Source organism: Rhineura floridana, chromosome 4, assembly GCF_030035675.1.
Source record: "Rhineura floridana isolate rRhiFlo1 chromosome 4, rRhiFlo1.hap2, whole genome shotgun sequence".
NCBI classification, from domain to species: domain Eukaryota; kingdom Metazoa; phylum Chordata; class Lepidosauria; order Squamata; family Rhineuridae; genus Rhineura; species Rhineura floridana.
Window position 1 is genome coordinate 24,044,075 of NC_084483.1, and position 72,089 is coordinate 24,116,163.

Here is a 72,089-nt window from a genome sequence, read left to right on the forward strand (position 1 = left end):
TTCTATGGTCCTATTCTTAATGTTTTAAATTGTCTTAGTATTTTAAGTGTATGTTTCATGTTTTTAATGTTACGAATAGTTTAATTCTATTTTAATTGTATATTTTTGTATGTTTTTTGCCTATGTGTAGTTTTTATTTGTAAGCCGCCCTGAGTTCCAGTTTTGGAAAAAGGGCGAGGTAAAAATAAAGAGTAATAATAATAATAATAATAATAATAATAATAATAATAATAATAATAATAGAGCAGTATAGCCAGCTTTCAAAATTCTCACTTGTCTGAATTTTGTGATGCAATTCTCCAACCAAACAATGCCTACAAAAATGCATATATCAAAAATGCATAAAAATGAATTTATTAATAAAAATAGCATACAAAAATGTATTACATTAGGAGAAATTGCTTTCAAAAGTGTGTACATTACTCAAAATTGCATACAAAAGCAGCTTATAGTAACAAAACGTTAAAAATTAACGAACATTTCTATCAATATAATCACACCAAAAAACACAACAGCAGGTATGTAAATCAAAAACCATCAGTTCAATAAACAATTAATGCAGTTTAATACAAACTCATAATAATTGAAAAACAGTTTGTCAGAAATGGCTGCTGAGCACCAGCCCAGCACCAGTTGTAATCCCTCTGAGAAAGGGCTTCCTCACTCAGTGCAGAAGCAGCAGCACAATCCTAAGCATCAGGTTCTTTCACAGTTTTCAGCCACAAGGGAGCCAGGACTGGCCAGCTGGTCTCAATTTAATTTTCTTAATTTTCTCTTTTAAAATGACATATCTCTATGTATGGATGTGAAAGGTGGACAGTGAAAAAAGCAGATAAGAGAAAAATCAACTCATCTGAAATGTGGTGTTGGAGGAGAGCTTTGCGGATACCATGGACTGCGAAAAAGACAAATTAAACCTATCACTAGAACTATCACTAGAAGCTAAAATGATGAAACTGAGGTTATCATACTTTGGACACATGATGAGAAGACATGATTCATTAGAAAAGAGAATAATGCTTGGAAAAACAGAAAGGAGTGGAAAAAGAGGAAGGCCAAACAACAGATGGCTTGATTCCATAAAGGAAGCCACAGACCTGAACTTACAAGATCTGAACAGGGTGGTTCATGACAGATGCTCTTGGAGGTTGCCAATTCATAGGGTCGCCATAAGTCGCAGTCAACTTGGAGGCACATAAGAACAACAAAGCAAATATTTTCGATTAGACCAGTGACTGCCAAACCTTAAGGGAATACTTTTTACATCAAGATGTCTGCTGAGGAACTCTTGAGCATCTGCCACAGAAGAACCTCAGAATGTTGCAGAGGATTATGGGAGCATATTCTAGGGCTATCTTCCCTAACCTGGTGCCCCACAGATGTTTTGGAATACAACTCTCACCATTCCCAGCCAGCATGATAATATCTGGAGGGCATCAGTCTGAGGGAGACTGTTCTAGGGCATAGCAAGGCAATGAGTAGCCAGTTTTGTTGGGCCTCACCACCCCACCATTCTAGATCACTCCCCATTATTTATTCTAGGTAAAGAACATTAAGGGTGGTCAAGCTGTCTTTCAGGGAAACCTTTCTACCATTCCATTCTAAAACTGGGAGCCTCTGGCTTTCTACTGCATGCAGCTGTCCTGCATGCTGAGACATCAAGACAGCAGCTTGAAACATCTTCCTGGCAACAATTTCTCAGACTCAGGACTGACCCCACCTACCTAGGCCAGACATTGGGCCCTCTTCGACAGGAAGGGCTATAAAGGACTTACTGTGTAGACTTACAGAAACAACAAGGACTTCCTGGATTTGGGGTGTTTCTGTGTGTTCCTCAGCTCTGACTCCCGGGTCCTGGTTCATCTCTGACAGCTGCATAAGGCTTGGCCCTGATAGAAACTCTTGATAAACTTCTACGGAAACCACTGGATTAGCCAGTTCTCATAAATTTCCTTTTTTATCTCTAAAAATCTATTACATATTTCTATAAAATAAAGGTTACATGTAAACTAACTATATGCATAACACATCCAACTGTAACTGATTTCCTATAATCCTGCATTCTATAATATATTATATTATAACCAAATGCATTAGTGCTATAACAGCCACATCCTCATATACTGTATACAGAAACAATACTTGTACAGAAACCATAGAATATATTTTACAAGCAATCTCTGTGTAATTGGAAAATATTCTATTTGCATGAGCAATAAAAAATATTATGGACTCGCTGGGAATTTTTCTTGAATAGAAGCTTTGGGTTTAGTCAACTGGAGTCAACGGGATTTGTGATTTCAGCAAGAACAAGCTCTGGCTGCTCCAGGGTTCTATTATGACAAAAATGACAGTTTAAAAAAAAAAAGTTTAAGTGCCCCAGTGGTGCCAATGAATTACTCTCATTCTAATATGATTTAATCACCATGAGTCATGTCCACAAGGGGAAAAAGAATCAACACTCAATATTTGTAGCATTTCCACTTCTCCCCAAAGCCAAGAAAAATCCCCGAAGAGCCATTATTAATTTGTGTGCATGCCAATTAACCAACATGTGTGATTTGAATATGTGCATTGTCTTGCACTGAGACTAAGTTAAAAAAGAAAGAAGGGCCCTTCGTCTTCTCAGTGTAGCTTGCCATGTGTGTCTCTCTGTGTGTATATGCTTTGTGGTGGCGTAAGAGCAGACATGTTGCAAGGACTGTATGTTATTGCAAGACTTGCATGTGAGGCCAGTCCTACTCCGCAAAGAGGGTCTAGTTCTGTTAATAGGAAGCACCCCTGACACCCCTGTCAGTTTCCCAAAGGTATCTGTTCATCTGTTGGGACTGGGAAAGAAGTTTTGAGCGCCTCGTGAGATTGGGAGTGTGGGGCATGTTTTTCTTCTTCCCCAGGAGGCTGACAGGAGATTGGGACCGTGAATTGTTGATGGAGCTGAACTAGTTTTGATTTGTTGTCACAATTTGAAAGGTGAGCCAGTGTATGGGTGGTGGCCATTTTGACTGGCACTCTCCTCTTCCAGGGATAGAACTTCCTCTGGTAGTGAGTGACAGCTCAGACCCTGAGGTCAACAAGCAGGGCAGCCATGCCAGGCATCAGGGATATAGGGACATATTTGGCTTTCCTCATCACTGGTCTCGTTTGCAGTTTACACATCAAAGGGTATTCAATAAAGTTGTGACCCATGTAAATCCACTTGAGGGTCTGACTCTTGCCATTTGCAATGGCCAGATTATGGTTGCTACATTTTTACAAGCCCTGCTCATGAGTTTTTACCATCAGGCTGACCCACACAAATTTAACAGGTGGTGCTGCTGCTTTCATGTGCAGAAGTCACACAAAACAAAATAAACAAAAAAACTCCATCTGCTCAGTTTCTGTGATTGAAGATGGAGAAACAAAGCAAAAACAAAAACATGGTTGTGTTGTTCAGAACCTAGCTAAGTTCTGAAGTTTGGGAATTGTTTATTTCTCACTAAGGAATAACACAACCTTTGTGTCTTTTCCCATCGCCCCTCTCCTACTTTCATCAGTTCCTGTTTCCCTTGTCTTGAACCTGCTTCCTGTTGGGAAGGTGAGTGGGCAGGAGAAATGACAGTGTCTCTCCTTTAGGGCAAGTGGAAATCAGAAACAGGACAGTACTAGTCTGTGCCAGTACAGAACCAAGAGATGCTATAAACTCATTAGTCTATGCACTACAATGGATGGTTGTTATAATCTGGACAAACTGAATGCGGTAGTCTTGTTTTGATAGCTTACTACCCTAGTTAAATTATGAAGAACATAAGAAGAACCCTGATGGATCAGACCAAAAGCTGATCTAGTTCATCATTCTGGTCCCACAGTGGCCAACTAGATACCTATGGGAAGCCCACAAGCAGGCCATTAGTGCAATAACACTTTCCTACTGTTATTCCCCAGCAATTGGTATTCAGAGGTATGATCCCTCTCACCCTGGAGGTAACCACCATGACTATTAGTCACTGACAGCTCTATCCTTTTCGTTGTTTGTTTGTATATGTTTTTGTATTTTTATTATGATATATTGTATTTTATTTTGTTTGTTCACCGCCCTGAGAGCTATTTCGCTAAGGGCGGTATATAAATTGAAATAATAAATAAATAAATAAATAAATCCTCCATTAATTTGTCTAATCCCCTTCTATATCTCTGTCACTTGAGGCTCACGTAGCCTCGGTGGGAAGGAGTGCCTTCTACCAACTCCGGATGGTGGCCCAGCTACTCCCCTATTTTTAATTAATTTCAACAGTTATATAACAGAGTTATGAGAACTCTTGACAGAAAAAAAGTCCAAAAGGGGGTCTGGTTTTTCTCTCTCTCTTTTCTCTCTCTCGATTCTCTCCAAGTGTTTTGTGTATCACCATGAAAATTTAGAGGGTTGTTAAGGAAGCGGTTCTGATTTCAGGACTGTAAGTTTTGTAAGGTTTTGTTTTGAAATGAGCTTATGGGAAGCATCGGAATGGTATGGGGGTATTTTCAATTTAACATGTGAAAAAACATGCTGACTAGAGTATACAGCCACTTTTGTGGCTGTATAATAATAAATAAATACACTAAACTAAATTACCTAACTGCATCACTAATGCTGCTGAAAGGAGTTGTGACAAGATGGCAGTTGTTGTGATTGTACTATACTCTTTTTGGCACAGAAAATGATGTAACATAACTCATTTTCATCAGTTGTGTTCTTACTACTACACAGATGACATGCAAGAACGTAAAGGCTTTGTAAAGATCCTGATGGTACATTAATAGTTTCTCCAAATTATGCAAATGTAACCTGAAATTCTGGGCAGGCTTGTACAAGTTTCAATACAATTAAGGTGTTTTTTCAGTGACATCTACTCATTAGTGACAGACATCACAGCTAATAATTTTACTAAGGTCATAGGCTAGCAAAAAATCAAGCAAGCAGGCTACCTCATTTACCCCAGTCCAGATGATAACAGCCTCATCATTTTTAGGCCTGTGACCCAAGGACTGCATGGAATATTCAGTAGACATGGCTCCTCATTTAGAAGCTGATTTAAGGACTGGACCAAAGTATATTATCTTCCCATCTTCCTCAAGTCAGTAGGAAAGATGGGAGTTCTAGACAACCTGGGTGAGATATACAATTACTGTTTGTAGATTTGCAATCCTCTATATTGCCAACTTGGAGGAATTCTGTTACTCAAAGAGGTATCCATAACCATAGTTTTTGACCTACACTATGGGCAGCTTTGCTTCTCAAGGCTTATATGAATTCATGGCAATAGCATTCTGTCCTTATATTTTAAAACAATCTCTCAAAAACTGAGAAATTCTGCCCATGCTCAGAGCACTTCAAGACATTTTTTTAAGAAAAACTTGTATTTTCCGAGGGTGTGTGTGTGTGATGCTCTCTATACATTCTCAGAGGCAGTCAGATCAAGGTGTCAAAGGTTTTTAAAACAAATGTTGACAAACCGTTTGGATTGGCCATTTAGAGAGGCTAATTGAGATTTACTTTCTGTAGACTTCATTAACTGCTTCGATGGGGAGGTTTATATTCGAATGGTGATTGGAAATTAGGAATGAAAATTCAAATATTTTTCTGGTATTAAAAAAAATCAAGTCTTTCTTCATGAAGACATGTAGCACACAGTAAAGCAGTAATAACACACAAAATTCCAAAGGCTGTTGGCTTACTCGCAGAAGGATGTCTTTCTCTGTTTTCTGTCTCGCTCTTCAGTGACATTTTAGTGCCCAATGCAGAAAATTCAAAGAGCACTGCCCTGGTGTTATTGTGATTTATTTTTTAAAAGCAGAATAACTGAGAATTTGCTGGCCTTTAATTGCCAACCCCCCCAAAAATATGTTGCCTGATGATGGCTACCCCATAAATATGCCAAGGTTGCATTTGTTGTAGCAGTAAAGATCTGTTATCTAAAGGAGGATTTCTGCTCCTTGAAATCTTATGAATCCTTCAAATTCCTCCTGTTTGAAGAAATGCAGATAGATATCCAATTTGCTTCTTCCTCTGCTTTTCTAACCCATAAAATTAAAGAAGATAATGACCCAGATTTACAGCAAGCTGTCAGGAAGCAGGTGAGGGACCAAATAAATTGTCATCCCACCATCACATTATACAGCTGCAGTGCATAAACTCTCATTACATTCAGTGGGAGTTGCTCACATTCAGCTGTTGCATATGCTTCCTGCAGGATGGACAGAGCTAAATATGGATCTCCAGGTCTCCACAACAGGAAGTGAAGGAAAGCCCAACTTCACAGAGAAATGAGTGATGAAGTGAAAGAGGATTATATCATAACAACAGGGATGGTTGGATTTCAAAATCAGCTGTTTATAAGTTCATGGCTGAGAACAAGGTCATTCAGTACAAACCAGTTAGACAACTTCAAAATGAGCTTTCAAAAGACTGTTCTAGATTAAGTTTTTTCATATAATTTTTCATATCTCTCTCTCTCTCTCTCTCTCTCTCAGTAAAGTTTGGTATGTGCAATTTAAATCCAGCAGGAAAACAATTGCAGAAACACAACAGCAGGAATCATTTCATAAAAGCACTTATCCACCTGGCACACATATAATGACATCGGAAATTTCAACAGTGACATACATTTTTGGACATCAATGTTAAGATCTATCACAATATGTTTGGGATACACAATAAATACGTGAAAAGAAGGAAAACATGGACTTCTTTCACTAGCTTTCTTAGTAACTTTTTAAAAAAAGGTCCTTGGACCTTTTTTTCTTAAATTATTCAGTGTTATCTTAAGGAGTATAATAGTGTGAAAATTGGGGGTGGGTGGGAGAGACAACTTGACCACGGAACTAGGGATCCAGCAAAAATGGAAACAAGAGTGGAAATTGCTGGTGTTCGCTTATTCATCCCATATCCAGAACAGCAATCAATCCAGCGAATATGATCAGTATTTGCTCTTGTTGCTTTCACTCTGCAAAACAATACATAATTGATTGTTTCCCCCTCATTTGCACTGTTCCCTTTGCAATGAAATGAACAGTGTGGAATAATGTAATTTACATAAATAATTATGTTAATTACATAAATTTAGTAATTTTGCCACAGCAGAGAGTGAAATAAGTAAGTTTTTGGCAGAAGACAAACCACAGTGGAATGGAAACAGTGCTCCCTGCAACAAATACAGGGCAGAATTGAAAATGATGCTTTTCTTTCATCCCTACCAGAGACACCTGGGTTTACATTTCTTGTCAGCCATGAAGATCACTGAGCTGACCTTGTCATTTTTTATTTCTTAGCTTGGGGTAGCCAACATGATGTCCTCCATATGTTGTGGCCTACAAATCCCTGACTATTAGGCATGTAGGACAAGTTGATAGGAGTTGTAGTCGAACACCACCACTATCCCTGACATAGCCTATTTTATAGGCTGTTATGAGGACAAAATGGAATTAACTCCTGAGCTCCTTGGTGTGATACAAATGAGAACACATGTGAGCAATACATTAAAAAAACAAACTTTGTACCATCAGTGAGTGGATTAATGATAAACCATTAATCTCTTACTTTGTGTAAATAAAATGTTTGTTGTTATGTGCCTTCAAGTTGATAACGACTTATGGCGACCCTTTGAATCGGTGACCTCCAAGAGCATCTGCCATGAACCACCCTATTCAGATCTTCTAAGTTCAGGTCTGTGGCTTCCTTTATGAAATCAATCCATCTCTTGTTTGGTCTTCCTCTTTTTCTGCTCCCTTCTGTTGTTCCCAGCATTATTGTCTTTTCTAGTGAACCATGTCTTCTCATGATGTGTCCAAAGTATGATAACCTCAGTTTCATCATTTTAGCTTCTAGTGATAGTTCTGGTTTAATTTGTTCTAACACCCAATTATTGGTCTTTTTCTCAGTCCATGGTATGAGTAAGGCTCTCCTCCAACACCACATTTCAAATTAGTTGATTTTTCTCTTATCTGCTTTTTTCACTGTCCACCTTTCACATCCATACATAAAGATTGGGAATACCATGGTCTGAATGATCCTGACTTTGGTGTTCAGTGATACATCTTTGCATTTGAGGACCTTTTCTAGTTCTCTCATAGCTGCCCTCCCCACTCCTAGCCTTTTTCTGATTTCTTGACTATTGTCTCCATTTACATTAATGACTGTGCCAAGGACTGATAACCCTTGACAAGTTCAATGTCCTCATTGTCAACTTTAAAGTTGCATAAATCTTCTGTTGACATTACTTTAGTCTTTTTGACGTTCAGCTGTAGTCCTGCTTTTGTGCTTTCCTCTTTAACTTTCATCAGCATTCGTTTTAAATCATTACTGGTTTCTGCTAGTAGTATGGTATTGTCTGCATATCTTAAATTATTGATATTTCTCCCTCTAATTTTCACACCTCCATCTTGGTATAATCCTGCTTTCTGTATGATATGTTCTACGTATAGATTAAATAAATAGGGTGATAAAATACACCCGTCTCACACCCTTTCCAATTGGGAACCAATTGGTTTCTCCATATTCTGTCCTTACAGTAGCCTCTTGTCCAGAGTATGGGTTGCGCATCAGGACAATCAGATGGCACCCCCATTTCTTTTAAAGCACTCCATAGTTTTTCATGATCTACACAATAAAAGGCTTTGCTGTAATCTATAAAGCACAGGGTGATTTTCTTCTGAAATTCCTTGGTCCATTCTATTATCCAACATATGTTTGCAATATGATTTCTGGTGCCTCTTCCCTTTCTAAATCCAGCTTGGACATTTGGCATTTCTCACTCCATATATATATCATATACCATTTATATGGTAAGAGCCTTTGTTGTAGAATCTTGAGCATAAATCTTGAATAAAATGTAAATATATAAAAAAGAAGTTGATGTGTTTATATTTTTTTGGTAGGTTTTTCTGTTTCTATGACTATGGGTTAGTTTTAGTGTACATTTCCTGGCTTGCTAAACCACAAGCTGGGAACCAGTTTGGGGGACCATACAGCCCCTGCCTCCCACTGTCCCTTCCTCAGCACACTGATCTAGGTTAGCTTAAACTACAGCTCCCTGTTATGTCCAAAACCAGAAACAGAGGTTTAATGTTCGTTTATTAACCAGAACTTAAACCCTGTACAAATTATGGTTTCAAATCCTGGTTAGTAAGCTGACATTAAATCACAGCTCCCCATTTCAGACATAACAGAGAGCTGTAGTTTGAACAAACCATAATCAGCTGACAGATGGAGGGAGGAGGCACAAGGAGAAGGGAAGACACGGCCTCAATGCATTTTCCTGGCTGCTAAACTATGGTTAAACTCTAGCAAGCTGGGAAATGTACATCTGAATCAGACTAACAGTAAGTATACAAGGATATTCCTATGAGGATCCTCTCCTGTTTACTGCAGAGAAAAAGATGAGGATGATGCCCTCAGAAACAAAAGTTATGTTTACACAGTCTCAAAGAAAAATTTCTCACATTATCACATTGTTCCCAGAAAGGCTAGGTCAACAATGAGCCAAAATCTCAAAATGAGCACTGATTATATTGGTGCTTAGAAACTCTAGCTCTTCTCACTTGTCTGAAACAATCAACTACATGTAGAATACAAATGTTCTCCCGATAAAAGATAAAACTTTAAAATATGTTTATACCTGTTTGACTGACTTTGCTTCTGCTATGAACCCTGAGAACTGTAGTTTGGTAATGACGCTAATAATATTTACATATGTGCACACAAGCACAGAAAGAAACCCCCTTCCCAGAATTCCCTAGTAAGAAGGAATGGGTGCTTAAACACTTTAAAACAGTAAAACAGGGATGTGCTGAAATGATTTTTTTAATAAGGTAAAATGAATGGCACTGAGTGATGTATATATAATTTGGCTATTTGTCTTCACTTTCTCAAAACTACCTGGGTTTTAGATTTGTCAGAGTATAATTTTAATTCATTCAGCTTCCATTGTTACAGAAACACATGAATGAGTGAGGCACAGAGGGAGAGGGGAGACCCTGATGTCATCCTGAGCCTTGGCTCAGAATGACTGCTTTCCAGGAAGATCTGAGATTGCCATGTAATTCGCAAATTTCTGCTGCATATTTAGGCTCAGGGCACCTCTTTCCAGTTGTACAGATCTGAATGGCAAATGGCTGCCTTCTTAAATCACAAAAAGATTTGGCAAAAGTGAACACACAAATATAATGGTTAGGGATCTCTCTCTGCAATAGTCCGCATTACTATTTAGTTTCATTATCATTTTTGCAGAAAGGATGCAAGGTGTGTCCAATGACTGCAGGATCTGTAAAATGTTAAAGGACTTAAAAACAAAAGACATCATTTGGTGGTTAGCTATTGTGGGCCAGGTTTGTAAAAAGTGTGTTTATCTCTTAGGCAAAATTGCCTGAAAATAACTTGAGTATGTTGGATGGAAGATCTGTCTTTTTTTTCTTTTTTCTTTTGTAGTGGGTAGAAGAGATGTTCAGCCAGACTTTATGTGAGCCTGTCTCACACTTTAGGTTTGGTTCATGAAAGACTTGGATGCAGTTCATTGTGTCCATCAAAGACTATACTTCATGCTGCAATACAAAGGACTTCTGCAAAAGGTAAAGCCCTGTTGAATTTATTATTAAGGACTAGTGTCTGAGGAAGATTGTGCTAAATGAAACACAATGCTTAAGTTTGTGCTAAATGAAACAATGTATATCTATTTTTCTTGCTTGTCGTATATGTTTCTCTGAGTATCTATGTCTCTTCCTTTTCTGGATGTTTACATATAGGGTTCTCAACTATAATACTTGAGCATTTTCCAAACACGTAAAAATTAAAGATCTAGCTGAAAGTGAGCACTTTTAGTCACATTAATTCCAGCGAAAGATTTAAGCATGTGTTTAAATCTCCCTCATTAAAATCAGTGTGCTTAAATTTGGTATAGATTTTACAGATCTTTGGGTTGGGGAATTGTACATTGGATAATTTAAGATGATGGGTGGGCGCAGCAGATGGGAGCTGAGCAATGCAGAAAAAAAAATGTGCAGCATCATGGGCATCGGCAGCATCATGCCAAGGGTCTCCTTAACTCTGGTGCTGGCCCTTTTCCTGATTACAACTGAACAGGGTCAATCATTTGTTGCCTCATTTTTGGCATGAATAGGGGGAAAATGAATAATTGACTTACATATATGTTGGCTTTCAATTCTTATGGGGTAATGCCTATGCTATTTATATTAGTATTGTTCCATTGGTTCGTCATGGAACATGCAAGTGTTGTATGAACTCTCCTTATGTAATAAATAATACTTTGAAGTTATATAGGCGTTTTGGGTGTCCAAGATGCTTCACCCACATAATCTCACTAATCTTTGCAAAATTAATGTGTTATTCCTATGTTGCAGAAAAAGAACTAAGGCTGAGGGACAGTGGCTGAGAGACTTTGTGGCTGAGGTGAAATTTGAGTTGTGTATTTACTGGCTCACAATTCTGTCTCTTAGTGTATATCCTGCACCACAACTTCATTACTGAACACTGCCACTTTATTCTCTTCAAAAAATTTGTCACAATTCTTGAGAAGAAAAAAAGATTAGACCCAAGTTAAAATTTCCAAAGAATATGAAATTATGAGGAGGAAGGAAGTATAATTTCTGCTGTGCCCATTTCTGTGCTCTTTCAGCGCTCTTCTTGTGCTGAAACATGCTATATGAATTGAATGCAGAGCATAGCAATGCTATTATTTAAAAAAAACTATGTTCACTTTGCTAGCAACTATAATTGGGAAATCTGTATTTGAAATGTGATTGATTAACCCGACCCTCCCTATCTTATATTTGTGCATTGGGTTCTTTCCTATGTCTGTCATACATAATTTGCCCTTGCTACTTTCTGCACAGCTCTCCAAACAAATGAGAACATTTTGAATCTGCAGCCTGTTTTTTGCCAGAAAGTTGGAGAGGTTGGATAGCACTGTAAAAACAGGGTACTGTAGCCAGTCTGCCAGGTGAACATCCAAAGTTGTCCCAGCTCTGTTAAGAACAGGTCTAATCCAAATGCTTCACAAACTAAGACTGCATTGCTCTACTCAACTAACATCAACAATTACATCAGAAAGAATGTGTTTACCTTGGTTCTTTGCCACAGAAACTGCACCCAAAATGATGCTGAACATATGTCTGCCAGTGCTGTTTATGGGGACAATGTTACAGATGGTTTCATCACTCCTTGCTTTTTAATAACTAGACAGTAAAATACTGTTATTGTGAAGAACATTCATTTTATGGAATTGTTTTTGTTTATCATTCATTAATTGTGCTGCAGATTTCTTTGTGGGCAAACTGAAATAAATATAGGCTAGTAATGTGAAACTGTAATTTTAACTCTATATTTCAGAGGCACACTCACTGAGACATCATCACCATCATCATTCATTAGTATGCAGCTTTTCCATGGTAAGCCATGGTCAAGCAGCTCACAACATCAAAAGCTTTACATAACGTATTTCACTAACAATTACAAGACATAACCAAATTTAAATAGCTATAAACAATAGGCTAATGAAAACATCTCACATCAATAAATATACAATGAAATTAAACAATCCACTGATAATAAGGTCTAACAATAAAAACACAAGAACATAATCCAGATAACCAGAAATATTATACATCTCCAAAGTTAAATCTTGACCCCAACAACAACCCCCCAAACAACACTCCATCCTGAGGCACCTTGAGCAGCAGAAAAGCTTTTGTAGCTGAAGCCAGTGAGGGTCCTGTCCTGACAGGTGGAAATAGAGCCACACAGAGCAGGGACCACATCTTGCAGGACTCACATGGAGATGGACAGATGTCGCTGGTTTTTATGACTACACTAGACTGAGGTCACATTCACACCATATTTTTCCACTATTATTCCACTTCATGGCTCCCCCAAAATAATCCTGGGGACTGCAGTTTGTGAAGAGTGCTGAGAGTTGTTAAGAGACCCCTATCCCCCTCACAGAGCTGCAACCCCAGAGTTCTCTGGGAAGAGGGACTGTCTGTTAAACCACTTTGGGAATTGGAACTCTATGAAAGAAATCATCTTACCCCTTATATACCCAGTCGATCACTGTGCTCTACAGGTGAGGGCCTCCAGCAGATACCATCTTATCAGGAGGTCCTCTCCGCACAATATAGGAAGTTGACCTTTAGTGTTGTGGCACCGACACTTTGGAATTCCCTCCCCTTAAATATTAGACAGGCACCATCTCTGTTATCTTTTTGGCACCTATTGAAGACCTTTCTCTTTCAACAAGCTGTAATGGGAAGATCCAGATAATGGCTTAAAATATGCATATAATGTGTTTAAATCATTTACACATGCTTAGATTTGCTTAGAAGATGTTTAATACTTATTGAACTAGTGTATACAGTTTGCTTTAGGCACAAGAGCCAACAGTAAAAGAGGAGTAGTTTGAAATTGCCCTCCTTTGGAGAAAAAGCATTTTGAAAAAGGCAAGCAGCTCATCTACCCATTTCTCCCTCTCCAGGAAGTCTGGGCATACAGCCAAGATAGCAGATTCCAAATAAACAAGTTTGCATTGGACCATAAACAATGAAGAGAACAGTAAAATACCTTAGTAGGGTTTTCTGAATGGCCGGCAGTAACCTGGCCAATTCACCTATGAATTGATATGAATCTCTGAGAATATCTATGTTTATAAAACAGGAATCTATGAGAACAGAAAGGTGTTTGTTTGTAAGACTGTCCCATGAGAATGTTTATGACAAATTTGTGGGAATAAATTCATGAGAAAAGACCATGGGAACACACCTTCCTATAGAAAAGCAAGTGTATAAAAAGCCAGGTTTCATAGCCCTCAGGGCATCTCAGCTGTGCTAGAGTGGGGGGGGGGTCAAAGAAAGAGGAGAATCATCCATCTATTCCATCCATAACAACTGATGGGTGATATATCATGACATGTATTCCTATATTCTTTGTACTTTGGCTCCATGATACAACTTAAGAGTTTAACGCAGTCCTTTAACTATTGTAAGTTGTTTTAATTAAGATGTGCCCTCAGAGTTTTATACTTTGATGTTAAACAGATATCCAGCAATTTCTTTTGTGCAGATAGATATATATATATATTTCTGTTTTCTGTTTCTGCAATGATGGCTAAGGCCACCTAAAATGCATTTTATTAGTTGTAGTGTACAAGATATGAATAAATAGCATATAAAGACTGTTCTGCTGTCTGAAATCCGACTCCCAAATAGAAAATTTCTGGTACCTCCCAAGACTCAAGAATTCCTGAGTTGGGTCTCCTACTCTCCGCCTACACTAGACAACTGCTGTTGATAACCTGTGAGCTTAACATTTGACATATAAGGACTCTGTGTAGATAGAGGAGGGGAAGAGAGAAAGCAAGAACCCTCAACCCTATGCATACAATGGCAAGGGGGTAGTCTTGCCGGTAACAAAGCCTTTTAAGTAGAGCCTTATCCCAGTCTGCGTCTGTGTTGGAATTGTTTTTTTAAATATGTTTTAAGGTTTTTTAAAGATATTTTAAAAATGTTTTGTTTTAATATGTTTTAAAGTCTTTTGTTTTAAGATGTTTTAAAGTGCTTTTAATGTTTTTGTTTGCTGCCTTGGGCTCCTTCCTTGGCAGGAAGGGTGGGATATAAAATAAATAAATAAATAAAAATGAGGAGAATAGGAGTTTCCTAACAACTCTCAGTACTCTTCACAAATTACACTTCCCAGAACTTCCCACAAGCCATGCCTGTTTACAATGGATTAATAGTAGAATAAATGTATGGTGTGAATGTGGCCTAAGCAGCTTCAGAAGCACCTCTGTAGGTTACAATCAGATTACTCCAATTCTAATGAAGTCAAGGACAGTACTCTAGAATAGCAGCAATATTTTCTAGTGCATCAGATCTGATTTGTGATTGCCATACACCAGAATGTCTTGGATCAGCTGTGATTTCATGCTGGTGTGTATGCATAAGGCCCCTGAATCAAGTAAAACAAATTTTATTTTATTTTTTACTCATCCTCAGTGAACTCATTGAAAGAATTGATCCAGACAGTCAAATGTGAGAGGGAAAATGTTCAGTTAAGCCAGACTCCTGGTGTAGGCTCATACAACATCATTTCAGTCTAGAAAGTTCCTCATGATTGCCAAGAAAATTAAACTGAAATATTGCAGGGCTCCTATTTGTCTAAGTACAGCACTCTAGATTGAGAAACGGTTCCTGTTTTAGAACAAAATCATCTCATCTAAATTTACTCAACTGAATTTTAAAAGTAAGGAAAATACAGTCATTTAAAACTTTAGATCATTGATGGGGGAACCTGTGGCCCTCCAGAAACTGCTGAACTGCAAAAAGTAATAGTATATATAGAACAGCACACAGCACTATTGCTCCACTCTTGCCTGCTCACTATCACTGCATATCTGCTTCATGGCAAGAGTAGGATAGGTACTCTTTGCAGCTTTCTGGTAATTTACAAATCAAAAATTAAAATTACAGCCTCCACATGTAACAGGCATCCAGAAAAGGAAGTGATTAAAATTAATCTCTCAGCCAAATTTCAACTCTTAAAATGAATACATTTCTTGATTCTTTAATAAAAACAGGTGGGGGAAGGAAGAGGAAAGGGAAGAGAGAAGGTACAGAGTAGAATATAACAGCAATCACAAATGTCTTTTGGCTCACAGTCCCTCCACCAGTTGTGTCTCAAAAACAATGCAATGACCAATCAAATTTCACCTTTAGCAGTCCATAGCCAACTGGATAGGCCTTTTAGTACACTGGCACTAGGAAGACCTATACCATTCTATGCCCTCTGCTTCTGCTGTGGCATATATTTAGCCAAAAGGCCCTTCTCCAACAAGACCTTTGGGGGGCAAGGAAAGGATAGGCCAGTGGCAGCAGGACCCTTTGCCAATCATACTATATTGGCCTTTTAAGCCTAGTTGTAGAGATTGATTCAGGCCCCAGCTATAACATTTTCCCTGACAGGCTAAAGAGCCAGGCTTGCCAGGGGTAAGGTGTAACAGTAGCTGTGTGTCAAGACTACGGCTGCAGCTCAAAGGAACTGGAATGTTACCATCAAGCTTAAAATATAACTAATGGTTTATAAAGGCAGGCAGGCATGGGGATTTAAGCTTCTCGAGATTTGTGGGTAAGGGTGGGGATTTCCAGTCCAACAGATTTCATTTCACCTAAACATACAGGCATGTCAGAGCTTATGTTAAAAAAAAAAACTCCATGCAAACATCCCATTCAGGAAATGGGAATTTCCCATTACTCACTGCTAGAAAAGGCTACGTTTCATATCAGACCCATAATCTGTGAGCAGTTGAGAAGCAGGTATTAGGCGTTCTAAGTGGAATAGCGAAGAATTAGAGAAGAACATTAATGGCTTTTAGGGAGTGGAGAGGTTGGTCAAACAAATACATTCAGATGCTTGAAGGAAGCCTCCTACAAAAGTATTTAAGAAATCAGTATTCCATGTGTGTCACTCAGAAAATTGACTTACTTAAGAAGGTATGTGTTGTGGAAACAGCAGAATAATCTGAAGCAGGCCAATGCTTAACAATAAACTATTTACATAGAACAGTCTAGAAGATCTAAAGCAAAAAAGTAGGCTATTGAAATAATATAACAAAACGTATCCCATTCCATTTGTCTCTTGGGCCTAGCTCTATCTTTGAAATGGTCAAAGCAGCATTGTTCACTTCCTGAAAGCAGTGTGTACTAGAGATGGGATCTGTTAGCCAGTGCTGGTTCAAAAGCATCCAGTTGACCTAACGGGCCATTATCGATTCAAATTTGTTCTTTGTCAACTAGCCGCTGCTTTTATCTGTTTTTTCCCTCAAAAATATTGGTATTAATATCGATAATTTGGTACACTGTTGCATCCTAGTGCTATAAAACTATTGTAAAGGATAAGGCTGTAAAATGCATTAAGACACAACAGTATTCACCAACTTTGTTGTCCTGTTTAGAACCATCTGTGGACAGTTTGAAAGCACGTGTATGTGGTGTAACTATTAACCCTTTAACTGTTGATAGGATGGTCTGGTGTCCAACGTTACAAAATATAGTTCTCTCATCGAAGGACTGTCAGAGGTCAGTCCCCTATTTGAAGAGTTGTCTAGTCTGTTCTTTTATAGATAAAGAGCCCTAAGATGGGACAGCAGGCACCTTAAAGTGGCCCATCAACAGTTACACATAGGAAGTAGACTCATAGTCTTCCCCACTATGGTAAGATGTGCATTTCTATTTAAATGATAGGAATTATTTCTAAATTTTCATCTATACAGATAAATTAGCATATACAGATTTTATTCAAATTGGTGTCCCCCTTTTTTGTGATACATTTCCTCTTTTTTGGTGATGCATAAGTGGCCACCCTAGTTATAAGGCCATGGCTGTATCATGTGTTTCAGCAGGGACTTCAAAGCTATTAACATGGTTCTTCGTACACTCAGGGCATCCAATAGATTAAAAGTAAAAAGTCACTTGGATTTGTTAGTGCATATGAGAAAGATTAATGGATCATCTGGGAACTCAACGGAAGAAACCTAAGGAGTTTGTTTAGTACCCTGGGAATCCTTTAAGACAAAGCACACTTTTTCTATTCAACTTAACTTCCTCTAGGCATTTCGCTAAGTATCATTCCCTGAAACAGCAAACTTGGGTGGTCAAATGGCTATTGGTTTGGATGCAAAAATGGGTTCACCCCAAAATGGCTTCTACATACTTGGAGAACTTTCTAGATACTCAGAATTATATACATTTGTATATGAAAAAGGGTGCTTTAAAAAACCCCAAAATAGCGTAACAAAGACACTGTTGCAGTGAAACCAAAAGCTGTCCTCTACCCCTAATACTTGTTGACACAGCTCTCAGTGACAGGAAGCCACTAATAGGGGAGGGTTACACAAAGATGCAATGCACCTTTCAGGAGTTGTCCTAACCTATGTAAGAGCCCTTATATTCAATGGTGTCTTGTAAACTGAAAAACAATCAGCAGTTGCTGGTTGATCCTCAGTAACCATTATTTTGTTCCACTATTAATTTTAGACAAATTCATTTATGTTTCTGAACAATCCCATAAAGTACCAAGAATCCTTTTGTTAATGATCCAAACATTTCATGGCTTTCTAATCTGTGCAGTTCTCATCTGTTAATACCAACAAGAGCTTTAGCACTGGCGTCAGTAGAGTGTAGACCGCAGCCCCCCAATTTCTGTTCCTTTTGAAGTAAATGAAGTCATCTTGTTGGATGGCATTTCTTATGTCTCCCACTTCAACACCCTGGGAACCCAGTGTGATTAAGCACTCAGCGCTTTCACCTACAGTCCTAGTTGCCTAAATTAACAGCCAACCCTAATGACCCTTAAGGGAGGCCACAGTCCACTGGTTATAAAGGGTAAACAAACATTATTGTGGGGAATCAATGGGAATAGTGAGCACTAAGCATGCAAGGGAATTAGGAAAAACAAATAAGAGTATTAAGCAACCTTCTCCACACAAAGGCCCAAGGACCTCAGCAGCAACAAACAACAAAACCAGCCAATGTTCCCCAGTGCACCTCTACAACTCTAAACTCAAATGTTCTAGGAGTAATGGCAACTTATTCTGGTTATTTCCAAGCCAATTGGCAGGCCAACCATTCTTATGTTTCGCAAATGCTCTTGAACAAATTTGGAAAGCAATTCGTTTGTTCACAATTCTGGACAGTTTTTGAGCAGCATGGCCTGGCAAATGCTAGGATTTATTTATATTTTGTATTTATTTAGCAGTTTTCTAAGTGCTTAAAACATTTTGCATCCTGATAACTCTGAATGGTAGGCCAGTGTTATGATCACCATATTATGGATTGGAATGGAAGGGATGAGACTGAGAAAATGGAGGCTGGCATAAGGCCACCCAGCCATTTCATGGGTAAAGCTGAAATCTGAGCCGCAGAGATTCAACTCACTGCCTATGCCCTTAAAACATTATGGGTTGTATCCAGCTAAGTCATCCTCAGAATATATCCACTAAAATCAATGGAATTAAGTTGGCCATTGATTTCAACTCTGCGCATGACTTAGTTGGATTCAACCCTATATTACACCAATTCTTTACTAGTAAGTACAGGCACAGGGGATGAACTTGGATCATTCCTGAAAGTACTTGGTGAGCTCTGAGCTTTGTTAGCAAAATGTCAGAAATTGAAGCTTCATTAGCACATTTGCCAATTTGCCTTTGTAATAGTCAGTTATCTACCATAAACAATATAAATTTAGGGTGAAATACGAACCCTACTTTGGCATTCAAATTACTCATGTGTAAATAGTCATGCAAGGAGCAGGGGTGTGCTGCCAAGCCCCACTGCTTCTGATGCATCACATTCATTCAGTATACAGCCTTCCACAAGTCTGAGGTCAAAAGTCTGAAGCTGGGAGCCTCTTCCACAGTGCACAGTCAGGGTTCTAAATTGCATGGGGAGCATCCATGAGTATAAAAGGGGCCTTGGAGGACATGAAGGGGATGTCTGAGGGTACTGTGGTACCTACGGGCAACACATTGGGAACCCAGTCTTAAAGGCACTTGGTTAGCAATTAGATTTATCAATACATGTCCAATTGTTCCAATGTTTCCCACCTAAAGCATTAAAAAAGGTAAAGGTGTCCCCACACTTGTAGTGTGAGTCATTTCCGACTCTTAGGGTGACGTCTTGCGACATTTACTAGGCAGACCGTATATATGGGGTGGTTTTGTCAGTTCCTTCCCTGGCCTTTCTTTACCCCCCAGTGTATGCCGGGTACTCATTTTACTGACCATGGATGGATGGAAGGCTGAGTGGACTTCGACCCCTTTTACCAGAGATTCGACTTCCTCCTTCCGTTGGAGTTGAACTCCGGCCGTGAGCTTAATAACTCTCAGGGTCCCCTCCAGCCATGTGATTCTATGGCTGTAAGACTGGAGTCTGGAAAAGATCAGTTTATTTTGTCAAGTAAATAGTTAGGGCACCTCTAGGTTTCTGGGGGCCCTCGGGCACAGGGTATCAGTGGGCTGTTGTCCCCTCCCTTTCCTCCTCAAACCACATTCCTCCTCCCTTGTGGCCCCTCTCCTTTCAAAGAAAACGACTCTTTACCAATATTGCAACCCCCTGTTATAAAATAAAAATACAAAATTTTGATTTATTTTAATTTGTTGGGGTAAATTTGCTTATTTTGTAGGCCTCAGCTCCTAAGAATTTATTCTGGTTTACCATGTTAATAATAGACAGATTGTATTGAATCAGGGCCTGGGATGTTCCACAAAATGTACTGAGAAATAGTTCTCATTTTTCACTGTTCCTGTTGGCTTCTCTACTTTAACCATCATAAATGTACAAGTTCCCAAGTTAAAGAGACATATGATAACTAGGACCTCCTGCCAGACCTGGTTTCAAATCCCTGCTCAGTCATGAAGCTCGCTGGGTGGCCTTGGGCCTGTAACTGTCTCTCAGTCTAACCTACCTCACAGAGGTGTTAAGAGGATAAAATCCGGAGAGGAAGAACCATCTTTGAGTTCCTTATAGAAAAAGGAAGATATCAATGAAAATAATAATAGAAGCTTCCCAGCTAGAACTGGGGTGGTGGGGTGGTGGGGGGGGAGGAGAGAGAGAGGGAATTCATATACCAAAGCCCCAGGAGAGACCTGAACAATGGAAGTTTGCCTGTAAAAGGAGAGGGAAGCTCTTAACTCACACACACTCTCTCTCTCTCTCTCTATTTGATCAGTGAGGCAAAGGGAACACATCAATGAGGCAATAGTTATTATGTAATTAAGGCTGCAATCCAATGCATTTACCTGGGAGTAAGTCCCATTGAACCCAATGGAGCTTACTTCTGAGTAGACATTACTGGATTGCAGCCTAAGAAACCCAGGAAAGCCTTCTTACCTTCCTTCCAAGCTTCACAGCACACTCTTTGGTTGCAGTTCTAAAGCTCTTCTGAATTCAACAGGGCTTACTTCTGAGCAATTAGAATAGACATAGTTAGTCTCTTTTCCAACGCCTTCCTCCTCTCAGCATTGTCTTGCTTCTGCTGCTACAGGCCAGTAAGCACCGCCTCTCCTCCCATGCCTGAAACTCAGGACGGGCGGGGCAGTTCCTTAGCAATCATCCTGGTGCTTCTCTTTCCCAGCAGCGGCACAGCTGAGCAGGACAGACCCTGTTGTTGTAGAGCTGGTGGGGCTTGCCTGCAACACCACCCACTGATTCCCTCCTCTGCTGCTGGCCTGCGCTTATCCCAGGAGGACCTCCTGGGGCCCTGTGTGAGATCCTGGTCCCTCAGGCCAGTGCCCTACCTGGCCATGTGCTAGCAACGGGCCTGTAAACAGTCCTGACCAGGTCTATTTAATTTCTCCTTTGCTTTGCAAGCTAGAGGCAATATGTTGCCAGAGAAACTAAACAGCTGAAGTCACTTCAGGAAGGTGATAACCAGTGTGGCAAAAGAAGGCATGTTTTTCTGGACCCTTCCCCTGGTGGGAGGTGATGTCATTGAGGTGTCTATGTGTGTGCAAGGGAATTATAGACTGATAATTTTGGAGTCACACGGAGGCTGAGTTTTAGACTCCAGAAGCTAACAGCATTTGGGGAGGCAGAGCTAGCTCATTCTTCCTAGAAACCTGATGAGAAAGCAGCAAACTTTGGGAGCATCTCTTGGAATTCAGCACTATTGCCACCTATACTGATTCTGTATATATGTATAAATAAAACCACATATCACAAAAAGGCCACCTCCAATGACATTCCAAGTGAGCAAAACATTGAGGAAATAGTCTTCCCCAGTTCATGTAGCATTCAAGAAAATAAGGCAAACCTTTTTAGGGAATAATATTTGATTCATCTAAAGAAGAAATGGTAGGGCTGTGGATGCCCCATGCTTTTTGAATAATGCTGAGCATCACTGTACTGAAATCTGAAATTTACATTCCACAACAAAAAAGGAATATAGATAGGAATAAGGATGAACCATTATGCCATTTTCCATACCAATATATACCCATACTCACAATTGGTCTACACATTATCTTTACCAGGTGACAAAGGTCAAATGCCTTTCTCTTGAATGCAGTTACACTGCCACCATGATATGCAGAGTGTCCACTCCCACAGTTCTTATTAGTCACATGGAGAGTTTCTGTACCTGTGCAAATAAGCCACAAAGAATGGCTAGTGTTAGCGTGCAAACTTTACACACCACAAAGAAGAACCATGATTAGATTATTTAAATATTTATAGTTTGCCTTTCTGCATCACTGTGAGCACCCAAGATGGCTAACAACAATTTAAAGACAACTAGGGTTGCCAGGTTCAGGGCCTGAGACTGATCCTGTATCTTTAGAAGAGAAAGTCAGCCAAGTGCAGGTGTTCTTGAAACTCTGTAATGGGAAAAACCACAAGGTGGAATTCTCCCTTCCCCCTGCACAACTTTTAAAGATACAGAAGACCTCTTAGCTGCCAGGCCCAGCCTCCAAGAGGTCTTCTGTATCTTTCAAAGTTGTGCAGGGGGAAGGGAGAATTCCACCTTGTGGTTTTTCCCATTACAAGTGTTGCAAGAACACCTGCACTTGGCTGACTTTCTCTTCTCATAAAGATACAGGATCAGTCTCAGGCCCTGAACCTGGCAACCCTAAAGACAATAGTTTTATTTCATATTGTTTCATATGCACATATAAGCTGAAACATGCAGTCATGCAAGGTCCTGCTAAAGTAAATAATTTGATTTTTGTTTACAGATAAGACAGTCAAACTGGGCCCTTAATTAAACAATGATACCGTTAAAAGGCAATCACTGCAATTTACAGTATTTAAGGGTTCAGATTTCATTTTCTTGGGAAGGGAAGTATAATAATGAGATTTAGGGTCTGCAATCCTCATTCCAGTGCAATTTGCTATTTAGAATTTGCTGTATATATTAATTTATTAACCACTGTTTACATTTAAAATAACCCTTTTGGAAAAGTGCTGTATGATATATCACTATTTATCAAGGTTCATTCAATTATTTTTTCCCATGGAAATCATAGGTTGAGAGCTGAAGCAACTGGAACTTCATCAATTCAGCACCCTACTTCAAGACAGGGTATTTTACAGGGGTCTGACTAGCCACAAAATTTGCCTTGTATCTGTTATCTGTAACTTTAGGAAGTAGCCCTGTCTGTTTCAGAGCTGCTCTGTGTCTTTCCAACTCATTATCTGGGACCAAATTAGACTGGTTAAAAAGGAAGCTCTGTTTTGCCCCATTCACTGTAATGGGGAATATAACAATGGTGACATATTTTTTCTTTTCACAGAATTGGATGCATGTTGCTGGTATGGTCACCCCTGTGAAGGGGATGAAGCCTGTTAAATTTAAGAATGATAGCTGCAGTGGTTCTCCCACAAAGGCAGACTGGTGTTTTGGGGTGGGTACAATAGAAATCATAGGAGGTGGAGAGTGAAAAAAAGAACATAGATCCCCCGGAAAGAATGTCATGGTGGAAGTGTCGCCTTCCCAGCAAGGACTCTGTTATCCCAAGGATCTCTCTCTCTCTCTCTCTCTCTCTCTCTCTCTCTCTCTCTCTCGTGTGTGTGTGTGTGTGTGTGTGTGTGTGTTGGCGGTAGGGTTACCAGGACTCCGGTTTTCGGCTGGAGTCTTCAGTTTTTTGGGGGCCCTCTGCCTCTCTGGCTAGTGCCCCTTAATCTCCGGACTCTCAGCTTCAATTTTTTTAAAAAAAGTTTCTAGGTGGTCTGGTTCCCGAGATATACACCAAAACATCAACCACCCTCGGCACGACTGTTAAATCTGTTTTACAGAACAGCTCCTCGCTCTAACTACAACTCCCATCAGCCCAATCCAGTGGCCATGCTGGCTGGGGCTGATGGGAGTTGTAGTTTAAAAAAGTAACTTGTTCAAGCTCCTGCTCTAACCCCGCCCTTTCAGGATTGTAGCCAATAAATGAAGCCAGGTTGTGACTTCTTGATCCAGGCATGCCTAAGCTTAATTTCAACGTCAGAAAATGGAGGCTTTCAGATTTTGCAGTTTGTGTAAGTAATATGGCTTAAAGGTTTTTTTCCCTCTTCTGTGCAAGAGTCAGACCATGGGCTATGAAATATGAAAGTATTTAACCCAATACTCCATTAGGACTTACTTTTGAGTAGACATGGTTAGGATTATATGGGGTGTATTTTTACACACCTCTGTGTGTGTGTGTGTGTGTGTCCTTTCCAACAACCCTGTGAGGTAGGGTTGGTGATTGGAAACCAAGGCAGCTCACAATAATAAATAAATACCTTTAAAAACAATAACCATAAAACAAATATAAACAGTTGCAAAACAGCTTAAAGTGGCATGATTCCAAATTCTCGGTTGGGTGAATGTTTATTTATTTATTTTTATTTATTTATTATTTGATGTATACCCCACCCTTCCTCCCAGCAGGAGCTCAAGGCGGCAAACAAAAGCACTAAAAACACTTTAAAAATCATAAAAACAGACTTTAAAATATATTAAAACAAAACATCTTTAAAAACATTTTTAAAAGCTTTAAAAACTTTTTTTAAAAGAAAAGGTTTAAAAACACATTAAAAAGCAATTCTAACACAGACACAGACTGGGATAAGGTCTCAACTTAAAAGGCTTGTTAAAAGAACAAGTTCCTTATCACTTGAGAGTACAGTTTTCCCTGGTTAAGTAAGCCCTACTGAATACATTGGGACTTGCTTCTGAGTAAACAAACAAAGGATTGCACTATAAATATCTTTACAGGTTGTATAAATAATAAACATATTTGATAGTCATGCTTATATAAATATTTTGTTATACTGTGTCCCAATAAGTATCCGATTTCACACTATGCTTGTACAATACTTGCTCTACATTTTAAGTATGCCTTGGGGTGGTCATGGTTCTCCATTGTTTTCATCCTGAGGGGCAGATAGGCTGAGAGATGGTGAGTAGCCCATGGTCACCCACTACAGTTTATAGCTCATTTCAATTTTGAAAAATTAATTAAAACAATTTATATGCAGGCAAAATTTATTAAGTGGATTCACACAATACGTTTAAAGCACATCCAACTCGCATTTAAAGTGCACAACATCCCCTAAAGAATCCTGGGAAGTGTCGTTTCCCCCTCACAGTTATAGTTCTCACCACTCTTAACAAACTGTAGTTCCCATGATTCTGTGGTGGGATTCATGTGCTTCAAATGGGTGTTGAATGTGCTTTAAATGAATGGTGTGGATCTGCCCTAGGTATGATGTGCATTCAAGAGTGAATTGAAAAGAACAATTTTAAAAGATACTTCTTACTCTTACTCATTTCTCAGACCTCTTTCTGAAGTGAAGGGTCAAATCTGTAAAGAAGTTTGGAGCAGCCACGTTAAAAGATAAGGGCAGGGCATTCCAGGCAGGGGGTTGCCAGCCCTGCTTGGATATGGATGACTTTGTAGAGGATCCCTAGTCAAGGTTTACCAACAGCACAATCCAAACTATATCTATTAGAAGTCAGTCTTGTTGAGTTCTACGGGGCTTAATCCCTTAGTAAGTGTGTTTAGAATTACAGCCTTCAGGAGCATCCATCTTTACTCCCCAGAGCTCCCATCTAACATCTCCACAACACTAAGCTCCTTTGTCCCTACAGTGACCTTCTGATGACTGGACTCGCCTGACGGCACTTAACCCTTCTTGCTGAAAGCAAGTAGGCTAGATTAAATGTTCCCTACCCAGGCTCCATCTTTTAGCTAAGATTTCTATCTTAATTTCCAATCAGATTTTTTTTATTGTATGCTCCAAGCAACTGTGATTGATGCTTCATGTATCATGCTTAATGACATCACTAGGGCCCACCCTGTGACATTACTAGGGCCCGCCCCTCAAATCTCAGGTTTTGGGTTGCTTCTGACCTGGCAACCCTAGTTGGCAGGGTTTTTTTTAATATGTACTTACTTTGAATACAGCATTTTTTCCCTGGAAGAAAGCTCTCTCTCCATTGATTTGCATGGGGCAGTGGGTGGTAATAAGAAAAACAAGCACTGTCTATAGTCCCCCCTCCATATCACTGTGATTAGACTTCCCTGGGGAAATAATTCACTGTGATTAAAAACTAGATCTCTCAATCAAAATCCCCTCACCTCTCTACCCCTATTTCTGGTAAACTTAGGGTGTTTCCCTAATTGGCTTGGTTTTGCTTTTTTTATTATTAATGCAGCTGTTGCGTTAAATATGCAGCCTTTTTGCAGCACCCAAATCCACAGAGTGATTCAGGACTTAAGTAGTCTCTTGTCCAGAGTATAGGTTGCGCACTAGGCCAATCAGATGCAATGGCACGACCATTTCTTTTAAAGCATTCCATAGTTTTTTATGATCTACACAATCAAAGGCTTTGCTGTAATCTATAAAGCACAGGGTGATTTCCATCTGAAATTCCTTGCTCCGTTCCATTATCCAACGTATGTTTGCGATATGATCTCTGGTGCCTCTTCACTTTCTAAATCCAGCTTGGACGTCTGGCATTTCTCACTCCATATATGGTAAGAGCCTTTATTGTAGAATCTTGAACATTACTTTACTTGCATGGGATATTAAGGCAATAGTTCAATAATTACTGCATTCCCTGGGATCCTCTTTCTTTGGAATTGGGATGTATATGGAACACTTCCAGTCTGTAGGCCATTGTTTAGTTTTCCATATTTGTTGACAGATGTTTGTCAACTTTTGGACAGATTCAGTCTCAGTAGCTTGTAGCAACTCTGTTGGTATGCCATCTGTTCCTGTTGACTTGTTTCTTCCAAGTATTTGAAGAGCAGCTTTCACCTCACATTCTAAAATTTCTGGTTCTTCATCATACGGTTCCACCGTGAATGAATCTGTCATCCGGGCATCTCTCTTACAGAGTTCTTCAGTGTATTGCTTCCATCTTCCTTTTATTTTATCTCAGCCAGTCAGTGTGTTCCCCTGTTGATTATTCAACATCCCTACTCGTGGTTTAAATTTCCCTTTCATTTCTCTAATGTTTTGGAATAGGGCTCTTGTTCTACCCATTTTGTTGTCCTCTTCTATTTCTATACAATAACCATTGTAATAGTTCTCTTTGTCCCTACATTTTAGTTGCTGTATAGTTGCATTTAGGGTTCTGACCGTGTTTCTATCTCCTTTTGCTTTTGCTTTCCTTCTCTCTTTAACAATGTTAAGAGTTTCATCAGTCATCCATTGAGATCCTTCCCTCTTTTTAACTAGAGGTATTATCTTTTTGCATTCTTCCCTGATAATGTCTCTGACTTCACTCCAAAGTTCTTCTGGTTCTCTGTTTTAACTAAGTTTAAAGTCTCAAATCTGTTCCTTATTTGATCTTTATATTCTTCTGGGATGTTATTTAAATTGGATTTTAGCATTACGATTGCTTTGTTGTTGTTCTTTAGCTTTACTCTGATTTTCGATATGACCAGTTCATGATCTGTACCACAGTCTGCTTCTGGTCTTTTCGCAGAGAGTATGGAACTTCTCCATCTTTTGCTACCAATTATATAATCAATTTGATTCCTATATTGACCATTTGGTGATGTCCACGTGTACAGTCCTCTTTTCGGTTGCTCAAAAAATATGTTCACAAGAAATTATTGGCTTCACAGAATTCAATAAGTCTTTCTCCTGCTTCATTTCTATCTCCTAAGCTCCATTTTCCCACAATTCCTAGTTCTTCTCTGTTCCCTACTTTTGCATCCAGTCCCCCATGATTATCAGCACATCTTGTTTTGGTGTGTGATCAATTTCTTCCTATGCTTCTGCGAAAAAATTGTCGTTGGAGTGTAGACTTGGATGATGGTTATGTTAATCTTTTTCCTGTTAAATCTCACTGATATCATCGCTCAGACCTTGCGTTATAGCTCTTAATTGTTTTTGCTACATCACTTCTCACTATTGAAGCAACCCCATTTCTTCTTAATTCCTCATTTCCTGCATAAAATATTTTGTAGTTGCCCAATGGAAAATGTCCCATTCCTGTCCATTTTAATTCACTCACACCAAGTATTGTAATGTTGATACGTTCCATTTCTTGCTTGACAATTTCTAACTTTCCCTGCTTCATGCATCTCACATTCCATGTTCCTATTGTGTGTGTTGTACAACTCTGGACTCTCCTTTTGCATCTGTGCGCATCAGCCTCTGGGCCCCCTGTTGGCTTAGACTCAGCTGCATCATTAGTCACAGCACTACTCGTACTTGTCCTTGGGTCTTCCCCAGTAGCTCCTTGAGTGCCTTCTGACCTGGGGGTCTCATCATCCAGCGCTATCTCATGTTGCATTTTGGATACTCTGTTGCTAGGGTTTTCGTGGTAAGAGGTATTCAGAGGTGGTTTACCATTGCCTTCCTCTGAGTTTGGATGCATCTTAGTCTGGCGTCTCAGCTTTGACCATTCCGCCATGGGTGCCCCTGCTGGGAGTCTAGCCTCTTGGTCTAGACTCCTGACAGCATTGCTCTCAGCTTCTTCAACACTCTCAAACCCCCTCACCACGTTAAGGTGTGCATCCTAGAGGGGGGAATTACCCCTACATGCCTCATAATCCAGGATATACACAGAGCCAATATTACTCCTAATATTTCATACTCAACCATCCCTTCATGTTACATTAAAACTTATACATAATCTTTAGAGACCCTGATTATCAGTATTTTTGACCTACAGATATTGGGGATGGCCTTAGCTCAGTGCAGAGGACATACTTTTTATGCAGAAGATTCCAGGTTCAATCCCTGGCATCTCCTAGTAGGGCTGGGAAAGACTCTTGCCTCGAACACTGGAGAGCCACTGCCAGTTAGTGCTGAGCTGAAAATAATGGGCTAGACAGACTAATGGCCTGACTCGGTATAAGGCTGCTTCCCGTGTTCCAATGTAATACACAGACATTTCAGTACTGAAAGTACTCTGGATGAACAAATCTCATATACATCAAACCTGATAATTCTAATAATTGTACAGGGTTGTCTTTGCCTTACATAACTGGTTACAGTGTCCATTGTTCTACAACACTTTTCCCTCTGAAAGAAACTTGCACAGTTACAGCTGACTTTGCTTGAGAAGTCATGTGCAATAGTCATGGGATTTTATCTTGATGCAACATCATAAGTGCTTCAGAGTCATTTCTACACAGAAATAAGTACCGCTGAGTTAAATGGGACTTACTCCCAAGTAAGTGTGTATAGGGTTGGAGCCTGATAGGTTGACAAAAGAAGGTGCTGATCCTACTTTGAGAGACAGGAAGACCAAAATAAGATGAGAGTATAGTATACATCAAGATACAGTGTCATTCCTTGTGTGTCCTTCATGTCTATTGGAAGTTCCTGGAGAACAGGATGGGCAAATCTCTTGGTTTTGGTTTATCTCAATTTCTAATTTTTCCATTCTTAAGTTCACTTATCTCCATTAGTTTGCAGGAATATTTTTAAGTTCTCATGAAAATTCATCAGCATTTTAGTGTGAATATCTCTTAATATATACATGTTTGTATGCGAGTTTGCCTAATATAATGCATTTTGTATGTTATATTCACTAATATATGCACACTTTATCCAAATATATACATTTTTGTACACATTGCTTGGCAGGAGAACTACATTGCAAAATTTGAAGAAGTGCGAATTTTGGTTTCATTTCATGTACTGTTTTGGAAAGTGCAAATTAGGTAGATTTGCCTTTAAATGTGACAAATCAAATTTCTCCCCCATCCCTACTGGAGAAAGACCTACAAAGCTTGCACAACTGGAGGTATACAGCACAACATGGAGACCTGGCCCAAGCAAATAACTCATCCCATGGCAGACAAGTGATATGAAGAGCAATCCCCACACCTGGAGCCCTATGCTGGTGTCATTAGCTCCTGGGTACATCAACACAGAAGTAGCTCCACTCTGACATCTAGGCTCTCTCATGTCATGCATACAGTGTGGGCATCTATGGGAAGAAGGCCTTTGTACATATAGTTGCCCGCATGAAGTCTTTCACAGGATGAGGGACACCAATTGTTCAGGATTCAAGATTCCACAGAAGCCTTTATATATCAGTGAAAGCTCTCTCCCTACAGATATTTGTGCTATACTTGCAGACATTCTGGGAGAGTCTAGATGGAGTATGTGATATTAGGGGTGGGGCTACTCAGCTCAGCCTCACTTCTTGCTCCTGTGTTAACGTACACATAAGCTAACAATGCTTGCATCGGGCTATAATATCAGGGAGAAGGACTCTAGCCTTCTAGGGTTGCAAATTTCTCAGATAAGGATTTTCTGTCAAAGTGTCTCAGATATGAATTTTCTAACAAAATTTTCAGATAAAAATTTTCTGAAATCTTTTTTTTTAAGTGGGGATCTTTTTCTTTTTTAAGCTCCTCCTCTCCTGTTGGGAAATTTCTGCCCTCCTCTGGAGAATATTTGCCAAAATGAATTTTAAGTAAAACTGAGAATCCAGTTTCAGTATGGTTTATTATCATTGAAGGACACCATGGGCTTGGCCCCTACTCCTTCCAGTCCTGCTCCCTTAACCTATTGCTTCCTTCAGTCACCAATGTGAAGTAAGAATACAGTTTTATTCAGCTTTTTATTCAAAAAGTGAGGTGCATTTTTTTTCAGAAGAGAATCTTTGGGAGAGGGAAGCTGTTGAACAATTCTTCCTCCTTCCCCCAAGGATATTCACCAAAATGCACATACACACCACCCACTGATAGCAAGGAAATTTTGGGGAAAATAGCGCCATTTAACTCAGATATTCAGATATACAGCCCCCCACCTGAAGTCTGAAGCAATATAGTTACAGTACAGTAATTAGTTACTTATAAATCAGGAATGGGGAACCGGTGGTCATCCAGATGTTGGTGGACTCCAGCTCCCATCAGCCCCAGACAACATAGCCAATGATGGTGGGAGTTGTAGGCCAGAAACATCTGGAGGGTCACCAGTTCTCCATCCCTAATATAAATATCAATGCGCCCACATTTCAGTATTAAACTATATGAAGAATAGGGTATTTGCTTTCTCTGCTACACAGGCCAAAAAAAAAGGGAGAAATACTTCTCACATGTTTTCATAAAGACAGTTACATATTATAGACCCAACACTGAATTTCTGTTCTTTTTCAGACACAAATGTGACTTATGAAGCAGCCTTGAACCACAACTGAGGTACCAGAAAGAAAACCATAAAATATCCTTCATAAACGTACCCTACTGTGTCTGAAAACCAATGAGATTCTTTCCTCCCACAACTGCTCCAGAGAGACCTATTGCTTCTATTCACACAAATTGACCAAAACAAAGTACATCTATAAAGTTGTAAATCCTCGCCACCACCGCGGCTGCTCCTGCCACCCCAAAAAAGTTACTGCACACGGTGCTAAATGTGTTAGAGCAAAAGCATAGTTAGTACAGGCAACGCCTGACACTACCCATTATGAATGGACATGATTTATGTGCCTGTCAGCAAGAAATCAATCAAGTCAATGGAAAGCCAGCAGCAACATCAACAACAGTAGCAAGAGAGGAAATATCATAGCCAAGACGGGATGGGTCCTCTCAACCACCTGGGGAGAAGGCAAAGAGAAGAAGGAAGCAGTCAGATTCATAGTGTGCTGTTGTCCAAAAAGGAGAGACGGTACATTTTGCTGCTTCTCTTGAGGCTGACTAATTCTTCACACTGCTTTTGATTACTGATAGCAATATGATGGAGGAGGGAAAAAGAGATGACAAGTAGAGATGTTTGGAAATGCCATTAAAGAAGTGGTCTGGATTTCTGGAAAAGAGGGCAGCTAGATACAAACATAACATCAAAGATGCTTAAGGAATTGGTCATGGAAGAAATATTTTACCAGATGAAGATGTTTGGTTTGCGGTTTAGCACAGATGGCATATTCAAAAAGGAAATGAAAACTCACAACTGGCAGAGAAAACAGAGGCAGAAAAGAAAAGCTCTAGGGACAAGGGTTTCATAGCCTATCTTGCAGGTCCACTGTTTCGTTGGTCAGCTGCAGTGATCACATATCTTTAATAAGTACATGGCTAGGATGCAGACATGCTGCATCTATAAGTCAGGGATAGGAAACCTGTGGCCTTCCCATTGCTGCTGCTACTGTTGTTGTTGGGCTCCCATCAGTTCCAGCCAGCATACTGTTGGACTACAGCTCCCATCATCCCTGAGCTAAGGCTACCCCTATCATGAGCCACATTGAGTCATGAGGCTCTGGAAGTGGAAGGGGAGCTTTGAGCTCTTTTTTTTCATTGAAGTGTATTTAATGGGGTGCATTGCATTGGTTATTTGCTTTATCTTGCTGTTTGAATTATTTAGATCGCAAATTGTTTGCAGGGCAAAAACTGAGCATAAATGTATACAAATAATTAAAATAGCATTTGGATGTAAAACATGAGTGTTCACATGTCTGGGAACACAAGTGTTAAAGCCACATGTGTTAGTGTGATCCTACCTGTACCGACAGAACTATGTCCTACTGAATTCAATGGGATTTACTCTCAGAGTGTGCATAGGATTGCAGTCTAACATTCACATTTTATGTGTGTGTTTCAATAAATGCTGGAGTAACTATTTCCTTCAGCAATTGCAATGTATAGTACTGTTCTTTGCCCCACTGAACAAGTCATTTTGCTGTCTGATAAATATTGTGATGAGAGCCATTTAACAAAAGACAAGGGCTATCACATGACATTTATTATCAGCACCTCCTTAGTTGATGGAACCAATGTTGCAATATTATGCTAAACCCTCCTGTCTTTAAGACAAATGTTAAAAATTGTAGCCAGAAAGGGATGGCCATTTTCAATTTTGAAACAACAAGACGTTTCTACTGAATATCTCAATCTTTACTTTTAGTAGAATGTGAACTATCAAAATCTTCAGCTGAAACTATCGAGGGTGCCTAATATCAGACAGATTTGCTGGGGGGAGTTATACAGGGTTTTGTGTTAAATTTGAAGGACATTGGTCCTTTTTCAGCCCATGTGCAAAAACTTATATGGAATTTACACATTTATTCATGTGTCTGTGTCCCTAAAGTGGTACAGCCTGTTCTGGTATTTGGATATTGTTTTTTAGAACTTAGCAGGAACCCATACATCGGCCATGGACATACTCATGGATAATAGGTTTCCACCTGTATGTAGACATAGAAGTGATCCTTCTAGTGCCTACACATGCTGTTTCTTTAAAAACCACATCAGACCAGAAGACTACAAACAGAAATATCTAACAATGGGCAACTAGAATGGACTTTATGTGCCCTAATGGTCTCTTAGAGACTTTTACTTTGAGCCTCGAAAGACAAATACCCACCATCTAAACACCATTATTCAGAGCTTGGAAAAGTTACTTTTTTAAACTACAACTCCCATCAGCCCCAGCCAGCATGGCCACTGGATTGGGCTGATGGGAGTTGTAGTTCAAAAAAGTAACTTTTCCAAGCTCTGCTTATTACACCAACTTCATCTGGATACATTTAGATGGAATATATTGACCTATATGTGTAAACTAAAATGGATGTATAGATGCTTAAATGTTTTGTTAATGGGAGTTGATGGGTTTTTTCCTCTTTGTTTCCTCTTTCTTTTCTTTTTCTTTTTTTTCTTAATGAAATTGCAAAAGTAATTAAAATATTTATTTTAAAAGAAACATCTAACAATGGTTTGAAAAGAAGTGGGTGGGAAGAATGGTGGATGGTTTTACTGGACTAAGCAGCAAAAGATTACAAGACTACTTATTTAAGACTGCAGTCCTATGCACACTCATTTGAAAGTATTTGAAAGAAGAACCTGTTTCTAAACAAACATGCATAGGATTGCCCTCTCTATAATGGGTGTTCTTGTACCTTTTACAGTTTCATGAAAGGCAGAAATCCAACAGTAACTTGTGCACTAGGGTCCTGGGAAAGGAAACACTGATGGATGCTGACATTATAAGCCATGTAAAGATCTTGTCTGCAACTAGATGTCTCCACCAAGTCACAGCACAGTTTAAAGAGCAGCACCAAGTCAACATATGCCAGGAGAGGACAAGGTTTATAATAACCCTGAGGGAGCCATTCAACATCCTGTTGTCCATAACTGCAGAACGTAGGATTCTACCCTAAAGCTTTTATGCCACCTTAATTCTGTTATGGTTTGCAAATACTAGGGATGGGTGAGAATTTTGATTCAGTTCGCATTTTAAGCCAAATCTATCAAATTTGCACTTTCCAATAGAATATGGGAACCAAAACACAGCCATCCTTCAGAATTTGCACTTATTCAAATATTGTGATGGAGTTCACCAACTGAACAGTGTTTACAAAAATACATATATTAGGAGAAAGTGTGCATAAAAATGATTTGATGAGTGAAGATAACATGCAAAAATACATTATATGATGAAAAATGGCTTGCAAAATGTAGAGAGTAGTCAAAACTTACAAAAATGTGTTTATTCTGAGAAATTCGCACTACAATGCTGTAGCATTTTCATGAGGATTTTTTTAAAGAAAAACCCACAACTTGCATCAGGAATATGGAGAACTGAATTTAAGATTGGAAAAATGAGAAACTGAGAAAACAGAAATGGATAGATCATTCCATCCCTAGCAAATACGAGGTGCTCGCTCCTGTGTCATATACATGTGCATGAGAGCATATTTGGAGAACCTGGTGCATATAAATTAGCCTCCATGCAGTGAGGGCTTTGGATTTACCTGATCCTATATCACTGGGACAACCACATAGGTTTTCATAATAACACCAATATCGACATATACAAAGAAGCAACAAAATACTACAGTATGTAATGAGAAGAGGCCCTGAATAACCCAAGAAAATTCACCAGAGATATGAACCCTCAGTAGGAGTAATGCAGATGAATCTGTCATATCACATAAGACACACATACACGGAATAAAAAGGCAACACAAATGATACATTTGTTTGTAATGGATAACACTACTGTGTAACTGGCTTGGCAGCAGCACATACCCTAAGGCTCTGAATGAAGACAGACAAAGAGTCATAGTAAAGCTTCTCTTGTGCTCCTTCCTCAGTACAACACAACTCATTGTTCAAGCTTTCAGATGATAAAACAATAGAGACAGTTTCCTCCTCCCAGCCGCTGTGCATGAAGCTGAGAAAGTATCACAAGTCATGGATATTTTTTTAGAAGTTACTTTCTCTCCAGAACACACTGACACTAAAATATTGGTCGATACCTTGAGGTCAGTTTTGCTCAGCTATGCTTTTTATATTTCTCTATTTGGTTTAAAGCCCAAACAAAGAGTTTGTGTCAGGCAGCAATAACTTAAATACATAAACTCCAATAGCAATGATTAACAGTCCAAGTCCCATCAAGTTCAATAGGGCTTACTCCCAGGTGACTGTGTATAAGATTGCTTCCTAAACCACCTCCATCTCACACTATTCTTAACTACCAACGTGGAACAGAAAGGTCTTATACCTCTTCTGGAAGACACTGGATGGGTATTCCAATGTAAATATGAAAACATGTTGAAAGGATCTGTCAGAGGGATCATCAAACTGATAAGTGAAGTTAGCTACTTGCCTACTGGTTCTGGTGTGTAACTTTCAGGCAATCAGTAGAGCAAAAAAAAAGGCTGCAGAGACTAAACATATCATGTATTGATAAACATTGCTCTAACATGCCTTAAGGCTCAATGCAAACTAGGGATGAATGAATCTGTCCCAATTTGTTCCATCCTGTCTCCATATGTGGACTTCTTAAAATACATTGCATCCTGTTTATGTGCAAATTGTTTGAGATAATTCAAGGGAAATCCTAAAAAATTACATGCACACACACAAACCGAGGAGCTCTTATATGGTATACCAGAGCTGTTCTCTCTCATTTCCTGCTTTTTAACAGTCTACACTGCTTAGAGCCACTTCAAAGTGACACCTCTGCTGCACCAGATAAAAATGCTTTTTAAAAAATGGTACAGGAAGCTACCACATATCAGTCACTTCTTGTCTAATTCCATGCACAAAGGGACATTGTGCATCAACAAAATGGCTGCCCCCATCAGTTCAACATGCCACAGTGCTATGCACCATTGTACTTCTGAGCAGTGCCATTCTGGCCCTAAAACTGAAGGAAGCCCAAGCCCACATCATGCCATAAATATAAATTCTGCACAAGAGCAGGGAAACCCAGAACAGAAACCTAAGAACGTTTCAGGAAAATTATCACTTCATTAAAGAAAATGAGAAGGCGGGGGTTGCTTACTAAACACAGAGAGGTCAGTCTTCCCAATTTGACAGTTTCCTAACTGAAAGCAGCAAAGTAAAAAATGAATGCGAATGAATACCTTGCTTGTGGGCAATTAGCATCCAAGAGGTATGATGGTGCTGGATAGCAGGAAAATTACAGATTCTCAATCTGGGGAAAACCAGGTGCAGGTACAATAATATGACTGGCTCTGTCACATAATTTCCTAGATACATGTGCAGTTTACTTGGCACACCTGTTCCTTTCTCCTACCTTATATGAGAAAACAGGAAGTAAATTAAGGATGCTGGGACAATTATAGGCACTCCCATAAAACTCCCCCCAAAAGTGCTGTCAGAAAGCGGTAGCACAGACATCTCAAAGAAGCTAGCAGTATTTGTATCTCACCAATGGGGCAGGGGCAGGAGCATTGTTCCAAGAGGCATTCATGATTATGTGAACAAACCTAGCAACAGCTGTTTAATGTTAAAATCTACGGCGGTGTTTTATTTCTGACCACCACTTTCTTCATTAAGCCTATGGTGTGTTTGCCGCAGCATCCCCAGCGCACTGAACAGTAGGATGCTGGCATAGCATTCACAGTCTTGTACGAACACTGGGAAGCCATAGAAATATCAGTCGGTCCTTCATGGCTTCATTTCCCAAATGCTCATAATGAAACAGATTTTATTGAACTAATCAGCATGAAATCCTTAGCTTTGTTTTTGCAATTGGTATTGTGTTTGTGGAGCCAAATGTAGAGAACTTTGATACCAAATATCTTTCTATGTGTTAATTTTGGCAACTCTGAAAAATTCTGTAGATGCCTTGCAATGTTACTACCATCACCACCACCACCACCCACTCTTCAACTCCTCCCCACACTTGCCCCCACCTCCTGGGCATTGGTCCCGCTAAACTATACAAAAGTGTTTCTTTTTCAATACATTCTTCCCAGAGCTTTCGGGGGGGGGGATCGGGAAATTACAGGGAACTGTGTGATATTTTAGCAACATGAAACCTGATCTCAAAGTGTCTGAAAAACCAGAAGTTTTTAAAGAAAACACTTCTTAATTCGTGTGTTCTCTGCCGCTTCAGCAGGCCAATTAGATGTGATGGGAAATTCTAGGAGGCTGTCGCCAGGCATTCCAGCAGGAATAGCAAACAGGGCCCAAAGCAAATAAACGAATGAGTGCAGTGTGGCCATCTTCAGCACCCTCCTAGCCAGTGACCTTCTCTTTTTTGTCAGGAGGGTGGCTGAGGTAGTAGATGATGGCCTTACAGGTTAATTAGATCTGACATTAGTTAACAGCAGCAATTACTAGGCAGCAATTAATCAGGGAAAGTCTCCAAACAGAAGGTGAAAAAATAAACAGGCAGCAACATTTTGATCCATTTACCTCTAAGATAAGGACATGGTCCAGGTGTCATGCTGAGGTGGAGATAATCCGTCTTACTCCATTTCTGCTTGGAAATTCAGAGCCCCCCTTCACCCATCTGTCTTCCTTCACATTCAGGCAAAAGGGCATTTGCCATTTTCTAAAAGTGAGTGTGAATGACTTACAGTGAAGTAGAATGAGCTGTAAAACAAAAATCCACAAATAATTCCTTATACCTTTGGAAAGGAAAAAAAAACCCTGCTATGTCTGAATGAAAATAAGAACCACTGCTATACCAGAATAACATTTAGTGTGTTAATCTGGGTCAAACTAGCATCAAAACACATTGGTGAGTGAAATTTGCAGCTGTAAAATTTTGTGGATCTGAGTGGCCCAAATTCATATACCAAGAACTTTCTGATATTACAATCTTCTCAAGCAACATTTCCACATATATTTAATCCATGGCTGACACATACATCATAAATGGGACTTAACAGTAGATAGATACAGTAGCTATGTCTAGCAGTGAAGTCCAGTTGGCATGCAGAGGGCAGCCTTGCTGAACTCTGATTAGTATCTACTGTAATATTGACAGATGACATGTTGTGCTGCATGAAATGAATCACAGAGAATAAAGATCAAGGTCATAAAATATAACCTGAAGACATTTTTGGAAAATAACCCAACTTTTTCCCTCAAAGTTTTTTTTATGAATGGCTGAGAACTTTAAAGAAAGACCTGTCCATTTCAGTTCACAAACAGGTAAACATCTTCTACAACTATTTCAATGAAAACATTCAAACATTATCCTGTACATGGAAGCATAGCACTGCAATTTAAAAAAGAAAGCCTTTGCAGCAGTAGTTTCTGCTGATGACTATATACTAGTTGTTTTGCTTCACAAGAGAAGCTCTTTGAAGCCTGCACACCAGTACTAACAAAATTTTGTCCTGAAAAAGATATTTTATCTACCATTAGGAAGTACAGGAACATAAAAGGCTGCCTTAAGACAAACTGTTGATCCATCCAGCTCAGAAATATCTATAGGGACTGGTAGTGGCTCTCCATGGTATCAGCCCTACCTGGACATTTCAGGGAATTAATCTGGGATAATTTGCATTCAAAGGATGTGCTCTTGAGCTATGTCTCTTCCTTGTCTCAAGCCTTGTTTCTTTGCATTGGCATTTTGGAATAGATCAGTGATCATATAATGCACATGAAATATGATTCTCACCAGCATTGCCTGTACTCAAGATATCTAGAGATTTGCTTTGTTTTAGCCACTTTGAAAAGAAGAAAATGAACCAGCTGCAACTTAAACATTCAATTTTCACAAATGTGCATGTATAGAAAGCCCATGGCATTGGTTCTTTAGATTTCTGCTGATGTGTAGCACACTTCCCAGTAGACTTCCAATGGCCTGAAAAGTAATGCATGTGCTCAGATGAGCTTTGGTGAACAGCCCTGCAATGCCTTACCTTGTTGCAAATTAAGAACTGGTAGATAGAGGTAAAATGTGACAGTGTCTGCTAGATAGCTTCAGTATAAGGCCTTGCAATGTTAACTTGCAAGGCCTTATGAGTAAGCTCTCTAATGAAGTTTAGGCTTACCAAAGTTTCTAAATTAACTCCTAATTCCCTTCATTATTAGCATGCTAAGTAGGAGATTACACTTTTTAAAAAGTGCAATAAAGCTTAAGTGTATTCCAATATATTAAAATACCTGTTTTTCACAATAGGTCACTACTGGTCATGGTATCCAAGGAAGGTATCCAAGGGCCTAACTTGATATAGAGGGAACTATGTGCATTTTAAGAACATGCTTGCTCTTTTCACACAAAAAGTAAGGGGTGGAAGTGTACTTGTTACATAAAACAGGGAAGGAGAGAAAGACCTACCACCTTCCCTAGCTTACTTTTTCACATATTAAGTGGAGAAGTGTCCTCATTATAGAAAACGAGAGAGAAAGAGAGAGAGACCTATCACCTCTCCCAATTTACCTCACTGTGTTCTGGAGCTTTTAATCAGTTTTCCCCAAACCGATTGTGATAGTGAAAGTGAGACAGGCGTGAACAACATTGATTTGAATCTACAGAGCGTAGTCAAACAAGATGAGGGGGTAGGTTTCACTGCCCCCCACTCTTTTTTGTTAAGTAGCAACCCCCCACTCTCACTTTATATGTGAATGAAACAAGTATGCGCTTAAGACAGATGCAATCATTTGTCATGTCTAGTTTGGCCCCAAATCTCCTTTTCTGGCAGAAGTTGAATATTTATTTATTTATTATTTGATTTATATCCTGCCCTTCCTCCCAGCAGGAGCCCAGGGCGGCAATATGTGAGGCAATATGTGAGGGAAAGTGAGAAAGAGATAGTCTGCATGCCTCAATCCATTTCATATGCCTACTCTATGAAAGAGGGTTAGTTCGTGTATGGAACAGTGTCTTCTTATGCAAGACCATGAGGAAATGTGTATGTAAGGGGCAAAGGTTCAGACCATCACCCCCACAGATTGAAAGAATACATGAGATAGGGTCAGAAGACCACATGGACTAACCCTGCCCTCTACCACCAGCACACTCAGAGGCACACCTACTGCTCTCCATGTGTTCACCTGTCAGAAGGCTCTTCATGTATTGATGAACACATGTAGCGCTCTTCCACATGACAGGGAACCCTGTACCAGTCAGGGTCCCCCTGCCCTTGTATGGATTAGCTCTTCATAGGTATACATATAGAGCCCTTCTGAAACACTTTGAACACACGGATGGACAGGACACGGCAGAAGGGCTAGTCCAACCAACCCAGCAACCCCCTCACCCCCCATGCATTCTCTCAAGACACTGAGAGGGTTGGCTGAACCCCCTTTAGTGTGTTCTTGTGTACTTATATGCAGAGCTTGGAAAAGTTACTTTTTTGAACTACAACTCCCATCAGCCCAATCCAGTGGCCATGCTGGCTGGGGCTGATGGGAGTTGTAGTTCAAAAATGTAACTTTTCCAAGCTCTGCTTATATGAAAGCTGAAAATTAGCCATGTAGCTTTATAAAAATGAGTCGGAAGTGTCTTCACCATTGTCATAAATCAAGAGAACACCACATGTTGAACATTGGTCAAAAGGCTCCTCATACTGTTGAAATGTATGAGGTTCAACTCCAACTTGGTGGGCTGAGGCTGCATGAGGTTAAAAAGGGTAGCTAAAGAGGAGACCTCTTTGTTGCTAGGCTATACCTGTCCTTTGATCCTTGCCATCTCCCCCCTTCCTGCTAGACTGATATGCAAAGGATGTTGATCCCAGTTCCTTCCCGCCTTCCCACTTCCTTCTTCTCTCTCAAGAGGGGAGCAGACATTTTTTCTTTTGTCTCTCCCTCTCAACCAGCATGAGAGCTGCACTGGGACCACTGCAGACTGCTCCAACATAGCTAGTTAGCTAGATATAGGACTCTTTCCTATTAAGCATGTACTTCCAGAATAAAGTAGTTGTTTCTTATTTTACAGCTTAAAGTCTCTGTCTGACTAACTTGCAGGGAAGGCAGAATCTTAGCAAAGATTCAAACACACACACGCTAGCTCGCTCAATACTCTCCACTCTGCTACGCAACTCAGTAGAATTCCGACACATACTCTGAACCTCACAGACATGGGTCTAAACGCCTCCCTACTGTGTTCAGCCTCTTCTGTTGTGAGCAGCAAATAATAATAATATATTTTGCCTCATAGCACAAGTCTCATCCCCTTGAGGAACAACCCCACCATCTCTAATGTATTAAAATATACTGTGAATGTTTCTATGTTCACCTCATATAATGAGCAACACAATTTTGATATATGCCAGCACAAAGACTATTCTGTTCGATGCAGATAGGCTTAAATAGCTTTAACCTAACGACCCCTTTTAAATAACACTACAGCAAGTCACAATTAAGTAAATACCACTTGAGAGTTTAGATTTGGTTCAGCTGCCAACATATTTGTGGAAAAGGAACGGGTAACGCTTTAATTATAAAATGAACATTGTTTCCAAATATTATTATGAATTTATCCTGAAGGTATATGAAAAAACTCTCTGAAAGTAGCTAGTGCCACTACAAGAAAAAAAACGAAAGAAGAAAGTGAGTCAAAAATAAACAAAGAAAATGTAGCCACAGAAACTATGAACAATGCTTTAAAGTCACTCAAATGTGAGGACTAGTTATATGCAGCAAAACAAAGCCAGACATTTTCATGGAAAACATGGCAATATTGTTGCAGAAAGTTATATTTTATTCACTTGCTGTTAAAGCAAAACATTGTAGTGAACTGCATGTCAGAAGCCTCAAAGTGGGACAACGACGATATTCATTCTCTCAAGTCAGAACTAAGCCTACCCTGCCATAGGAAACAGTTGTGCAGAAGATAAGGATTAGCAGATCAGTCTGTTTCTGATCCATGTCAGACTTGCAACTGCTCATTCATTGTCCCCTCAGCCTTGTTTCTGTAGATTTCTGTGATTTCTTTTTTTAAAGCATATGAAAATTCACATTTTTATTATGCATTTACCACAAAATATGCATTTTATCCTCAAATATGTATTTTATACATGTTTGGGGAAATTGTGGAGAGGAAAATGTATCATCAAATGTGGAGAAATATGAAAACCAAAGGATAATTGAATTCTGATTCGCATATTAGCCTCGGTTGTTGTTGTTGTTATGTGCTTTCAAGTCGATTACAACTTATGGCGACCCTATGAATCAGCAACCTCCAGTAGCATCTGCCATGAACCACCCTGTTCAGATCTTGTAAGTTGAGGTCTGTGGCTTCCTTTATGGAATCAATCCATCTCTTGTTTGGTCTTCTTTTTCTACTCCCATCTGTTTTTTCCAGCATTATTCTCTTTTCTAGTGAATCATGTCTTCTCATTATGTGTCCAAAGAATGATAACCTCAGTTTCATCATTTTAGCTTCTAGTGATAGTTCTGGTTTAATTTGTTCTAACACCCAATTATTGGTCTTTTTCACGGTCAATAGTATCCACAACGCTCTCCTCCAACACCACATTTCAAATGAGTGGATTTTTCTCTTATCTGCTTTTTTCACTGTCCAACTTTCACATCCATACATAGAGATCGGGAATACCATGGTCTGAATGATCCTGACTTTAGTGTTCAGTGATACATCTTTGCATTTGATGATATTAGTCTAGGAAGTGCAAGTCAGGCAGAGGGGAGTTAGTTACACAGCTCTGGCTGCAATCCTAAACACGCTTTCTAGGGAGTAATCCTCTTGAACTCAGTGAGACTTATCTCTGAAGAAACATGAATAGGACAGTGCTGCAGGTCAGACAGTGGGTTCCCTAAAGCAGTGTTTCCCAAACAGTGGGCCAGGACCTTCCTGTGGGCCTTGGATCACTTTCAGATGGGCCTCTTAGTGCCATAGCTTGCCAAGTGCCTACTCACTTGCCTGCCCCAATCCCTAACCATGCCATAGCCTTTTGGTTGAATGGATGCCAGGACCAGCAGCTCTTTGCGTACTGAGTAAAGATGGTGGGAAGATAGAGAAGTTTGGGGGGAGGGGAGAAAAGGCAGGTAGGTCTCCCTGCCCTGAAGGGAAACAGCCAGAAGGAAATTAGAAAGTGAGATAAAACGTTGTTAATAATAAATAAACTGAAATAGAAAGGAAGAGGATAAGGGAGGGAAGTTGTTATAAGGTAGGTGCTGAGTATGAAAGAAGAATGGGAGAAGAAATTTCAGGAGATGGGTAAAAATACTCAGTAGCAGGCAGTGTGGTGGGGCAGTGCCACTCACCTGACCTCTGTTCAGTCATATTGCTGCTACTTACAGGGAGGTAAAGGGGGAGTGTCAAGGTGGTGTCGAGGGTAGCATAGTACAAACTAGGGCTTTCCCATTAGCCCTCTCCTCTTTTCCGCCAGGCTTCCCTACACCCCACAAGCCAAATTCCCTTAGTGGGAAGCTTCCCTGAATGCAGGGAAGCCACTCGCACAGGAGCAGCACTCTGCAGTAGTAATCTTCTTGCTTCTTGGCTGATAATCAGGAGGATTTACTCTGTGCGATGCCAATCGCTGCTGATCCTCAGGTGGCTCCCCTGCATGCAGGGAAGCTGCTTGTGAAGGAACAGCAACCGGCAACATACAGGATGGAATTGTCCCGCTTACCTGCTTACTGGTAAGCAGAACTATTCCATTCTGCGCTATTCTGGTGGCAACTGCCTGCTCTCAGTTTGGTGGAGGGGAAGTGTCTCCTTCCCACCAACACAGACATATTTTTAATTTTTAAAAGCCTTTAGTCCTGCCCCCCAAATAACTTGAGGGATGGATGGGGTGGAGGTCCCATCTTCAGGACAGGGAGGATTGGGAACTGTGCACATTTCCCAATCAATTTACATAATCTCCAACAGGCCTTGGGAAATGTGCATATATTGCCTGAATTTTGTATGTTCTCCAGTAGCTATGCATAATCCCCAACAGGCCATGAGGAATCGCCTGAGTTTTGTACATTCTCCGGCCAGAATACGTAATCACCAACAGGCTTTGGGGAATGTGCATATATCAATTGCATTTTGTACATTTTCCATTTATTATGCATAATCTCCAGCAGGCCTTGGGGAAGGTATATATCTTGAATGCATTTTGTACATTCTCTGGGCAATATGCAGTCACCAAGAAACATGCCTTTTTTTCTCTCTCTCCTCAGAAGTGTACAATCTGAGCCCAGGTAGCTTTTGTTCCACTGTCTAATCTTACATGTCCCACAACCCCTCCCACTGATCAGCAGAGCACTAGATAAAGATAAACAATTAACATTTTTCTGTAGTCCAGCCCAGTCCAGCTCCTACCAGGAGGAAGGGCGGGATATAAATCTAATAAATAAATAATAATAAATGTTCACCATTCTTACCTGTTCACCAGGCATCTCAGCAGCACAAGGGGGCCTGCAGGTAGATGAAAGTTTTAAACCTTCCTTCTTCCTCTAACAATTCTGATGGAAATTGCTCTCCCCCCACCCCCTCTGCTGCTATTAAGCTAAGGAAAAAGGTTACTAGCAGCATGGGGTCAATCATCATGGAAATCACAAGGGAGGGAAGATTTAATAAGCAGCCCTCATAAGTAGCCCAAGTTCCAAAGATGGACTGGTGAATGTTGCCAGTCGCAGATCTAAAAGAGTCTGTGCTTGTTGCTGTTCCCCTTCCATTTTTTCTCAAGCTATCCAACTGTAAAAGGAGACATCAACCCAGCCTCCATCCACCTCAGAATCTCCAACTGCTTGTCACTGTTTTGTTGGCTGGCCAGCTGACCACTGTTACTATGGCAGCTGCCGCTACTGCCAGGCAAGCCACTACTCCCAGCCAAACACCAAGGCCATAATGGTGCTCCCAAAGGTCTGTTCAGGCTGCTTGTCTACACTCTCACAGCAAGGCATTATGGGTGAGGTGGCCCTGGAGAATGCCTGTTTAAAGATTTGCAGCTTATTACCGAGCGGAAAGCGAGGGCCCTCCAGAATGGTGTTTCATTCGGGATGTAATCTGCAATGTGTTCTTGACACAATAATAGTGCATCAGTGGTGGATTTATTCTGAATTTTAGTTTTCTGTGATGGTTCCCCAATGCTACCATGTTATTGCTGTCTGGATACAGCACAACAAAAGTGGGACAAAAAAAATTGTGATATGAAAAGGTATAGGATTTCAGCAAGAAATTACAAAATATGCACTGACTGGAAATGAAGCAGTTGTGGCTACCCCAAAACTTTTGCAGGTGCAAATAGTATTGAAAGTGGGATCATGTATGACCATGCTAGGGTTGCCAGGTGTTCAGTTTTCACCCAGAGACTCCAGTTTCTGGGGGTCCTTTCTGGGTCTCCCAGTGAGTCACCTTAATCTCCGGACTCTTAGCTTTTATTCTTAAAAAACCTAAATTTCTAGGTGGTCTGGTTCAAATGATATAAACCAAAATGTCAGCCGCCCCCTCCCGTAACTTCTGTTAGTACCGGCTGCTCTAATCCCTGCCCTTTCAGGTTTTTAGCCAATAAGTGAAGTCAGGGTTGTGATTGACAAGATTTGTTGACCCCCCCCCCCAAGAAATACCTAAACCCCACTTCAGGTTCTGAGAACAGTTTCATTTTATTGCTTGCCTCACATCAAGAATTCAGTAAACATATAGCTCCCCGCAGCATAAAGAGTACTTTTTCTGTACAAGATTGGAACTTGCTTCTGAGTAAACATGAATTGCAGTCCTGTGCATGCTTCCCTGTCTGAGTAAGCCCCACTGAATACATTGGGACTTGCTTCTGAGTAAAGATGCATAGGATTGCACTATAAATATCTGTACAGGTTGTGTAAATAATAAACATCTTTGATAGTCATGCTTATATAAATATTTCTTCATATTATGTCTTGATATGTATCTAATTTCACACTATGGTTGTAAATGATTATTTACAAATTACTATTTCCTCTACATTTTAACTGTGCTCTTCTTCCTTGGGGTGGTCATGGTCCCTCTCTGTTGTTTTCACCCTGAGGGGCAGATTAGTCTGAGAGATGGTGCGTAGCTCATGGTCACCCAGTAAACTTTGAAGCTTATTTCCATTTTAAAATTTAATTAAAATAATGTATATGCAGGCAAAGTTTATGAAGTATTTCAGATCCACATAATACATTTAAAGCATATCTAACTTGCATTTAAAGCACATGACTTCCCCCAAAGAATTCTGGGTAGTGTAGGTTCCCCCTTATAGTTATAGTTCCCACCACCTTTAAAAAACTACAGTTCCCATGATTCTGTGATGGGATTTATGTGATTCAAATGAATGTTGAATGTGCTTTAAATGCATGGTGTGGATCTGTCATAGAACGCTGTGCATCATTAGTGAATTGAAAAGAACAGTTTTAAAAGATACATTTTAAAACAAGGCTGTAGCTCAGTGGTAGGGCATACACTTTGCATGCAAAGGTCCAAAATTCAATCTCTGGAAGAGACTATTGCCTGGAATCCTGGAGAGGCAAAGCTAGTCCATGTCACCAGTACTGAGCTAGATGGTACCAAATGGCCTGACTCCGTATAAGGCAGATTGCTTTGTGCCTAAAAGAGGAACAAGGCCCAAGGGCCAGAGTGAATCCAAAATGTATGTATTTTATTTACAACATTTATATACTGCTTTTTTTGTTAAAAAAAACAACTCAAAGAGGTTTATTGAAGGAATTAAAAATGAGATTATTGGCAGAAACAGCTAGAGACAGGTATTGAAAAACATTCAAAATAATAAAACCAACAATGAGTTAAAAACAGATTTAAAAAATGCAATAGCTTCTACATGCCTGGGTAGCCTTGCCTAAATGAAAATGTTTTTAGGAGGTGCCAAAATGAATACAATGAAGTCCCTGCCTAATGCAAATAGGCAGGGATTTCCACAGCGTAGGTACTGCCACACTAAAGGATTGATTTCTTAAAGAACAGAACAAGTACTATGTGGAACCTGTAACATGGAAAGCACACCTTGAACTTGGCCTGGTAGCAAATCAGCAACCAGTGCATATTTCAGAGCAGAGCTGATAGGGTCTCACTCATGTCAGCAATTGTGCCGCAGCATTCTGCACTAACTGCAGCCTCCAGGTCAAATTGTGCCTCATGGGGATTTCTGTGACCTTGGCTGACTGGCTGCCAGGATTTTTTTAGTTTTGGTTAGGAACCCTGACTGGTTGTGGGATGCTGAGTTTTCTGCTTACTCATAGGAATCTTGTTGTGGTTGGTATGGTATTGCATTTAGGAAATCATCACTGTCTTTTTCTTTTTCTTTTTCTATTTCCATTTCATTTACCTCTGACCTTATACCCTTACATCCATAGAAGCAACAACAGTGATTCCATGTGGTCAGCTCAACCCCCTTAAACCCACTGATGATGCACCTTGTTATTTGCATGATGGTTTGTTTCTTGCCCAATAGTGGTAAAATAGAATTCACATACTAGGAAGTGTGGCTTCAATTGCTGTTGTTCCCAATCTACTGCCTGTGAAGATAGACCAAACCACGTCTGTTTTCTCTCTGTCAATAATTACTCACTGGAACTAGGTTGGCTGTCAAAGTGAGTTCATAGCAGCCCACAGAGTAAAAAATCTTCTTAACTCTTACCCATTTCTCAAACCTCTCTCTGCAGTGAAGAGTCAACTCTGTAAGAAAGTTTGGAGCAGCCACATTAAAAGGCAGGCAGGGCATTTCAGGCAGGGAGTTGCCAACCCTGCGTTGATATGGATATTGTTGCAGAGGATCCCTAGGCAACCCTTACCAACAGCACAATGCTAACAATATTTACTCAGAAGTAAGTCCTGTTGAGTTCTATGGGGCTTAGGTGTTTAGTAGGTGTGTTTAGAATTGTAGAGTGCAGGGGCATCCATCTTTAGTTCTGAGTGCTCCCATCTAACATCTGCACACTAGGCTTTCTTCCTACAATGGCCTGCTGGTGACTGGCCTGGCCTGAGGGCACTTAAACCCTTCCTGCCACAAGCAAGTAGGTTAGATTAAATGTTCCTTACCCAGGCTGTCTAAGCAGATGAGAAGGAATGTTCCCGCCTCTTCAGCTGGACCTGGAAACACCCTAATTTACTAAGATTTCTATCTTAATTTCCAATCAGAGACTTGTTTTGTTTGAGTGGTATGCTCCAAGCAACTGATTGATGCTTAATGTACCATGCTTAATGACATCACTAGGGCCTGTCCCATGACATCACTAGGGCCCACCCCTGAAATCTCAGTGTTTGGGATGCTTCTAACCTGGCAACCCTAGATCATGCCAAAGGCATCATGAGCACAAATCATCATGAATGTGCAATAAAAGGAGCAGCCCCAATAGGCTTCTCATCAGACTCCAGATATCTTTTCTCCAAAAGCACTTGTTCTGAGGATTCAATGCTGAATGGTAATGAAACCCTTTTAAGGGTTCAGTGTGCACTACTAATTGACTACTGATAAAGAGGAAAGTATACCATTTTGAAGACTATTTACCAAAACAACAAAAGGATACCAAGTGAGGGATAAAAACATTTCAAAGGCTGAGCAGCAAAGGAAAAGGGGGGGGCAGCTTCAATATGTGCTTGAAGATACATGAAGATTTTAAAAGCATATTTGAGCAAGCTTGTCAAGGACTGTCGAGAAACATATTTCAAGCCTCTGTTTACCTTTAGCCAACAACCACCAGCCAGAAACATGCAACAGTATCTTGAATACCTCTGTCCAGTACGCAAATATTACCAGTGTTTGACCATGCTATTGATAAAGCTGTAGACATTGCCTGCAAGGTTTTGGTGAACTCTGATGACACAGGATGATAAAATTTAACTACAGGGAAGCAGCACAAAATCTGCTGCAGGTCAAGTCTGAGGCAACTGGTACTACATAAAAACCACGTGAGAACTAGTATAATATAGAGTGAGGGGGAAAGTTGGAATAAACATCAGTCATGTGAGGCTTCAAAACTTGAGGCTATCAGCATACTTGAAAGGAGACCAGACCCAAGACAGTTTGCTGTCTAAGGAGGAGCAGCAAATGGTGTCCCTTTAACACCCATGTGGAAATTCATACATACATACATATATTAGGGATGGGATCTGTTGGCCAGTGCCAGCCCAAAAGCATTCCGTCCGTCTAACAGGCTGGTATCTATTCAAGTTTGTTCTTTGTCCAATAGTCACTGCTTTTATCAATCCCTTTTTTCCCTCACAAAAAAGATTGATATTAATATCAATAATTTTAAAGGAAATACACGGCTCCAAAAGTCATCTAGCTGGACACAGCCTGGAGTGGTTGGTGTGCAGAGGCTTTAAACAGAACAGAGCAACTTCCCCTGGGAGCGATGGGATGTGATGATATTCAATCGCTCAGAGTAGATTGTATGGAGGGGTGACTACCACAGGTTTTTACATGGGAGCAGCCGTGTTTTTCCTGTACAATCTGCTGAGCAACATGACGTCATCAAGTCCCATCGTTCCCAGGTGGGATCGGTCTATTCTATTCAAATCACATGGCAGCAAGAAGCCTTGCACCACACTAGCCACTCCAGGCTGTGAGCAGCCGGATGACTTCTGGAGCTTTGTAAAAGGGGGAAAAAATGTTCAAATGGACAGAGGCAATGCTGCAGCCTTCAGACCATCTAGTAACGGGATCTGCAAGACTGGGTTCTAAAGCAGATGAAAGTGGACTCATTATCTGATCCAGGTTGTGATGCACATGGATTGAATCAGGTGGGACTGCTTTGGAATCCAAGTTCTGTGGATTTCTCCTCCATCTCTAGGACATAGTACCCAAGCCAAACCAAGTTATGTTGGCACCCAGGATAGAAAACCCCAAAAGCACCTTTTCTTCTCCCTCACAAAAAAAGTACAATAAAAAACTAATTAACAATTTGCTGCCTTTTCATGACATCCAATCAGCTGTCTATGGGAGCAGCCTCCCTCTACCCCAGTGGTTCTCAAACTTTTTTGGTTCGTGGCACACTGTAAAATATATAAAAAATTTCTGGCGCACTTCGTGTACAAAATTAAAAATATATTAATATATTTTAAACTATGAATAAAAATATACTTTCATAATATTTGCGGCATACCTAGCCACCTCTTGCGGCACACCAGTGTGCCCCGGCGCACCGTTTGAGAATCACTGCTCTACCCAATGGAAGGGTTGGCTTGGCCATGAAGCAATAAAGTGATGGAGGGGGCAGGGAGAGTGGTTCGTTGCTAAACCACTAATCTACACAGTCCAGCTGCAGGAGATGAATAGATCTTCTTACCTCTTCTTGCAATTTGAGAATAATAGACACAGACAAATTGTCTCCTATATGAACCTGTCTTTATCAAATCTTAGTGCTGCACAAAATGGCGGTGGTAGAAATCACACTGAGATAAAGGGATGATGTACTTAGGGAATGTATAAGCCCTGCTAGATCAGATTAAAGGACCATCTACTCCAGCAACCTGTTTCCAATTGTGGCCAGCTCTAGGGCAGGGGTGAGGAAACCTTTTCAGCCCAAGGGCCACATTCCCTTCTGGGCAGCCTTCCAGAACTACATGTTAGTGGTAGGAGGGACCAGAGGCAAATGTGAGCAGAGCAACAAATGTAAACGTTACCTTGCTACAGTAGGCTTGTTTCTCCACGTACTCACACACCCCTTTCAATCCTCCATCCAGGAGAGCAAGAGGCAACATCAGAGTTCAAGGACACGCTCCAGCCAGCCAGAAACACAAGGAAAGTGAGAAGCAAGGCTGGTGAGGGCTGTGACCTGAGGAGAGAGGAGATGGCTGGGGATGGGGGGATGGCCTGGAAAAGAATCCCAAGGGCCAGATAGACAGGCCTAGAGGTCTGCATTTGACCCCCCAGGCCTGAGGTTCTGTACTTCTAGAGTCTGGGAGACTTACAGGCATGAGGCCACCAGTCCTCATCTGTTGTTGGGTCCTGCCTCAGGCAATTGGGCAAGATAGCATATGGAAGCCAACTAGACTGGCAGATGAACCTTACTTCAACAGTGGCATGGATCAGCACACGTGAAACAGTGGGCTTGCTCTATGACACACAACTTTGCCCTTCTGTCCTCCGCTACTGTTCCCCACCTACCCACTCCAGCTACTGCTGCATCAGGCAGCTGCCTCACTCTGCCTGATGTTAGGGCCAGCCCCATGGAGGTTTACAACTCTGAACCTATCCTCCACTAACATGTCTAATCCTTTTTCAAAGCCAAGAAACAGTAGGCAAGCACAATTACACACCAATGTAATTTTCCAACAACTGTTCTTTCCACTTAATTTGAAGTTTCTCTCATTTTCTCTTTCTCCCCCATTTTCCCATTTAAGTCCCTATTCTGATTTACATCAGAATTTTTTTTTATCTAGGAGTAATTACAAACCTACTTGCACATCATTCTTTTTTATTCAATAAAATTAAATATATCCCAACAGACAATTCAGCATGACTATGCATAATTCAGATTGGCATCCCACAGCATTCCTACCACCTCCACCACCACCTGCCATCATAATATTGCATAGTGACAACTCCTCCTACACAATATCCATGTATCAATGCATCCTGGTGGCTGAATTGCTCTAGATATCACCCATCCCAGTACTCATACACTCTCTGCACTGAATGAAAAACTACAGAACCAGAGACAACAGCACACAAGTCTCTATGGCACTTCAAGTAGAAAAACTTACATGGTAAAATCACAGGTGTCCCAGGAGAAGGTTTAATGGGAGGAGTGCAAATAAATTTCATAATGCTGCATGCATCATGGCTGTATTGCTGTGTCTGTAAGGGAAACCAGCATTTTCCAAGAGGGAGGAGTAGGGACCACTTGCAGAGGGATTAGCAGAAGCTACAGCAGCAAGCAAGCAGCACCATTAACTGCCTGGTAGCTCATTTGGAAAGGGCAATGCAAAGAGGTGGGAGGAAGTGTTGCGTCCCACCCTAGGGAAATATTAAGGCCTCCATAAGGCTTGTCCTATCTCATGCAGGCAACAATGAGTTAAGGGAGGAAAGGGAAAGACAGTAGGACCTAAATCCAGATCATTTATGTCTTATTGTTGTTATTTTATTTATTACATTTATATCCTACGTTTTCCCCAAGAAGCTCATTTTATCCTCACAACAACCCTGGGAGGTAGGTTAGGCTGATTAACCGTGGCTGGCCCAAGATCACCCAGTGACCTTCATGGATGAGTGAGGATTTAAACCCTGGTCTCCCAAATCATAGTCCAGCACTCTAACCATTATACCACACTGACACTTTTTCCAGTGAGACAGATTTCAGTTGTGAACAGAGGTAATGTGAATCAGCTGGACAGACGGTGGCATCATAGGTATGTAGGTGACAGTTAGAGAGATGTTCAAAAAAATTGCAAAAATGTTCTAAGAAGTAAAGTCAACAAAGATCAGTCACACGGATCCAGGCCTGTTTCCTCTTGTAAGAGTAATGTTTTTGCAAAAGTCCCTTTCAAAAAAGGGAAGGGCTTGTATAGGCCTGTGAATGTAAGCAACACTTGTAAAAAGACACAAAAGGAACTCTTGATTTACGTTTATAGTGACTTTCTTATTTGTGTACCATTAAGTTTTAATTAATTATTATAGTTTAGATGCTAAAGTGTTAGCCTATTACATTAAAGTTATCTGTGGATCAATCTATTATTGGGGTTTTATGGCTTTTTGGTAGAAATAGCATTAAGAAGAACTTACATCCAGTCCTAAGAATAATGATATATCCTGGCCTTGACACCTGAGACATATATTTTTAGGACCCACCCTATTTCATTCTATTAGGTTTTTTAACATTGTTTTTAATGCTGTATTTTAACTACCCTGGGACCTTTGGATGAAGGGCAGGTAATCAATGATGATGATGATGACATTACATTAAGGATATTAATGGTGCATTTGAACCCCACTTATTTTAATGATCACAATTTAGCAAACGATAAGCCAACAGGCTTAAGTAGGCCTATATATTGCAGGAATCCTGTGGAGGGTGCAATGTACCTCTTGTTTCTCTGTAGAACCTCCCAGTGGGATCCCAGTCAGTGGAAGGCAGGGCAGGCTCTATCGAGGTAGTGGGATTTTCCCCTCTTCAGTGTAGTCCTTTATTTTTCTCCATAGGAGGCAACATCAGGCAGCCATACATATACAAGGAAGGCATTCACTCAGGAACACCACTAAATTGAAGGCTAAACCTGCTACCTACACGGGTGGAATCATGGCAGGACTTTGAGGCAGATGTTCAGGGCCCCACTAATCAGACAGAGCAGGAAGGGGCCCATATGTGGTAGGGCTGGGATGGGTTACCACATTTTGAAGTAAGCGATAAGTGCCATCTCCGCTTATTGTTGATTACATGAGGTGTGCATAGAGATGGGGAAGACATTAGATTCAATTCCCATTTCAAGCCGCATCTATCAAATTTGCAGTTTCTGAAACAATACAAGAACCAAAATACAGCCATCCTTCAAAGTTTACACTTATCCAAATTTTGTGATGTGGTTCACCAACAAGCAGTCTTTACAAAACAGTGTATATTAAGAGAAAGTGTACATAAAAAATGAATATGTTATTGAAAAAAACTGGCAAAAATGAATTACATTAGAGGAAATCCCTTGCAAAAAATGTGTACATTAGTCAAAACTTCATACAAAAAATTCTTAGGATAACTTCACAGTAAAATGCTGGTAAATGTTCGTGAGATTTTTTTATTTCTAAAAAAATTACAAATTGCTGCAGAAATTTGGAGAAGTGAATTTAAGATTTGAAAAATGGAAATAACCAACACTGACAGATCCTTCCATCCCTAGCTGTGCAAGGCACATCCGATCCCCCCAACACAGATCATTGGTTCTGACTATCGTGTGAGGAAGAGAAGCAGCAACAGACAGTGAGGAGCCATTTCCACCCAATGATGCTTTCACTAGCTGTGCTGGGCCCCTCCTCAGTCTGCCCTCTCACAGAACCAGCTGCCCTGTGAGGAAGAGCAGCAAGGCCATCAGATCAGGGTATCAACTGGTCATGATCCCAAGAGTGACAAGAAGCTGGCTAGATCCTAAGCTGTAGGGCCTTTTTTCTTTTACGTCATGTCTTTTTAGATTTGTAAACCTCACAGCAGGGACTGTGTTGTTTTTATTTATCTGTAAGCTGCTTTGGGAACCTTTTTGGTTAAAGAGAAGTATAAATGCTTTAAATAAATAAACATCTATTACTATTGTTAACACCATTAAGTCCAGAGCCTAGAATTACCTAGCATCACCATTAGCTCCCTTCTCTAGTGCCTGGTGTAAGGAGACATTTTAGCTCCCTGTCAGCCCATTTATTTTGACCTGCAGAGCCGCAAAGATCAAATTCATTCCTGTATGGGTTGGCCAACCCCTTCTTCATCGGCATATCTGCAGTTTCTGTTCCATTTCCTGGTCATGCTAAGAGTGTAACCCTGAAGCTCCAAGCATTTTGGATGCCTCTCAAGTCATGTTGAGCAGTGAGCTTGCATAGTTAGAACAATGGAAGACAAAAATGTTAGAGGACAAGATAGTTAAACTGGGATACAATGCCAGGCTGGACGGACGGTATGCTGTGTATTCCAAGGCTACCTCATCAGAAACAATCTTATATAATCTAGACAGTCAGTCATGAAGCACAGAAAGATTGATTGCAAAGAAACCATAATCTAAATAATCATCATAGTCCCTAGTTCAAGTGTTCCATTGGTTTTACTCCATAGACACAGACCATTTGTTTAATAACAAACACATTTGTAAAAGCACAAATACTTTATACAGATAATTTGCTAGGAGAAGCAGGATGCTAAGTGCATTAGATAATTTGCTCTCCACAGAGAGTTCTTCAAGGCCTAATTGGGATTACCATGCACATTTCTTACAGAGCATTGAACATCCATCACTATGGAGACTCAACTGGCTCCATCCCAACCCTTGACCTCCCCTGCAACCTTGTCCCAAGAGCTAAAAAATTCTTTAACTCTCTCTCACACACACATTGTGTAAATCTTTTAAGCATAAAAATGGAAACAAGGAAACATACCTTAAAGATGTGTAGAAAGAACAGGGGAAGAAGTTGGGGAGGTTTAACAAGTTTTTGAGCCAAACACGTCGTGCCACATGGTTTACATTACAGCCCAGTGTATTAAGGTTTTTTAGACCACCGCAAGATGCAGGTGGAAGTGTTAGTCTGGGAGCCATTGAAGTCTGAACACTGAGCTTCAAACTTTCCCAGTGTATCACAATTACAGAAACATCTGTGCTTAAATAACTTTGTGTGCTGATCTGCTGTGAAAATTTAGTGCTCAGCAGTCCTCCACATTTCTGATTCTTTGCTGGTCTCAGGGTGGTCTTACAGAAAGGAGCAGCTTCTGAATCAAACACTGGCATTTCATTTTAATTGATGCTTAACATTCCCAATAGACAGTTATTTTACACAAGCTGCAATATGTGCATCTTTATAGGCAAGCAAAATAGTAATAACTGTAATGCATTCCCAAACATCCAAAAACCATAAAAGGCTACGGATAATCTATCCAGATGACATAAATGGGTGCGTGACTACAGTTAATATTGTGACGCTACACTTTTACACCCTATCCAAATTAGTTGAGGCCCTCTAACAGTCATAAGAGGAAACAAGAATGCTTGTTATGCAATTAAAAAATAAATATTAATTTCACAAAGTGGTGTAAAAGGAAGGTGGCATGAGCAAGCTACCTTCCAGGAGCAGAGCTTGGAAGTAACTAGTTACAAGTAACAAATTACTTGTAATTTATTACTTTTTTGAGTAACGAGTGGGTAACTTCATTACATTTTGCTGGTAATAGAACGAGTAGTAACTTCATTACTTTTGAGGAGTAATTGTAATGTTTCCAGCATTACTTTTGCACATTACTTGGGGGGGAGCAGGGGAAGTCTTCTGCTCCTCTGATTTGTGAATAAAAATCATGTGCTTCAAATTGGGCTTCTGTGCAGCGTTGTTCTTCCTTCATGCTCTATGGGTGGTTAGGAGGCGACAAGGGAGGAGGTGGAGAGCGAGATGGCGTGGAGAAAACAATTGTTTAAAAATTGACAGGAGTGGAAGGAGAAAAGAGCTGGAGGCAATATAAATATACAAAAATAAGTGTGTTGGGGTATCATTGCTGGGGGTGGGGTGAGGGGATGTGAGATTCTGTTACGCCATTCTGTTAATCTTATGGATAAAAAATATATACTACTACCCTCTGTGTGTGTGTGCTTATTTTTAATGTTGTTTAGACTATTTGGATGTGCAGCAGCCAAGGCCAGCACCTTGTAGGCAATTTTATTTTAAAAAGTAACTAAAATGTAATTGTACCAATTACTTTTGAATAAAAATAAAGTAATCGGTTACTTTCAGAGCAATTGTAATTGTAACGGTAATTACTACTTTTGGGGGGGCATGTAACTGTAACTGTAATTTATTACTTTTTAAAAGTAATCTTCCAAGCTCTGTCCAGGAGGCCTTGTAGTTGATAGGGCCTTTTCTGAAATTCTGGAAATATTCATTTCAAAGTATACTTTCCCTTGCTGTCTTTCACTGAGATGGCCAAACAGCAAACTGTGGACTGTATCTACCTGTATCTACTTGAACCATGAGCCAAATTCTTGAATCATGGTTAGGGATGGAATGCGTTGGCTGATGCTGCTTTGAAAGCATTCCATTGACCTAACAGGCCGGTATCAATTTGAGTTCATTTTTTGTCCACTAGCCACTTTTTTCCCCTTGCAAAAAAATATTGATACTAAACTAATATCGATATTTTGAAAGGAATATTGGTCCCGATATCAATATCTTAGAGTCAGATTGTTTTTTAGGGAAAAAAGCCGTTTTCGAAAATAGCCACGGAAAATTGCTACATAAAAATCCAATCTGCAACTATAGAGAATAACCAAATCAATGGAAAATTCAGTACCAATTCCAAATTGGGCAGAATTCTAGCACATCTCTAATCATGGTACAATAAAACATTTTGCTCGTGGTATTTCATTTCAATTTTTGTCTTGTCTTGTGTCTGTTAGTCTGCTTCTTGAGGGGCTCTCTTCCAGGAACCAGGTTTCTTCCTCAGCCCCCAACTTGAGTGACAAAAAACCATCCAATCATGGGTGATCCATGTCTGTGAAGCTCTGATAGCCACATTATTCCAGCTTTATTATAAACCCTAGGAGGAGAGCCTGGCTGGGAGTCCAGAGTCTGTGTGTTCAAATCCCCGCTCGTGTCTCCTGGGTGTAAAAGGGCCAGCTAAAGATCACCTCCACAGTGAGTGGCTCAGGGGTTACATGCCCTGTCCACTTATGCAGCCGTGGGCAAGCTGCATAGTCCCAAGGAGCTCAGTTGCCCCCAGCTGGCAGTTGCAGACAAGAAAGGGGCTGGCTTGTACAGCTGTGGCAAGCTGAGCAGGCCCTAGCCAGCTGGGGAGGCCTAGCCTCAAGGGAAGGCAATGGTAAACCCCCTCTGAATACCGCTTACCACAAAAACCTTATTCATAGGGTAGCCATAAATCGGGATCGACTTGAAGGTAGTCCATTCCATTTTTTTCATCTGTGAGGGGATTGAATTGTTTATCAAAACAACAACAACCCTACGCCTCTAGCTCGCAGAGACTGAGTAGAAAGCAGAGTAGCTTCCAACAATACAGAAGTTGGTCAACCCTGACCATTAAGATAGAACTATGTATGGGCAGATGGGGTGAAACTAGGGGTTTGGGTTCAGGTATCAAAGTGGAGCAACTTGCTAACCTTGGGCCTTGATATTGATGAGACCCCTATCCTAATTCCAAGTCCCAGCTTCTAAGAGTAAGCCAGTGCTCCTCCTACAACCTCACTTTTCTTTTGCTGGGACTGCTGCCACGTTTCCAAAACATTAAATGGCCATAGTATGGAAACAAACACGGCAACCACCCATAAGCAAGATCTTGTATGTTTCAAATGCTGGCACCTGCAGCAGCAGCAACCTGGGAAAGCTAGAGAGATGGCAGGATTGCCTAGTGCTCAGAATTAATTTGTCTGAGAAGATTCAGAGACTGAGTCTGAATCGTCATATTTGAGCACATTTCTTAACAAAGCAACAGTGCACCAAATACAACATGGTTTGCCCAGCTTTACAACCAATCAACTATGTACTGAACTTCTCAAAACATGGGGACCCTCATACCAGGTATTGTGGCCTGCCAAGTACTTGACAACCCGGTTTTTCAACGTGGTGGGGAACATGGGGTCCTTGTGAGATCTACCCAAAAGACAGCTTGTTCACTACCACTGTGTCGTCCCCCCTTCCAATATACAGTTGCAGTAGACTTGGGTGCATTGGGATCATAGGAAGCTATCTTATACAGGCTCAGACCATTGGTCCATCTAGCTCAGAATTTTCCCCATGCCAGGGACTGAACCTAGGACCTTCTGCATGTGCTTTACTGTTGAGCTACAGGCCTCACCCCTATTCATGCAGGGTGAAGTCTTAGCTTGTGCAGGTTGGCTGTGAGGCACAACAGGCTCAACTAGCCTTTCTTGTGACTTGACTATCCACTATCTACCCTAGAAAGCTACTTGGAATCCTTTCTAGTGTGCTTGGGTTTCATGGCAGATGTGGAAAGCTTTCTGGGCAGATAAGTTGGTGTGAGAACAATTCCCTGAAGGTAGAAAGTTTGAAAGCCCCACTCAGGATATGCTGAACTTGCTAATGTGAAACTATTGATACCCCGGTGGTGAGAGAGAGAGACATGCCTAGATCTAACCAGTCTTTTGTTTTCTAGCATTTGGTTCCTCCATCTAAATAGCTCACACTGGAAGCAGAATTATGCATACTCCTATAGAAGATCAAGTCGCACCAAGGGTTGTCTGTCCAAAAAAACCTCAGCAAACCGTCAGCAGATTTATGATGTAGTAAAAACAATTATAATCAGGAGTAACATTCCTTTTTCAAACAATTTCATTCATCTGACTACAAAGCAAGTTGTGATAAACATAACATTGAGGTGGGGGGAGGGAGAGAGAATTAGCTTAGCAGGGTGTTAGGTAAGTCCCTGCAAGCTGACTGCCACTTGGGTTCTTCTCCCACATACTCACGCTCACACATGCTGTTCCAAACTCTCCGCCGTGCTGCTCAAAGCAAACACTGGATATGATGGACAAACACTGATAGGCCAGATGTGTCCATTATAACCAGCGTGAGATTCTAAGCCCTCCCCCACCTCCCCCCTTTCTACGCTTTTGATCACGAAGAGTGTTGTCGCTTCTGAGAACCCAAGTGCCTCTGGCTGAGAAACAGCAGTAGGGTGTGAGTACAAAAGAAGGAGATGCTGTGATATGGAGCAGGGCCAAAGGTTCATTAACAATAGCCAAGACCCTTGCTTGGACTACTTCGAAGCAGAAAATATATTTCAGAATTACCCTTGGCTCTGCTTCCTCTTCTTCCATCCCTCTTTTGACAAGGGCTTTCTTTTCCTTTCCCCTCCCTTTTTTTTCCTTTTTGGCCTTTTATCTGATCTCTCTCTCTCTCTCTCTCTCTCTCTCTGTGTGTGTGTGTGTGTGTGTTGTGTGTGTGTGTGTGTGTGTGTAACATAAGCAAGAGCCTGCTGAAAGCCTGCTTTTATCTTTCTCAAAACGATAGATGGGGGCATGGGAACAAGGGACTGGCATTAGGTTTAGGCCCCATGACACTATGCTGCTTCATACCTCTTTTAAGAAACGTTCACAGGCTCCCTGCCTCTTTAAGAAAACCAGAAACTCAGCTTACCATTATTCCTTTGGCTTTTCCCCCTTAGCAAACCTTCCCTTTCCAAATAGTTTAGAATCTTCCACAGCTTTCTGAAAATATTGTTGTAGGGCAGTTCTGGATGACCGGAAGTATTGAGCATTCATCCTGATTTGTGTGCAGAGAGATTAGAGAATGCTGGCTATTTAATGAGCATACCTAATTATTTGTTTGGGGGGAGATTAGATGATGTTGCATCAAAGCAAGTATCACCCCACACTTCCCAGTGCATTTCCTATCCCTTTCCTTATTTCAAAATGTCAGGTTTGTTGTGCAAGACCTCCCAATCAACTATAATTGCACAACCTGAATTTGCCAGTGTGTGTTTGAATCCCTTCCTAAAATAGCAACAGTCTGGAAGCACCCATACTTGCTGTTTTTAGATTCAGATGAGTAAATCCATACCTCCCGACAGTCTCAAATATCCTGTAATTGTCACAGCTGTCTGCTGACGATTGTGAACATATTCAGGGGCGCCACTAGGGCGGTGCGGCGGGTGCAGAATGCGCTGGGTGACACCACGAGATGGGGTGACACCACGAGATGGGGTGACACCACGAGCCACCCCCCCACCCTAGGCACCGCCGCTGGGAAGCGGCAGGCGCGGCCAAGGAGGAGAGAGAGAGAGAGATCAGGAGCGATTGCGGCGACTGCCCTCTTCCTTCAGCACCCACCCTGCCGCCCCACAGGCTGGCTCCTTCGCACTCCCTCGAGCTAGATTTGCTCTCAAATTGAGTGACGAATGTGAAAGCGAGCGGCTCCTCCAGTGGAGGAAAAGGTCAATGGAACTCTAATGGTTAATGGCCCAAAGGGGTAGGGTGGTCCTTAGACTCTGAAATACTTCCGATTCCCAAACGAGAGCAGCAATGTGGAAGGGTGCCGGTCCAAAGAAACACAAGGAGGGGGGATGAAAGAGGTATGACGGCAATGAAACCAGTTTCAGCCTCCGAATGAGGACCAGAAGGCTGCATGTCTTCCACCGCTTTTCTGAGTCTCTGGTCCTTGCACCTCCCTGTTCCGGCCTGGTCAGTTTCCTTCACAAAGAAGGTGGGGAAAGCGGGGATGGAGGAGGGGGGGAATAAACTCCCAGGCTCCACCCTTTAAAGAACCTGAGGGCTTCTCTGTGCAATCAACTCCAATCCAATGTCATGCAAAACAGAGCCCAAACTCCATTGCTTCCATTGCCTGGTTTTCTTGCAACCTCCAGATTTTTTGGGGGGGGGGGCTGTCCTGGTGCAGAGTAAGCCACCTTGCATGAGGCGGGTGGGAACAGCGGCTGCACTTTGGGATGCCAAAGAGGGTTGGACTAACCTTATAGGCCCCTTCCAACTCTACTATTCTATGATTCTATACCCGCCAACTTGGATGGCTTTCAAAGCGGGTTGCACACGTTTCTAGAGGCTCAATGGCTGCTGACCACGATGGCTCTGTTGCTCCCTTCGCTGTCGGAGGCAGGAAATGTCTCTGAATACCAGTTGCTGGGAATGTCATTTGGGGGTGAGTGTTGCTGTTGCCCTCGAGGCCTGCTTTCAGGCTTCCCAGTGGGGCCTCTGGTTGACCACTGAGGGCACGATGCTGGGCTCTTGGCCTGACCCAGCAGCCAGGCTCCTCTGATGTTATGAGAGGAGTTGGTCTAGGGCTGGCACCAGACATTTGGGGGGCTGTGAGCCCAGGGCCTGTAATGGCCCCCACGAACACCTGCCTCCAACAAGGCCAAGGCCCGCCCTTTCTCTGCCCCTGCTTTGACATCGCGGCTGCTCACCACCTTCCACCCCCTGGATACACTTCAGCAGTGTACAGGTGGTGGCTCTTTTGAATGGGGGCTCACCATTTGGGGAACGAAACAAAGCTCATTAGAATAGCACCTCCTTGGATGCAGAAGGGCCCAGGTTCGATCGCCAACATTTCTGGGAAAGACCCCCTGCCTGAAATCTTGGAGAGCTGCTGCCAATCAGGGCAGACAATACTGAACTAGATGAGCCAATGATCCTCAGTCTAAAGCAGCTTCCTGCATTTCACGGTTTTTGTTGTTATGTGCCTTCAAGTCGATTATGACTTATGGCAACCCTATGAATAAGCAACCTCCAGTAACATCTGTTGTAAACCGCCCTGTTCAGATCTTGTAAGTTCAGGTCTGCGGCTTCCTTTATGGAATCAATCCATCTCTTGTTTGTTCTTCCTCTTTTTCTACTCCCTTCTGTTTTTCCCAGCATTATTGTCTTTTCTAGTGAATCATGTCTTCTCATTATGTGTCCAAAGTATGATAACCTCAGTTTCATCATTTTAGCTTCTAGTGATAGTTCTGGTTTAATTTGTTCTAACACCCAATTATTTGTCTTTTTCACAGTCCATGGTATGCACAAAGTTCTCCAACGCCACATTTCAAATAAGCTGATTTTTCTCTTATCCATTTTTTTCAATGTTCAACTTTTACATCCATACATAGAGATGGGGAATACCATGGTCTGAATGATCCTGACTTTAGTGTTCAGTGATACATATTTGCATGTGAGTTCTCCAATAGCTGCCCTCCACAGTCCTAGCCTAATTTCTTGACTATTGTCTCCATTTTGGTTAATGACTGTGCCAAGGTATTGATAATCCTTGACAAGTTCAGTGTCCTCATTGTCAACTTTAAAGTAGGGAAGGGCTAAGATGGGGTTGAGGGAGGGGGGATTTGCTGCTCCCTACCACCTTGCAATCCTGTGCATGTTTACTCAGAATTAAATCCCACCCTGTTGAATGGGGCTTACCCACTAGGACTGGCGTCAGTTTTGCTGAGACGGCACCTCGGCATTGCACCTGCACTCTTTGCCCACTCACTTCTCCCTGCCTCCCATCACATCTGTGGTTCCCACTGGCCCTCAGAATTATCCCCAAGCCAGCAGAACAGTGAGTGCTTTTCTACCCTATATCTCAGTGGTAGGCTGAGCATGTGCTTTGCATGCAGAAGGTCCTGGGTTCAATCTTTTGCATGTCCTTGTGAAAGGGAAAAAACGTTCTAGGTTGTTTGTGTGACGATCCCACAGCTGGCTCTGTGTGTGTGTGCTATTACATTCAGTGATATACGGGAATTACAATTTATGAGTAACATTAGTACAAAAAACATTACTAACGATTCTGTATGGTCTGGTACGGGAGGAGGTCCATGGGGGTGACACCATGAGTTACTGCACCGGGTGACACCAACCCTAGTGACGCCACTGAACATATTTTTGTACAATTGAAATATCAGTTTTCTACTTCTTTGGCCAAGACAGGTACCCAGATTCCTAGTGAGGCAGTGAGAAAAGCTGCCGTGCCAATGCGCTCTATGTGGGGCTACCCTCACTCCTGGTCCAGAAGCTCCTGCTGGTGCAAAATGCTGCAGTATTAATGGGAACAGACTCCCACTAGCACATAACTCCGATGCATAAGACCTTGCACTGACTGCCCATATGTTACCAGGTCAGGTTCAATGTTCTTGTGTTTATTTACAAGGCCCTTAACAACTTGAGTCCAAGGTATCGTAAGGATCATCTAATCCCAACCTGATCACTGAGATCTTTGGGGGACTCTCTGTTGGTGGCCCCTCCCATGGCTCAGATGCACAGCTTGTAACAACTAGAAGCAGTGTGTTCAGTATAGTGGGCCCAAGCCTGTGGAATTCCCTCCCAATGGAGATTAGGCAGGCACCCTCCTTGTTGAACTTCAGGTGCATGACTAAGACTTTCTTGTTCTAGCAGGCATTTTACAATTGGTTTGGTTATACAGTGATGTTATTGTTTTGTTTTCTATTTGGCTTGTTTTTATGTACACCATTTTAAAAGGTGAATGATTAAGTGGTGTATACATGTCTTAAATAAATAAATAAATCATCCCAACGTATTGCCTATAGGGTTAAATATGGCCTGGGGGGGAAACAAAAAGGAAGATGAAAGAGCTGTCTTCCATGAACATACATAAGCATGGAGCTTTGCCTCCTGCCCTCTGTGCCATGGATATGTTCTCTTTGTGTGTCTTTCATGGTAGTTCCATCCTAAACAGCAGCCAGGTACAGATTTGGATGGAGCTGCCACCAGGCAAGCTAGGCCCAAATCAGAGAGGCTCTTGCAGACAGGTGGGCAGTGCAGGTGACCGTGCAGTGGCGAGAGAAGTTGCAAAGTTGGCCTGGGGCTAGAAGTGGCGGCCTGGTTGGAACCAATCAAGACAGAGGGACTTGGAGTGGGGAGAATTCTTGCTATTAACAATGTTTGGTTAGTGTGTGCCTTCTCTTGGTGTGTGACATATAAATCCAATGTGTTGAGTGCATCAGAGAGAGAGAAAAGTGATGAGGTGATGTGTGCTTGTTGAGTTCTGGCATGCGTATCAGTTAGGGTGACATGGCCACTTAGGCATCCCCAAAGAGGAAATCAATCCATCATCAAAAAATTGGCATAGATTTGTATAAGGTGCTGCAAATTTAGAAATGTAGCTGCAAATTTAGAAATAATTACTATACTTTAAATATGAATTCACTAATAGGCAAAAAACCTTGCTGTTTAAGAACATACCTATAGCCCACAGAATTTCTATCCAACTGTAAAAAGCAGGGAAATTGGGCAGCTAGAGTGCCCTACAAGTTTGTCAAAATGCAAACACAATTTGAGTTGGTCTTTCACAGTCCAATCCACTTGCTGTGTAATTTGGAAGAATTTGGTAATATGTGCCTCTGAGAGTTCAATTTATTTCTGTGCAATCATGTTTGAAAATGGAACTGGACTGCCTTCATGTCAATCCCGACTTATGGCGACCCTATGAATAGGGTTTTCATGGTAAACGGTATTCAGAGGGGGGTTACCATTGCCTTCCTCTGAGGCTGAGAGGCAGTGACTGGCCCAAGGTCACCCAGTGAGCTTCATGGGTGTGTGGGGATTTGAACCCTGGTCTCCCAGGTCCTAGTCCAACACTGACCTGGGGGAGGGGCAGGGAGGGGAGGAGATGGGGTGGGTGGGCACTGGGCCCAGGAGAAGCCCCTTTCCTTTCCAAAAGGAAAACATTGTGAACCGTATCATTGCTTTTCAGAGTTTCCCACACCTTTTTATTCTACAGCAGGCGCATGTAGCCTCCCACCCAAATTTAAACCAAAGCTGCCCCTGGCCACATCCATATCAGGCCTTTATTTCTCTTTAGACAGTCTTGGCTTCTCTCAAAGAATCCTGGGAAGTGTAGTTAGTGAAGGGTGCTGAGAGTTGCTAGGAGATGCCCTGTTCCCCCCACAGACCTTCAATTAGAGTGCCTGTTAAACCACTCTGGCCACTGGCACTCTGTCAGTGGAATAGGCATCTCCTCTCAGCACCTTTCAGAAACTACACTTCCCAGGATTCTTTGGGGGAAGCCATGACTGTCTCATGTGAAATCAAAGTCTGGCGTGGGTGTGGTCCCTGATTAGCCAAGCCCAGCAGCTGTGAGTCTGGCTTTTAGAACACTGGCAGTTAGTTCTTACTGAGCATGCCCGACATTATCATTGAGTTCCAGCCAAAATTTCTTAAATTAATTAAAAATCAGCCAGTCATTTTTTAACTTTTAAACTGCAGACGATGAAGGTAAGAGTATGGGGCAAGGTCAGTAATAGGATTACAGGTACTCTGTGAACATGGCTGATTTTTAATGAATTTCAACAAATTATGAGAACTCCGACATAAAAAAGTTCAAAAGGGCTCTGGGGTTTTTTCCTCTCTTTTTAGACTTTGAACTCTCTATTCTGTCTAACTGTTTTGTGTATCACCATGAAATTGAGAGGGTTGTTAAGCAAGCGTTTCTGAGTTCAGGACTATAAGTTTTGTAAGATGTTGTTTTGAAATGAGCTTATGGGAAGCATCAGAATGGCATGGGGGCTATTTTCAATTTAATATTGCAGAATGTGAAAAATCCACACTGGCTATAGTATACAGCCACTCTCGTGGCTGTATAATACTATAATAGATCTCGCCATAGTGGGAATGGCTATGACCAGGTGACCTGTGTGCCTGCTTCGTCTGCTGGTGCTAACTGTCCACAAACAACTGCAAGGCCTCTGATCACCCTTCTTATGGTTCTTGATCTTTAAACCAAACATGGACCACATAGCCCTCCCGATAGTTTATGGCTTCAAATAGAGGAGTGTCATCTGAGGAGTGTAGAGGAGTGTAAGGCACATGTTGAGTCCTTCATTCAGAATATATGCTTAATCCCCTAACTGCTGTTGGAGGCTTTTGATGCTTTTTTAGTGTGTGCCCTGGCGCTACATGTGATGCATGCCTGCAGAAGTTCAATTGTCATGCGTGTCAGAGAGGGAAAAAAGGGGGAGATGTGATTTGTGCTTGCTGATTGTGTATCATTTAAGTCCTGCATTCTAGATGCTTGAATTCTTTACCGTATCATCAATGTATAGCGTTCTCTATCATGTATTCACCGAGATTAGTCCCTAAAAATTGGGATGGATGCATTTTACAATATCATATCAATGCTAAAAATGCTTAATGAAATAATTTGTACAGTATACATAGTTATTACTATGTTTTTCACTTGCCCTGTAAACCTATACCTTGGCTCATCTGTGGCTTTCAGCTACCTGTTCTTCACACCCTTTTTTTTTTTACAGTCTGCATTCAATTTGCAGCATTCTTGTAGTCTAACTTGTGCAGGACACATCCCCTACCAAGATCAGCCCCTATGAGTTTGTAGGAATGTCTCTTTTTCCATCAGTGAAATGCTGGAGGATGCAGTTGGTTCCCAGCTAGTTTCAGGTGTGAGTGAACCCTGAGCAAAGTGCCTTCTGATGTACCCACTCTCCTGTTGGTGAGAACTACTAAACTAGTTTGGCAGGTAGCAAGAGTGCTCCAAGCAGCACCCAGGTGGCTGGGTGTAACTGCCATTTAAATGTCCCACAACGCCCCTTTTCAATGTTATGTAGGGGCTTTGTGAGAAATTAAAATGGGGGCTAGACCCCAATGGGATGGGAAACCCCATAAAGGGGGACCATAATATATAAGAATTATGGGCCTTACCAGGATGCTAGGGACCTGGCAGTTGCCCCAAGGTGCTGGGTGCAGATGCTGGCCTGCGTAGCTTGTCTATACATCTCTCCATGTTTATTGCTTTCATGTTTGACCAAAAAAGACAAGGCAAGGTAATGGCATTTATTTCGGTAGGCTTTGGGTCAGACACTAACAGATAACATTGTGGGAAAGTGTGTTTGTGTGGTAACCAAGCAGAAGTAACAGTCACATGGCCATGTAAGGACTTGAGGAATAGAAATCACCCCAAAACATTGGAATAATCAGTGCTGATTTCAGTTTTCGTAAAGCCCTTCAGAAGGATACTCTCAGTGGGCACCCTACTTCCTCACTATCACCCATTCGCTCACTGTCTCCTTCTGGGCCTAGTCCTACCACCACCCCGATAAAGAAGATAGCTGGTGCTATTTCTCTTTGCCAGTTGTTCAGGGAGGACAGGTGAGCAATGACAGGAGGAAGAGAGAAGCAGTGGGTGTGGGGTGGGAGAAATTCAATTCAGTTGACATTTCAAGCCGAATCTATCAAATTCACACTTTCCAAACAATATAAGAACTGAAACACAGTCATCCTTCGAAATTTGCATCTATCTGCAGTTTGCCAATCAAATAATGTTTACAAAAATACATATATTAGGGGAATGTGTGCATAGAGATGGATATATTAGTGAAAATGACATTAAATGCATTATATTATGAGAAATTTCTGTGTACATTAGTCAGACTTGCATACAAATGTGTGCTTAATAGGAGACATTTGCAATAAAATGCTGAAGAATTGTCATGAGGAATTTTTTTAAAAAAGAAATCCACAAAGTGCTGCAGAAATGTGAAGAACTGATTTTAAGACTGGAAAAATGAGAAACGGAGAAGCAAAACTGACAGATCCTTCCATCCCTAGCCAGGACACTCTGGTGAATTTGAGAGGGGCCTCTGCTGAGAAGTGGACATTGGTTCCCTGATGATACATACCCCTGACACCAGCCCTGGGAATAATAATGATGTCAATTTCATAGAATCAGAGTTGGAAGGGGCCTATAAAGCCATCAAATCCAACCCGGGCTCAATGCAGAAATCCAAATCAAAGCGTTCCCGACAGGTGGCTAGCCAGCTGCCTCTTGAAGGCATCCAGTGTTGCAGAACCCACCACCTCCCTAGGTAACTAGTTCCATTGTTGTACTGCTCTAATAGGAGGTTTTTCCTGATGTTCAGCTGAAATCTGGCTTTCTGCAACTTGAGCCCATTATTCCATGTCCTGCACTCTGGGATGATCGAGAAGAGATCCTTGCCCTCCTTTGTGTGGCAAACTTTCAAATACTTGAAGAGTGTTATCATATCTCCTCTTCTCAAGGCTAAACATGCCGATTCTTTCAATCTCTCCTCATAGGACTTTGTTTCCAGTCTCCTGATCATCCTTGTTGCCCTCCTCTGAACCTGTCCCAGTTTGCCTGCATCCTTCTTGAAGTGCAGTGTCCAAAACTGGACACAGTATTGAAGATGAGGCCTAACCAGTGCTGAATAGAGAGGAAATAATACACACCATATGGAAACTACATTTCTATAAATGCAGCCTAAAATAGCATTTGCTTTTTTAGCAACATCACACTGTTGGCTCATATTCAGCTTGTGATCAACAACCATCTCAAGATCCTTCTCACAAGTAGTGTTGCTGAGCCACGTATCCCCCATGTTATAACTGTGCATTTGGTTTCTTTTCCCTAAATGTAGAACCTTGCACTTATCCCTGTTAAATTTCATTCTGTTGTTTTCAGTCCAATGTACCAGCCTTTTGAATTTTGTTTCTGTCTTCCAGAGTATTAGTATCCCTCCCAATTTCATATCATCTGCAAATTTGATGAGTGTTCCCTGTATCACCTCATTCAAGTCCTTAGTAAAAATGTTGAAGAGCACTGGGCCAAGGACTGAGCCCTGTGGTACCCTGCTTGTTATCTCCCCCAGTTTGAGAAGGAACCATTGATAAGCACTCTTTGAGTATGATTCTGTAGCCAACTGTGGATCCACCTGATAGTTGTTCCATCCAGCCCACATTCAGCTAGTTTGCTAATCAGAATATCATGGGGCACTTTGTCAAAAGCTTTACTGAAGTAGAGATATATTATGTCCACAGCATTCCCACAGTCTACCAGGGAGGTTAGCCAATCAAAAAATGAGATAAGATTAGTCTGGCAGGATTTGTTCTTCATAAATCCATGTTGACTTCTAGTAACCACTGCATTGTTTTCAATGTGCTTACAGATTGTTCACTTTATAATGTGCTCCAGAATTTCCCCCAGGATTGATGTCAGGCTGACTGGTCAGGCTGACCAGTTTCCTCCCTTTTGCCCTTTTTGAAGATGGGGACAACATTAGCCCTCCTCCAGTTATCTGGCACTTCACCCATCCTCCATGATTTCACAAAGATAATAGACAGTAGTTCTGAGAGTTCTTCAGCCAGTTCCTTAAATACTCTAGGATGGAGTTTATCAGGCCCTGCAGATTTGAACTTGTTCAATGTGATTAGGTATTCCTTGACCATTTGTCTATCAGTCTCAAGCTCCAGTCCTGCCCCTTCAACTTCACATTTGCCAGGAGGATCATAGACCCTCTTTTGGAAGAAGACTGAGCCAAAGTAGGAATTGAGCACTTCTGCCTTTTCTTTGTCATCTGTTATCATTTTGCTATCCTCATTGAACAGCTGTAGCAGCATTTCTTTTCTCTGTCTTTTACTACGGATGTACCTGAAGCTTTTTTTTCTTTTGTCATCTCTCGCTAACCTCAGCTCCTTCTCAGCTTTAGCTGACGCCATCCCTGCAATTCTGTGCCACCTGTCTGTAACATAATGTGACATACTGAGCCAAGCTTTACAAACATCCATACATGAGCATCTACACTGTGCTCTATGGCAGCTGATGTCCATGCATCCCTGTACTCTTAGGAATTTGCCACTGTGGAATATCTTGCTGTATTAGGGTAGGCTTACAGAACTTAAACTTAAAAGTGAAACAGCCTTTTAGTACAAAATAGCTGTGGTGGTAAGGATTTCTTTCAGCTAATCAAAATTAATGCTAGCCTTCTCAACCAGAAAGATGCAAAGAATAGACTTTTAATTATTACAGTACACACCACCAGGCAACTGAGATGATTTATTTATCTACCACGCCTTTCAGGGGACATTTATATGCTGCCATCTCAGTGAATGAATTAGCATGAGAAACTGCTGCAGATTCTATTTTCCAGTAGGGCCCAGTGTATCACCCAAAAGCTACAGGCTGGAAAAATTATAAAAATGGAAAATTGAAAAATATTGAAATCTTACCAAGAGGTTGGAGACTTACATGACTCTTGGAATGGCTCCTGTGCTGGCAGAAGTGACTGGGCAAAGGTCCCAGTAGCCTATTAATCTCTAGTCAAGAAGCTCAAACAGGGGGGTCATTTATGTATAGGGAAAATAAAAACAGGTTTTATAAATCAGGATTGGTACTAACCATGAAGGGATTCGCCCTTAGTGGGCCTGCTCAGGACCGTCTATCCAGTCTACCGAAGGAGGGAAGACATTTTGAGAAACAAACCAGTGGTCATAGGTTGCCTTTCCATCACCAGTATCGAAATCAGATTCCACTGCCAGGTTGGCTGGCTTCTGTACACAGAATGAGGAGGGACTATTTTGTCCTCCGCCTCCAGTAGCAAAATATATCAGGCTGGACCTGCACACAATATCTAGCTTCAGCAGACCTTTACTGCAATAGGCAAGAAACAGTGAGCTATTTCTATGGAACCAATGGAAAGAATCTGAAAACCTGAAGCTTTTCTAAGTAGAGGAAATTACAGCAGATTTGTGAGCTCTCATGGCATTCCCAGGCTGCTTTCAGGCATGGGGCTTATCGCGTTAGTTTAACGGTTTAAAATTGTAGAGCTTCTGTCCCAATGTCTAAAATCCCTTTCATACTGCAGTACCTGTTGAGTTAAGGAACAGTAGCTTTTTCAGCTGATATACCGTCATTTTGTGCAACTGTCTTTCACACGGCTGCAATGAACAACATCTTGTTTTCATCCCTCACGCATTATACACATGTGCAATGCAGTTTGTCGCTGTGTAAGAGGTCTAAGATCTTGCTCCGTCGCCATGCTACCTGTCTCCCTTTAGCATCTGACTTTTTTTTTAGTTGTATAGACAGAGCGATGTGTGTGGGAAATGCTGCTGCTACCCATGCCCATGCCGGAATACTGGTACAATTTTCGTCAGGCAACAACAAAAAAAGCGCACCTAAAGGGCAGGAATGCTGGGATGCCTGTCATATGAGCGGCTGCAGCTAGCGAAAAACTCCCATGAATTTCTGAGTTCATAAGCTTGCAAAAGGATTATATCTGGTATTATCATGAAAATTAGGACTAAACATGTACTATGTTCCACTAGAAGTCCAGAACTAGCTTGTACGTCATGTGAAAGATTAAATATAATGCGCAAATTATCAGGTAAGAAATCGTCAGAATAACGGAATAAAGAGCAGTGTGAAAACAGCCTTAGGCTAAATGTGTGTATTTGTATATGTACATAGCTGAGACTGTATTTGCATTCATGGTGAGAGACCTGTGCTCCTCCAGCTGTTGCTGGACTTAGCCCCAGTCAGGATGGTCATTGGTCATGGAAGAAAGAAACTGTAGTCCAGCCACATCTTCAGGACCACAGATTCCTCCCCCATGATTTACACTCTAGTAAAATCTGTTCCTGCAAACATCCTCTAGAGCAGGAATTGCCAACCTCTTTAGAAGCCTCTGGGCACATTTGCTTTTTTTTCTTTTCTTTTTTTTAGTGAGCATCGTCCCATCTGGCGACTTTATTTTTTTTGTGGTTTTTTTTTAATTAACATTTTTCAAAAAGAAAAACCTACAATGACATCAAAGGAACATCAAACAAACTCGTAGCGCTTCTGCAATATATGTCACATACAGGTATGAATTTGAAGAGAGTTACATTCCGCTTTCAAATTTCAGAATCCAAACTCTCGCAGTTCTCCCCAAACAACAACAAATAAGAACCATAGGACAATGTAGAGGAAGCCTTTCTGGTAAGTATTCAGGTAAGTAGCAGAGGTAGTAATCGCACTGCATCAGTCAGGGCGTGGTGTGCTGGAGGAGCTGGGCGGTCTTGTGCCTTAATCAGTTAGATGAAGTATACTGAACACCACC

At 41.1% G+C, this 72,089-nt stretch overlaps 1 long non-coding RNA gene across 1 annotated transcript; it reads right to left on the reverse strand.

Annotated features, from left to right (window-relative positions):
• Positions 1-6,237: 6,237 nt before the first annotated feature.
• Positions 6,238-60,443, reverse strand: LOC133382943 (uncharacterized). Its single transcript, XR_009762125.1, has 5 exons — positions 60,296-60,443; positions 37,623-37,802; positions 22,017-22,150; positions 20,902-20,974; positions 6,238-6,959 (listed from the first exon to the last, which is right to left on the reverse strand). It is a non-coding gene; the product is annotated as an uncharacterized LOC133382943 (long non-coding RNA).
• Between the last annotated feature and the right edge of the window lie 11,646 nt (positions 60,444-72,089).